The sequence below is a fragment of the Aplidium turbinatum genome, chromosome 9 (assembly GCF_918807975.1).
Source record: "Aplidium turbinatum chromosome 9, kaAplTurb1.1, whole genome shotgun sequence".
Taxonomy (NCBI): Eukaryota; Metazoa; Chordata; class Ascidiacea; order Aplousobranchia; family Polyclinidae; genus Aplidium; species Aplidium turbinatum.
The window spans coordinates 24496700-24559889 of NC_137480.1; the positions used below are offsets into that span (position 1 = coordinate 24496700).

At 37.2% G+C, this 63190-nt stretch overlaps 1 protein-coding gene across 1 annotated transcript; it reads left to right on the forward strand.

The window, feature by feature from the left end:
• The first annotated feature begins 23164 nt into the window (after positions 1 to 23164).
• Positions 23165 to 58721, forward strand: LOC145777706 (uncharacterized). The gene is made up of 11 exons (XM_082589143.1): positions 23165 to 23207; positions 30550 to 30641; positions 41080 to 41245; positions 46689 to 46778; positions 46996 to 47082; positions 47905 to 48039; positions 49667 to 50992; positions 53119 to 53184; positions 57776 to 58044; positions 58286 to 58468; positions 58557 to 58721. The coding sequence occupies exons 1-11, from the start codon at positions 23174 to 23176 to the stop codon at positions 58608 to 58610; spliced, it is 2502 nt and encodes an 833-aa protein (XP_082445269.1). The 5' UTR covers positions 23165 to 23173; the 3' UTR covers positions 58611 to 58721.
• The last annotated feature ends 4469 nt before the right edge of the window (positions 58722 to 63190 follow it).

The following is a 63190-nucleotide window of genomic DNA, read 5'->3' on the forward strand; positions in this document are numbered from 1 at the left end:
GTATTGTTTCCCGACCAGTCATGATTTCTCTCGGAGGACGGAGGCCCTGCTGTGTGGTAGCCTGCAATAAAGATTTTGCATGTTTTTGTGGGCAAAAGCAAACAAAAAATAGCAATTATTTCCCAAGAACATGTTAAACTGATTCTCCTGCTTTGGTATCGTGCACGTAATAACGTCCGCGTTTTGTCGCTTCTACCTTTTATAGATCTGTGCTAAGTTTGTCGTATATTGTTTTTTCGTTGTGATGGTCAGAAATAAAAACAAACCAACTTTTAACAAACCAAACTGATAATATTGTGAGCGTTCTCGAAACATTACCCATATAAACCAAATTAAGCAAAGATATGACGAGCGCTTGCGTGGCAGAATGGTATAGCCGAAGGGCTATTGAATTTGGTGACACGGGTTTGATTCCTACCCTTGCCATTATTCTTTTTTTTTCTTTAATTATCAAGTTTAAAGCAAGAGTTAAGTCTCTGGCTGAGTGCGAGAACGATTGCTATGCTGCAGTCACCTGGTTCATAGGGAAAATTGTCCAATGTTAAGGTGTTTTATCGGACAAAACACTCCATCTGCTGCAGCAAACTGCAGATTACACATAAGCGGACGGGAAGGCAACGAAGCAAATCTTTGTGTCCACCTTTAGGCATGCCTTCAAGTGTCCTGCTCTTGAGCGGTGTCGAACCAAAGGTCGAACTATATTTTGGTACGCCCAGCCAATGCTCCTCACCACTCGGCTATGCAGCCGACTACTAGTCTACACTATACAAGCTTATGGGTAATTCGACGTTACTTCTAGGTAATTCAATGCTACTTATGGTGCCTATGGGTAATTCGACGCGACTAATGGGGCTTATGGGTAATTCGACGCGACTTATGGGGCTTATGGGTAATTCGACGCGACTTATGGGGCTTATGGGTAATTCGACGCGACTTATGGGACTTATGGGTAATTCGACGCGACTTATGGGGCTTATGGGTAATTCGACGCGACTTATGGGTACTTATGGGTAATTCGACGCGACTTATGGGGCTTATGGGTAATTCGACGCGACTTATGGGTACTTATGGGTAATTCGACGCGACTTATGAGGCTTATGGGTACTTATGGTGCTTATGGGTACTTATGGGTAATTCGTGGGACCGTGGGTGGTAGGATGCCCTTTTTCAAAACTACAGAATTTTCAATTTTTTTAGTTCAAAGGGCCTGACAAAATGTTTAAATTTGCATGCTCAGGTCGATTTTGCATAAAATATTGTTTTTTTATATTACTTGTTTCATATTTCGATTGGGCCCCCTCATGGGTATGCCCTTTTTTCAAAACTACAGAATTTTCAATTTGTTGAGTTCAAGGGGCCCGACAAAATGTTTAAATTTGCATGCTCAGGTCGATTTTGCATAAAATATTGTTTTTTACTTCATTAGTTTCGTATTTTGATTGGGCCCCTCATGGGTATGCTCTTTTTTATGACTACAGAATTTTCAATCTTTTACTTTCTGGGGGGCCTGACAAAATGTTTAAATTTGCGTGCCAAGGTTGATTTTGCATGAAATATTATGTTTTATGTTAGTTTCGAATTTCGATTGGGCCCATCATGGGCATTCTTTTTTAAAAAACTACAGAATATATATTGCAGTGTGAATGAATATTTCAGTTTATTTCAATGTTTTAATTTCAATGTTAATGTTTTAATTTCAGTGGTGTTTTAATGTGAATATTTGGGTGTGTACGGTATGTTTTAATAAGCAATTGATTGATCAGGTTAGGTTACAGTCATTACACAGAAGGTATTCCATGCATTTTTCTGACATCTTGTCAATTTATGACACAAGCAAGCAGTGACAGTTATGTGTAATCATGTTGAACTGGTACAATTTTAGTTGTAGATGATCTTGTTTAGTGTGATATTTTAAGAATTCAGAAAATAGTAAAAAGTACCGGTATTGAAATATTGTTAGAATTGCTTAGCAAGAAGTCGTTACTGTCACTTTTTCAGTACAAAAATGTTCGGTGCTCTTCCACAAGACGCCCTGTTGGTCAACCAGACAAAATGATGACGTCACACATTGGAATGGACTATTATGAAGGAGGAAGTGCGGGGTGGAAATGGAACGAAATACACCAGAAGGAAATTGTCTCCCATTCATTCATTTCTTGTTCAATTTCAACAAATTTGCTATTGTTGGAAAGCACAAGCATAGATCTAACCAACTAAATTAGTACCAAGTCCCAAAATACTACTAGCTCCATCTGGTGGCCACCTAAACTTGACCAAATTCAAACCATCACCAAAACTTCATTTTAAATGATAAACAATCTAAATCAAATCCAATTAAAAGAACATGTTACTGTTTATTGAAGTGCTAACTTTCATTGTTATATCTCATTCAATATGCGCGCAATTGTGGCCACCTAAACTTGACCAAATTCAAACCATTATCAAAAGTTTATTTGGAATGATCAGAACATTAAACGACAGCCAATTAAAAGAACATGTTACTGTTTATTGAAGTGCTAACTTTCATTGTTATATCTTATTCAATATGCGCGCAATCGTTGTTCGAAGACAGCCCCCCAACGAAGCTTTTGCCCAATGCATTTCAATGGCGAATCGATCGTCTTCCAGTTCACGCCCTGCATGTTCACGATAATTAATTGTCTCCCATTTATTCATTTCTTGCTCAATTTAAACAGATTTGCTATCGTTGAAAAGCACAAGCATAGATCTAACCAACTAAATTAATACCAAGTCCCAAAATACTACTAGCTCCATCTGGTGGCCACCTAAACTTGACCAAATTCAAACCATCACCAAAACTTCATTTTAAATGATAAACAATCTAAATCAAATCCAATTAAAAGAACATGTTACTGTTTATTGAAGTGCTAACTTTCATTGTTATATCTCATTCAATATGCGCGCAATCGTTGTTCGAAGACAGCTCCCCAACGAAGCTTTTGCCCAATGCATTTCAATGGCGAATCGATCGTCTTCCAGTTCACGCCCTGCATGTTCACGATAATTAATTGTCTCCCATTTATTCATTTCTTGCTCAATTTCAACAGATTTGCTATCGTTGAAAAGCACAAGCATAGATCTAACCAACTAAATTAATACCAAGTCCCAAAATACTACTAGCTCCATCTGGTGGCTACCTAAACTTGACCAAATTCAAACCATTATCAAAAGTTTATTTGCAATGATAAAAACATTAAACGACAACCAATTAAAAGAACTTGTTACTGTTTATTGAAGGGCTAACTTTCATTTTGACACCTTATTTAATATATGAGCAATCGTTGTTCGAAGACAGCCCCCCAACGAAGCTTTTGCCCAATGCATTTCAATGGCGAATCGATCCTCTTCCAGTTCACGCCCTGCATGTTCACGATAATTAATTGTCTCCCATTTATTCATTTCTTGCTCAATTTCAACAGATTTGCTATCGTTGAAAAGCACAAGCATAGATCTAACCAACTAAATTAATACCAAGTCCCAAAATACTACTAGCTTCATCTGGTGGCCACCTAAACTTGACCAAATTCAAACCATTATCAAAAGTTTATTTGCAATGATAAAAACATTAAACGACAAACAATTAAAAGAACATGTTACTGTTTATTGAAGTGATAACTTTCATTTTTATACCTTATTTAATATATGAGCAATCGTTGTTCGAAGACAGCCCCCCAACGAAGCTTTTGCCCAATGCATTTCAATGGCGAATCGATCCTCTTCCAGTTCACGCCCTGCGTGATCAATGGTGAATCGATCGTCTTCCAGTTCACGCCCTGCATGTTCACGATAATTAATTGTCTCCCATTTATTCATTTCTAGCTCAATTTCAACAGATTTGCTATCGTTGAAAAGCACAAGCAGGGATCTAACCAACTAAGTTATAACCAAGTCCCAAAATACTACTAGCTCCATCTGGTGGCCACCTAAACTTGACCAAATTCAAACCATTATCAAAAGTTTATTTGGAATGATAAGAACATTAAACGACAGCCAATTAAAAGAACATGTTACTGTTTATTGAAGTGCTAACTTTCATTGTTATATCTTATTCAATATGCGCGCAATCGTTGTTCGAAGACAGCCCCCCAACGAAGCTTTTGCCCAATGCATTTCAATGGCGAATCGATCCTCTTCCAGTTCAAGCCCTGCATGTTCACGATAATTAATTGTCTCCCATTCATTCATTTCTTGCTCAATTTCAACAGATTTGCTATCGTTGAAAAGCACAAGCATAGATCTAACCAACTAAGTTAATACCAAGTCCCAAAATGCTAATAGCTCCATCTAGTGGCCACCTAAACTTGACCACATGCAAACCATCACCAAAACTTCATTTTAAATGATAAACAATTTAAATTAAATCCAATTAAAAGAACATGTTACTGTTTATTGAAGTGCTAACTTTCATTTTTGTATCTTATTCAATATGCGCGCAATCGTTGTTCGAAGACAGCCCCCCAACGAAGCTTTTGCCCAATGCATTTCAATGGCGAATCGATCGTCTTCCAGTTCACGCCCTGCATGTTCACGATAATTAATTGCCTCCCATTTATTCATTTTTTGCTCAATTTCAACAGATTTGCTATCGTTAAAAAGCACAAGCATAGATCTAACCAACTAAATTAATACCAAGTCCCAAAATACTACTAGCTCCATCTGGTGGCCACCTAAACTTGACCAAATTCAAACCATTATCAAAAGTTTATTTGGAAGGATAGGAACATTAAACGACAGCCATTTAAAAGAACATGTTACTGTTTATTGAAGTGCTAACTTTCATTTTTGTATCTTATTCAATATGCGCGCAATCGTTGTTCGAAGACAGCCCCCCAACGAAGCTTTTGCCCAATGCATTTCAATAGCGAATCGATCCTCTTCCAGTTCACGCCCTGCATGTTCACGATAATTAATTGTCTCCCATTTATTCATTTTTTGCTCAATTTCAACAGATTTGCTATCGTTAAAAAGCACAAGCATAGATCTAACCAACTAAATTAATACCAAGTCCCAAAATACTACTAGCTCCATCTGGTGGCCACCTAAACTTGACCAAATTCAAACCATCACCAAAACTTCATTTTAAATGATAAACAATCTAAATCAAATCCAATTAAAAGAACATGTTACTGTTTATTAAAGTGGTAACTTTCATTGTTATATCTTATTTAATATGCGCGCAATCGTTGTTCGAAGACAGCCCCCCAACGAAGCTTTTGCCCAATGCATTTCAATGGCGAATCGATCGTCTTCCAGTTCACGCCCTGCATGTTCACGATAATTAATTGTCTCCCATTTATTCATTTCTTGCTCAATTTCAACAGATTTGCTATCGTTGAAAAGCACAAGCATAGATCTAACCAACTAAATTAATACCAAGTCCCAAAATACTACTAGCTCCATCTGGTGGCCACCTAAACTTGACCAAATTCAAACCATCACCAAAACTTCCTTTTACATGATAAACAATCTAAATTAAATCCAATTAAAAGAACATGTTACTGTTGATTGAAGTGCTAACTTTCATTGTTATATCTTATTTAATATGCGCGCAATCGTTGTTCGAAGACAGCCCCCCAACGAAGATTTTGCCCAATGCATTTCAATCGCGAATCGATCCTCTTCCAGTTCACGCCCTGCGTGTTCACGATAATTAATTGTCTCCCACTTATTCATTTCTTGCTCAATTTCAACAGATTTGCTATCGTTGAAAAGCACAAGAATAGATCTAACCAACTAAATTAATACTAAGTCCCAAAATACTAATAGCTCCATCTGGTGGCCACCTAAACTTGACCAAAATCAAACCATTATCAAAAGTTTATTTGCAATGATAAAAACATTAAACGACAACCAATTAAAAGAACATGTTACTGTTTATTGAAGTGCTAACTTTCATTTTTATACCTTAATTAATATATGAGCAATCGTTGTTCGAAGACAGTCCCCCAACGAAGCTTTTGCCCAATGCATTTCAATGGCGAATCGTTCGTCTTCCAGTTCACGCCCTGCGTGATCAATAGCGAATCGATCGTCTTCCAGTTCAAGCCCTGCATGTTCACGATAATTAATTGTCTCCCATTCATTCATTTCTTGCTCAATTTCAACAGATTTGCTATCGTTGAAAAGCACAAGCATAGATCTAACCAACTAAGTTAATACCAAGTCCCAAAATGCTAATAGCTCTATCTAGTGGCCACCTAAACTTGACCACATGCAAACCATCACCAAAACTTCATTTTAAATGATAAACAATCTAAATTAAATCCAATTAAAAGAACATGTTACTGTTTATTGAAGTGCTAACTTTCATTTTTGTATCTTATTCAATATGCGCGCAATCGTTGTTCGAAGACAGCCCCCCAACGAAGCTTTTGCCCAATGCATTTCAATGGCGAATCGATCGTCTTCCAGTTCACGCCCTGCATGTTCACGATAATTAATTGTCTCCCATTTATTCATTTTTTGCTCAATTTCAACAGATTTGCTATCGTTAAAAAGCACAAGCATAGATCTAACCAACTAAATTAATACCAAGTCCCAAAATACTACTAGCTCCATCTGGTGGCCACCTAAACTTGACCAAATTCAAACCATTATCAAAAGTTTATTTGGAAGGATAGGAACATTAAACAATCAAGACTTACAACGCTGGTGACCGCAGATGGATATATTCCATCAATAACAAATATTCCCGCACTAGTGCAACAGTGGCGATTATGACGCGCTGACCTAATTTTGCGTAACTCTTTGATACTACATATTTTCGACAGTTAATCCACGATCATTCTATTGCGAAATTAAATAATTGGCTAAAAAAAACCGGCGGCCAAACTTGGCCGACCGAGGAGGTAGCACCGGCGGTCATTCAAGCACTACTTAGCGGCCATGGCCGCAGGCTGCTTTGAAGCTTGACAGTAGGTTACATCATTATAACATAGCATGATGCCCTTCTTTGTAGCCTACACCGGACACTCGTAGGCTATCATTAGCCTACTCAATACATAGTGAGCTGATAGATTAGCATTGTCGCTATATCTTATCTTAAAACTTGAAAAAAAATTGGCCTTTTAGTGAACAAAAGTGCCCTTTTTTCGTAATCTTGCACCCCCAGTCAAAAATCGTTCCGGTGCCCCTGTGTGTAAAGCAGCGTTTCTCAACCTGGGGGTCGCAAAGGTCATTTCACGGGGTTCGCAAAGATATTCATAAAAGATTTTCGAAATCGCAAAGAATCCTGGAAAAGTGAAAAATCTTTGCAGCAATCACTTTAGTACACAATAATGTACCGTAGTCGATTGTTGTAGAAAAATTAAATCTTCGTGTTTTTTAATAGTTGCACTGAGGTCTCCACAGGGCCTCTGAAAGAAATTTTCTGTAGGGGTACGAAGAGTCATTCCGGGCCCCCTTTGTCTTTGGCAAAGCGCGTGATTTTGCTTAGGCGTATTACACACCATACAACATTTTACTGCAAAATTGGTCATCTGTGCGCAATAATAGCATCAGGCTGCAATAAAACTATTATTTAGTGTTTTGTGTTGTACATAGCCTATCATGTGATCTGTTCCTCGCCAATTATTCCTCGCCAATTGCGTAAGCTATCCTGCATTGAATTCGTGTGTCAGTTGTTGATGCCGGTGCTGTTGAGAGGTGTCGCTTGTAGCTTACAGCTTTAATGCAAAATTTTCAAATTCATTCATTTATTTCTCTTAGATGTAGCCTATAATTAGTCCTGATGAGGACACTATGATTTGGTGTCGAAAACGTTGGATTTAGTAGTTTTTTCTTGTTTTTTTGTGTGTTTAATAAAAAATGTTAAATCCACTAACGTTACTGAGTGTTATATGTATCTGCGGTACAACAAGTCAAGCTCTCTACCAAGGCTCAAACGTAACATCTTGTCAAAACATCATCAAATTAATCGTCTGACCAATAAGCTTTCTTCATTAACTTTTGTATTCACCACATGCCTAGCAGAGGTGAACGAAGTTACTTTTTTTTGACTCGGTTCCGTTCCTGCTCCGAAAGTATTCACTTCGGCTCTTGCTCCAACTTCTAAATTCATTTTGAAGTGAAATAAGCGTGAAACTACCTTTTTCAAATAATTTTAAAAAAACACAAAAAAGCCCAAAAACACCCGAGCTTTTTAAGAAAAGCCCGAGTTTTTCTCAACCCTGCTTTTGCTTCCCTATGTCCTAACCGAACAGGAGAAAAACCAACTTTTACGATTTAATTTTGGGTGCTTTAAAATGGAACATTTTTGCACGTAAAGCATTAAATCACCACTTTGGGCCCCTAATTTGCGCGCAATGCACTCAATTACTTCTCCGGGCCTTTTTGCTACATTACGGGCCCCCCAGGACTAAATGATAACAACTTTTATGCTTGAATTTAGTCGTTTAGGGTGGTTTTAACCATCATGTTTTCGCGTAAAGTATAAAATCACAATTTTGGGCCTCCCAACAATCACAGGCCTGGGCCCTCAAGGGTACGCCGTACCCTCAGTATCCCCCTCTCATAGGCCCTGGGTCTCCAAGCAAAACATTCAAACACAAACGGTTTTGGAACTACAAACATTCGTGCTTGTACGAAAAGCATAGGCTACTATGTGGCTTCATGCCACACCATCACTATTGATGAACACGAATATTTGCCATTTGTTGATAACGTACAGGTCTGTTCGGAGGATTTGTTGAGGAATCAGCATCAAATCGGTGGACCTGGCCACATCGTCGCTATCGATGAGTCCTTGGTGGCCAGACGAAAACCAGGAAATTCACAAGGGCGCCCAGTGCCACAGCAGTGGATCTTCGGCGGGATTGACACCACAACAAAGTAAGTTATATATTATGTGCATGTTTACCCCCTACAACTAGGCCTACGCCTAGTCAACTACGTTCGAGCAGGTGAGCAATATCACTTGGGCTTGGGATTTGAAGGAATATTTGACAACACTTTTATTTAACCTACCCTCCTTAGGGCACGTTCTTTTGCACCTCAATGCCTGTAGATATCCCTAGTAAAATTGTGCTATTAGAGAATGCTTCATTGTAATGGTACCGCGGCGGGACAGGGCTACACTGGAGGCAGAAATTCTACGCCACATCGCACCAGGAACAGAGATTCATTCCGATGAATGGGGTGCATACTCTAACTTGTCTAGTGAGTGTTTCTTGTAGTTCTATTTTAAAATGACATAGGCTACACTAACATGTAAACACTTAACGTAGATTATGTTAAACATTAAATGGATTGGATGAAGTACATAAAATGCATGTAGATTAAACATTTGTGTAGACTAGGTGTACTGAGAGTAAAAATGTGTAGGGGAGATGTGGCACCTATGGGACGAATATGACATTATTTCTAAAAAAACGTTATTTTAAAGCAAATCATGAACTAAAGCAATTTTATTGCAAAGTTTAGTCATTGTTTCTTAACATGAAATCAAAACAGTGATGACTGTAGGCTAATATTCTTTATTGTTTTTTTTTCATCATTAAAAAGTGTCAGACAACTGTCCCATAGGTTGCTTACATACATGATCAATGGGACAAGGGGTTATGTCCCAGGAGACACTTTTCTAGATACATCAATTGATTGTCAAGGGTATGATGGAATGAAAGAGACTCAAGAGAAAAGAAGCAGAACTTGTTTTCTTGGTTTTCATCAATAAATAGACCCGCTTTTCTTTTCAGACATGATAAAATAAGACACTTTAAAGGTTCAATGAATTGAAATCTAAAAAGGTATATACTTTTGCCATGATCTATAGCAAAGTGTAGTGTAATAAGGCTTTTCAAGATTGTACAAAATAAAGCAGTAGCTCTTATCTACATCCCTAGTGAAAAATACTTTTTAAGTGAAAAAAATTTCTTTCAGCCTTAAAATAACGTAGGAATATGTCCCAAAAGTGATTGCTTGCACAGTCCCATTGGTCATTCAACCACCAGTTTGTGTTTAGCTTGTCTGAAGACATATCACAGTACAATGTGTACTTTTCTGTTGTGATAGCATCAGACCCAACCATTTGGCTTAAACTGTCATGCCAGGTCCCACTTGATACAACTTATTCATAGTGTAGAAACTGTTAACAACAATTAACCATTTAAAGTTACTTTGGGAGCAGAAAAAAAAATCAACTGACCTCGCCACTTAACTGCACAGCTCCTTTTCAAAAAGCACGATGGCTCATGCCAAAACAACTATGCATCCATTAAAAATAAATTTAACAATTTAACATGTTTTTGTTATTTCTATTTGGAAACCGTTGCAGCAAGCATTTTAGGCTGAAATTTATTTAAAGTTGCTTTCGTATTTTTTAGATCTTGGATATCGCCACCAAACGGTCAACCATCACCATCATTATGTTTCGGCCACAGGGGTTCATACGAACCACATTGAAAACCTGTGGCTGAATTGTAAACGGAAATTTAAAAGAATGGGTGGCACCACAAGGCCCATGATACCTGGGTATCTTGATGAATTTATGTGGCGACATCAGTTTCCACGGGGACGACATTTTCCGGAAGTTCTCCGCGCCATAAGGGAGTCCTACCCCTTACTGTAGCCGCCACATCGTCCATTTGCCAAAAAAAAAAAAAACAGCCCTTTTCAGGGCTACCTAATGATAAAAAAGAGTTGCTGCCCACATAGCCTACTTTGTGATATTTATTCTATAACAAACAAACTAGGCTAAAAAAAGTGCAATGTCACATGAAACAAAATAATTTTTTTAACTTACGTTTGTAACATGATTTTTGTGTGTTAACGTTTAAGGTTTGGACCTATGAATCATTTTGTTTACACACACGGATGCCTTTGGGAAAAAGACTTCGTGTGGTAATGAAAGAACACGAGAATGCAAGCCCAAGTCATTTCATTACGGTTTCGTTACTTACCTTTGATCCATATTTAAGCCTAGGTTTATTAGGCTTAGCCTATGTGTTGCGAAAAAATTTCTTGGCTAAGCATTGAACAAAACATAAGTATCCGCACCCACTGTCTCGCTGGTTGTTGTTGCTTTTTATTATTTGCAGAGGTTTCTCCATCCAAATAGGAAGAATTTTCTGGCTCCTGCACTTGGAGCTGACATCACTTGCTTCCTCAACCGAGCTTTTCCAATAGATGTCGACTGAGGGCCGAGTGACAAGAATTCTTCCACGACCTCCCAAAGGATCAAAGTTCTACACCGCTCTAGAGCACACATCGCTTTCCTATTGATCAGTGTTTGTTACATTACTTGATTCGGACAAGCCATCACACCACCAACTAGGCTATTTGTGTGCCTGATCCTAATACTTTCTATGACTTTAGCATTTTTTCAATATAAATGGGACACAATTAATTATCGCGATCACGCAATGTGAATCCAGAAAGACGATCGATTCGTAATTGAAATGCATTGTGCAAAAGCTTCGTTGGGGGGCTGTCTTCGAACAACGATTGCGCGCATATTGAATAAGATACAAAAATGAAAGTTAGCACTTCAATAAACAGTAACATGTTCTTTTAATTGGATTTGATTTAGATTGTTTATCATTTAAAATGAAGTTTTAGGGAGGGTTTGCATGTGGTCAAGTTTAGGTGGCCACCAGATGGAGCTAGTAAAATTTTGGAACTTGGTATTAATTTAGTTGGTTAGATCTATGCTTGTGCTTTTCAATGATAGCAAATCTGTTGAAATTGAGCAAGAAATGAATAAATGGGAGACAATTAATCATCGTGATTACGCAGGGCGTGAACTGGAAGAGGATCGATTCGCGATTGAAATGCATTGGGCAAAAGCTTCGTTGGGGGGCTGTCTTCGAACAACGATTGCTCATATATTAAATAAGGTGTCAAAATGAAAGTTAGCCCTTCAATAAACAGTAACAAGTTCTTTTAATTGGTTGTCGTTTAATGTTTTTATCATTGCAAATAAACTTTTGATAATGGTTTGAATTTGGTCAAGTTTGGGTGGCCACCAGATGGAGTTAGTAGTATTTTGGGACTTAGTATTAATTTAGTTGGTTAGATCTATTCTTGTGCTTTTCAACGATAGCAAATCTGTTGAAATTGAGCAAGAAATGAATAAGTGGGAGACAATTAATTATCGTGAACACGCAGGGCGTGAACTGGAAGAGGATCGATTCGCCATTGAAATGCATTGGGCAAAATCTTCGTTGGGGGGCTGTCTTCGAACAACGATTGCGCGCATATTAAATAAGATATAACAATGAAAGTTAGCACTTCAATCAACAGTAACATGTTCTTTTAATTGGATTTAATTTAGATTGTTTATCATTTAAAATGAAGTTTTGGTGATGGTTTGAATTTGGTCAAGTTTAGGTGGCCACCAGATGGAGTTAGTAGTATTTTGGGACTTGGTATTAACTTAGTTGGTTAGATCTATGCTTGTGCTTTTCAACGATAGCAAATCTGTTGAAATTGAGCAAGAAATGAATAAATGGGAGACAATTAATTATCGTGAACATGCAGGGCGTGAACTGGAAGACGATCGATTCGCCATTGAAATGCATTGGGCAAAAGCTTCGTTGGGGGGCTGTCTTCGAACAACGATTGCGCGCATATTAAATAAGATATAACAATGAAAGTTACCACTTTAATAAACAGTAACATGTTCTTTTAATTGGATTTGATTTAGATTGTTTATCATTTAAAATGAAGTTTTGGTGATGGTTTGAATTTGGTCAAGTTTAGGTGGCCACCAGATAGAGCTAGTAGTATTTTGGGACTTGGTATTAATTTAGTTGGTTAGATCTATGCTTGTGCTTTTTAACGATAGCAAATCTGTTGAAATTGAGCAAAAAATGAATAAATGGGAGACAATTAATTATCGTGAACATGCAGGGCGTGAACTGGAAGAGGATCGATTCGCTATTGAAATGCATTGGGCAAAAGCTTCGTTGGGGGGCTGTCTTCGAACAACGATTGCGCGCATATTGAATAAGATACAAAAATGAAAGTTAGCACTTCAATAAACAGTAACATGTTCTTTTAAATGGCTGTCGTTTAATGTTCATATCCTTCCAAATAAACTTTTGATAATGGTTTGAATTTGGTCAAGTTTAGGTGGCCACCAGATGGAGCTAGTAGTATTTTGGGACTTGGTATTAATTTAGTTGGTTAGATCTATGCTTGTGCTTTTTAACGATAGCAAATCTGTTGAAATTGAGCAAAAAAAGAATAAATGGGAGGCAATTAATTATCGTGAACATGCAGGGCGTGAACTGGAAGACGATCGATTCGCCATTGAAATGCATTGGGCAAAAGCTTCGTTGGGGGGCTGTCTTCGAACAACGATTGCGCGCATATTGAATAAGATACAAAAATGAAAGTTAGCACTTCAATAAACAGTAACATGTTCTTTTAATTGGATTTAATTTAAATTGTTTATCATTTAAAATGAAGTTTTGGTGATGGTTTGCATGTGGTCAAGTTTAGGTGGCCACTAGATGGAGCTATTAGCATTTTGGGACTTGGTATTAACTTAGTTGGTTAGATCTATGCTTGTGCTTTTCAACGATAGCAAATCTGTTGAAATTGAGCAAGAAATGAATGAATGGGAGACAATTAATTATCGTGAACATGCAGGGCTTGAACTGGAAGAGGATCGATTCGCCATTGAAATGCATTGGGCAAAAGCTTCGTTGGGGGGCTGTCTTCGAACAACGATTGCGCGCATATTGAATAAGATATAACAATGAAAGTTAGCACTTCAATAAACAGTAACATGTTCTTTTAATTGGCTGTCGTTTAATGTTCTTATCATTCCAAATAAACTTTTGATAATGGTTTGAATTTGGTCAAGTTTAGGTGGCCACCAGATGGAGCTAGTAGTATTTTGGGACTTGGTTATAACTTAGTTGGTTAGATCCCTGCTTGTGCTTTTCAACGATAGCAAATCTGTTGAAATTGAGCTAGAAATGAATAAATGGGAGACAATTAATTATCGTGAACATGCAGGGCGTGAACTGGAAGACGATCGATTCACCATTGATCACGCAGGGCGTGAACTGGAAGAGGATCGATTCGCCATTGAAATGCATTGGGCAAAAGCTTCGTTGGGGGGCTGTCTTCGAACAACGATTGCTCATATATTAAATAAGGTATAAAAATGAAAGTTATCACTTCAATAAACAGTAACATGTTCTTTTAATTGTTTGTCGTTTAATGTTTTTATCATTGCAAATAAACTTTTGATAATGGTTTGAATTTGGTCAAGTTTAGGTGGCCACCAGATGAAGCTAGTAGTATTTTGGGACTTGGTATTAATTTAGTTGGTTAGATCTATGCTTGTGCTTTTCAACGATAGCAAATCTGTTGAAATTGAGCAAGAAATGAATAAATGGGAGACAATTAATTATCGTGAACATGCAGGGCGTGAACTGGAAGAGGATCGATTCGCCATTGAAATGCATTGGGCAAAAGCTTCGTTGGGGGGCTGTCTTCGAACAACGATTGCTCATATATTAAATAAGGTGTCAAAATGAAAGTTAGCCCTTCAATAAACAGTAACAAGTTCTTTTAATTGGTTGTCGTTTAATGTTTTTATCATTGCAAATAAACTTTTGATAATGGTTTGAATTTGGTCAAGTTTAGGTAGCCACCAGATGGAGCTAGTAGTATTTTGGGACTTGGTATTAATTTAGTTGGTTAGATCTATGCTTGTTCTTTTCAACGATAGCAAATCTGTTGAAATTGAGCAAGAAATGAATAAATGGGAGACAATTAATTATCGTGAACATGCAGGGCGTGAACTGGAAGACGATCGATTCGCCATTGAAATGCATTGGGCAAAAGCTTCGTTGGGGAGCTGTCTTCGAACAACGATTGCGCGCATATTGAATGAGATATAACAATGAAAGTTACCACTTTAATAAACAGTAACATGTTCTTTTAATTGGATTTGATTTAGATTGTTTATCATTTAAAATGAAGTTTTGGTGATGGTTTGAATTTGGTCAAGTTTAGGTGGCCACCAGATGGAGCTAGTAGTATTTTGGGACTTGGTATTAATTTAGTTGGTTAGATCTATGCTTGTGCTTTTCAACGATAGCAAATCTGTTTAAATTGAGCAAGAAATGAATAAATGGGAGACAATTAATTATCGTGAACATGCAGGGCGTGAACTGGAAGACGATCGATTCGCCATTGAAATGCATTGGGCAAAAGCTTCGTTGGGGGGCTGTCTTCGAACAACGATTGCGCGCATATTGAATAAGATATAACAATGAAAGTTAGCACTTCAATAAACAGTAACATGTTCTTTTAATTGGCTGTCGTTTAATGTTCTTATCGTTCCAAATAAACTTTTGATAATGGTTTGAATTTGGTCAAGTTTAGGTGGCCACCAGATGGAGCTAGTAGTATTTTGGGACTTGGTATTAATTTAGTTGGTTAAATCTATGCTTGTGCTTTTTAACGATAGCAAATCTGTTAAAATTGAGCTAGAAATGAATAAATGGGAGACAATTAATTATCGTGATCACGCAGGGCGTGAACTGGAAGACGATCGATTCGCCATTGAAATGCATTGGGCAAAAGCTTCGTTAGGGGGCTGTCTTCGAACAACGATTGCGCGCATATTGAATAAGATATAACAATGAAAGTTAGCACTTCAATAAACAGTAACATGTTCTTTTAATTGGATTTGATTTAGATTGTTTATCATTTAAAATGAAGTTTTGGTGATGGTTTGAATTTGGTCAAGTTTAGGTGGCCACCAGATGGAGCTAGTAGTATTTTGGGACTTGGTATTAATTTAGTTGGTTAGATCTATGCTTGTGCTTTTCAACGATAGCAAATCTGTTTAAATTGAGCAAGAAATGAATAAATGGGAGACAATTAATTATCGTGAACATGCAGGGCGTGAACTGGAAGACGATCGATTCGCCATTGAAATGCATTGGGCAAAAGCTTCGTTGGGGGGCTGTCTTCGAACAACGATTGCGCGCATATTGAATAAGATATAACAATGAAAGTTAGCACTTCAATAAACAGTAACATGTTCTTTTAATTGGCTGTCGTTTAATGTTCTGATCATTCCAAATAAACTTTTGATAATGGTTTGAATTTGGTCAAGTTTAGGTGGCCACAATTGCGCGCATATTGAATAAGATATAACAATGAAAGTTAGCACTTCAACAAACAGTAACATGTTCTTTTGATTAGATTTGATTTAGATTGTTTATCATTTAAAATGAAGTTTTGGTGATGGTTTGAATTTGGTCAAGTTTAGGTGGCCATCAGATGGAGCTAGTAGTATTTTGGGACTTGGTATTAACTTAGTTGGTTAGATCTATGCTTGTGCTTTTCAACGATAGCAAATCTGTTGAAATTGAGCAAGAAATGAATGAATGGGAGACAATTAATTATCGTGAACATGCAGGGCTTGAACTGGAAGACGATCGATTCGCTATTGATCACGCAGGGCGTGAACTGGAAGACGAACGATTCGCCATTGAAATGCATTGGGCAAAAGCTTCGTTGGGGGACTGTCTTCGAACAACGATTGCTCATATATTAATTAAGGTATAAAAATGAAAGTTAGCACTTCAATAAACAGTAACATGTTCTTTTAATTGGTTGTCGTTTAATGTTTTTATCATTGCAAATAAACTTTTGATAATGGTTTGATTTTGGTCAAGTTTAGGTGGCCACCAGATGGAGCTAGTAGTATTTTGGGACTTAGTATTAATTTAGTTGGTTAGATCTATTCTTGTGCTTTTCAACGATAGCAAATCTGTTGAAATTGAGCAAGAAATGAATAAGTGGGAGACAATTAATTATCGTGAACACGCAGGGCGTGAACTGGAAGAGGATCGATTCGCGATTGAAATGCATTGGGCAAAATCTTCGTTGGGGGGCTGTCTTCGAACAACGATTGCGCGCATATTAAATAAGATATAACAATGAAAGTTAGCACTTCAATCAACAGTAACATGTTCTTTTAATTGGATTTAATTTAGATTGTTTATCATGTAAAAGGAAGTTTTGGTGATGGTTTGAATTTGGTCAAGTTTAGGTGGCCACCAGATGGAGCTAGTAGTATTTTGGGACTTGGTATTAATTTAGTTGGTTAGATCTATGCTTGTGCTTTTCAACGATAGCAAATCTGTTGAAATTGAGCAAGAAATGAATAAATGGGAGACAATTAATTATCGTGAACATGCAGGGCGTGAACTGGAAGACGATCGATTCGCCATTGAAATGCATTGGGCAAAAGCTTCGTTGGGGGGCTGTCTTCGAACAACGATTGCGCGCATATTAAATAAGATATAACAATGAAAGTTACCACTTTAATAAACAGTAACATGTTCTTTTAATTGGATTTGATTTAGATTGTTTATCATTTAAAATGAAGTTTTGGTGATGGTTTGAATTTGGTCAAGTTTAGGTGGCCACCAGATGGAGCTAGTAGTATTTTGGGACTTGGTATTAATTTAGTTGGTTAGATCTATGCTTGTGCTTTTTAACGATAGCAAATCTGTTGAAATTGAGCAAAAAATGAATAAATGGGAGACAATTAATTATCGTGAACATGCAGGGCGTGAACTGGAAGAGGATCGATTCGCTATTGAAATGCATTGGGCAAAAGCTTCGTTGGGGGGCTGTCTTCGAACAACGATTGCGCGCATATTGAATAAGATACAAAAATGAAAGTTAGCACTTCAATAAACAGTAACATGTTCTTTTAAATGGCTGTCGTTTAATGTTCCTATCCTTCCAAATAAACTTTTGATAATGGTTTGAATTTGGTCAAGTTTAGGTGGCCACCAGATGGAGCTAGTAGTATTTTGGGACTTGGTATTAATTTAGTTGGTTAGATCTATGCTTGTGCTTTTTAACGATAGCAAATCTGTTGAAATTGAGCAAAAAATGAATAAATGGGAGGCAATTAATTATCGTGAACATGCAGGGCGTGAACTGGAAGACGATCGATTCGCCATTGAAATGCATTGGGCAAAAGCTTCGTTGGGGGGCTGTCTTCGAACAACGATTGCGCGCATATTGAATAAGATACAAAAATGAAAGTTAGCACTTCAATAAACAGTAACATGTTCTTTTAATTGGATTTAATTTAAATTGTTTATCATTTAAAATGAAGTTTTGGTGATGGTTTGCATGTGGTCAAGTTTAGGTGGCCACTAGATGGAGCTATTAGCATTTTGGGACTTGGTATTAACTTAGTTGGTTAGATCTATGCTTGTGCTTTTCAACGATAGCAAATCTGTTGAAATTGAGCAAGAAATGAATGAATGGGAGACAATTAATTATCGTGAACATGCAGGGCTTGAACTGGAAGAGGATCGATTCGCCATTGAAATGCATTGGGCAAAAGCTTCGTTGGGGAGCTGTCTTCGAACAACGATTGCGCGCATATTGAATGAGATATAACAATGAAAGTTAGCACTTCAATAAACAGTAACATGTTCTTTTAATTGGATTTGATTTAGATTGTTTATCATTTAAAATGAAGTTTTGGTGATGGTTTGAATTTGGTCAAGTTTAGGTGGCCACCAGATGGAGCTAGTAGTATTTTGGGACTTGGTATTAATTTAGTTGGTTAGATCTATGCTTGTGCTTTTCAACGATAGCAAATCTGTTTAAATTGAGCAAGAAATGAATAAATGGGAGACAATTAATTATCGTGAACATGCAGGGCGTGAACTGGAAGACGATCGATTCGCCATTGAAATGCATTGGGCAAAAGCTTCGTTGGGGGGCTGTCTTCGAACAACGATTGCGCGCATATTGAATAAGATATAACAATGAAAGTTAGCACTTCAATAAACAGTAACATGTTCTTTTAATTGGCTGTCGTTTAATGTTCTGATCATTCCAAATAAACTTTTGATAATGGTTTGAATTTGGTCAAGTTTAGGTGGCCACAATTGCGCGCATATTGAATAAGATATAACAATGAAAGTTAGCACTTCAACAAACAGTAACATGTTCTTTTAATTAGATTTGATTTAGATTGTTTATCATTTAAAATGAAGTTTTGGTGATGGTTTGAATTTGGTCAAGTTTAGGTGGCCACCAGATGGAGCTAGTAGTATTTTGGGACTTGGTACTAATTTAGTTGGTTAGATCTATGCTTGTGCTTTCCAACAATAGCAAATTTGTTGAAATTGAACAAGAAATGAATGAATGGGAGACAATTTCCTTCTGGTGTATTTCGTTCCATTTCCACCCCGCACTTCCTCCTTCATAATAGTCCATTCCAATGTGTGACGTCATCATTTTGTCTGGTTGACCAACAGGGCGTCTTGTGGAAGAGCACCTAAAGCTGTATGCACACATATGCAATGCTACATATGTATGTCAGCCATGCCGGATAGTGTTGCCATTTTTATTTTCAAAGTGGATATTTTTACCCACTTTTTGCCATGGTTACAATCAGGTATTGCCAGAGTTAGGATTAAAGTTAGGAAGGGTTAAGGTAAGCGGTCTACGACATTAAGGCGCGAACAAAACGGCGCGAGACAAAAAGGCGCAGAAAAAACGGCGCAGAGACAAAAAGGCGCAGAGGCAAAACGGCGCCAAAGTCAACGTAACAAGCTCAGAACCTTTTCCTTATTTTTTTTACATGTTTTGGTCAATTTCTCTTTGTCATGAGTTGCCAAGGGTGGTGGGGGGGGGACTTGTATACCAGCTCCAAGAATCCTTATTCACACATAAACTTTCGTTATGGTTGCAGAGTATTATCGTTTTATACATTGACTTTGGCGCCGTTTTGTCTGCGCCGTTTTGCCTCTGCGCCGTTTTTTCTGCGCCTTTTTGTCTCGCGCCGTTTTGTTCGCGCCTTAATGTCCTGCTTCGTAAGGTAAGGGTTAGAGTTAGGAATAAGGTTAGGGTTCTGATCTTTGCCCAGGACTAAAAAAAATTTCCAAAATATGATACCGTACAAGTTTTTGTTTTCAACAGCTATAAACTTTTCCTCAAATTTGGGCAGAATTCCTTATCTGGCAACACTATTGTGGCTATATTTACACTACATAGTGTAACTATAGCCACAGCCTTTTATCTTTGTGTATAACTAGTGTGTATCTGTGAATTTAAAGTCATAAACACCAGTACAATACTGCATTCTTTGTGAAATGGTGGAGTGTTAATACTTTAACCTAATGTATTCTTTGTATTATTTTTTAAACAGGTATGGTTTTAAAATAAGAACACTGTGCGGAACACCATGTATGCATTGGCCTTGTGGATTAACGTGCAACGCAAGTTTTGCTTGTGATTTGTGAGATATCATGCGACATGTCGCGCCAGGGGGCCCGGCAGCAACATCTGCACCGGGGCCCGGCAGGGCTCTTGGAGGCCCTGAGCCTAAGTACTTGGTAGCCTATATATAAAAGGTGATGGCAAGGTATACAAGTAAGTAGGCTTCTTGGTAGCCTATATAAAAGGTGAAGGTTTGGTATGCAAGTAACTAGGCTCTTGGTAGCCTATAAAAAAAGTGAAGGCATGGTATCTAAGTAAGTAGGCTACTTGGTAGCCTACATAAAAGGTGAAGGCATGGTATGCAAGTAAGTAGGCTACTTGGTAGCCTATATAAATGATGAAGGCAGGGTATACAAGTATGGTAGCCTAAGTACTTGGTAGCCTACATAAAAGGTGATGGCAGGGTATGCAAGTAAGTAAGCTGCTTGGTAGCCTACATAAATGGTGAAGGCATGGTATGCAAGTAGCCTTGCAAGTAGCCTACTTGGTAGCCTATATAAAAGGTGGTGGCAGGGTAAGCAAATGCAAGTTAGTAGGCTACTTGGTAGCCTATATAAAAAAGGTAAAGGCATGGTATGCAAGTAAGTAGGCTTCTTGGTAGCCTATATAAAAGGTGAAGGCATGGTATGCAAGTAAGTAGGCTTCTTGGTAGCCTATATGAAAGGTGAAGGCATGGTATGTAAGTAAGTAGGCCACTTGTTAGCCTATATAAATGGCAAAGGCATAGTATGCAAGTAGGCTACTTAGTAGCCTATTTAAAAGGTGAAGGCATGGTATGTAAATATGTAGGCCACTTGGTGGCCTATATAAATGGTGAAGGCATGGTATGCAAGTAGCCTAAGTACTTGGTACGGTAGCGTAGATAAAAGGTGATGACAGGGTAGCCTATGCAAGTAAGTAGGCTGCTTGGTAGCTATTTGGTAGCCTATATAAATGGCGAAGGCATGATACGCACGTAAGTCGGTTTCTTGGTAGCCTATATAAAAGGTGAAGGCACGGTATGTAAGTAAGTAGGCTACTTAGTAGCCTATAGGGCTTATAAAAAGTGAAGTCAGGGTATATGGACGACACAGGTATCAGATAAGTAACAGTGCTCGCAGAACAGGTAGGGTGTTACCCTACTGACTGAAGCAAGTACCATAATTGGGTTCTGTTTCAATGAAACATAACTTATAATCATAATAGTGAAGTGAAGGGATATTTAAAACACAATTCGCAATTTATTACAGGTATTCAGGACAGTAATTCGTGATAGTGCTAGTGGTAGCCTACCAGTCGTATTTTACGTTGATTGATTGAATGCAAATAATGACAACATACTAGTTGCTCCGGTGGAGTCAACAGAAACTCACTGAGCCATCAATTCTACGCGATTTTAGCATCTAACAGCTCACAGAGCTTTTCGTCGAGACCGATGTTCCTACATCGATTGACAATTTTCCATGCTGCACACAAGCAGTTGAGCGCGCAGTCAAACTCGCCACCGAAGTGAGCAATGAAGTCATCGGCCATGATAGTAGACATGAACTTATTCTGACGCGAACTGCTGCTCGTTCACAGCATCCACGTTTTAGTCAAAGAAAGATTACGTTCTGTGATTGTTTTTGACTGTTGACGTCGTTTTAGGTATTTTTTATTTTTTTAATTCCTTTTTTTTGGAAAAACAATTTTTTTATTTTTTATTTGGGTAATATTGATTTTTTTGTGCGGCGTCTTCCCGCGGCCCAAACTAAAAATGGTTTTCAGATTATTTGTTTGTGACCTAAGCCTCCTATCTGAGCCGAGTTGCTAAGGGATTTGACAAAAAAAGTGCATTGACGGCCCTCCCTACTGTACAGTGTACATCTCATATAAAATTTAACATACCAAACGTATGATGTCTATATTTGTTGTAACTGTTTATATTATACGTTTTCGGATTTGTAAAGTCACGGTTATTTTCCCAAGAGAAAAACCGCGACCTGACGAGGACAAATTGAGTGCTTCAAAGAAAATGGCGCGTTTTTCCAACATAGAACAATCATCTCAGTTTGTTGTGGTATGCGAGCAGACAAATTCGAGTGGAATTATCTCAGTGTAGATCGGGTGTTTTAACATCAGTCAACCCGCACCGCTATACGATCTTACACCCTGGTCACGTTTGGTGATTGTGGATGGCTCCATGCTTGTTAATAACAAGTTGTTATAAACCGGTACTGATTACTATCAGTGTCAGGCAGCAGGCTTTATCTAGAAATTCCTACAGCTGCAGTGCTGCGCGAAATGTGTAGGGTGTAAGCCTATTTAGCCAGTCAACCAACCTTAATATTTTTATTTGCGTTGATTCAACATGTACCAACGATGTAACACAATAAATTAAATTGCATGTTGCTGGAGGTTTGCTTGTTTCTTGTAAAGAAATTTTCATTCTGTCTGTTTATCGTTCGCTCACGTGACCATTCCCTATATAAAACCAGAGTTGCTGAGCACTTCTCAGCACAATCGACAAGTTTGAGGTCTGATCTGGGATGTAGTCTAATAAAAGTTGCAACAAAACAACCGAATTAAACTGTGTTGTTTGTAGTCTTGATGGTGAAAATAAATTTGAGTTAGAACAATAACTTAGGAATCTCGCGTGGATGAGTTTGTATCATTTGTTATTAAACAAGCTAGTTTTTTCGCCATAAATCTATGAAGATTAACAAGCGTCAGTAGAAACTATTATATTGAAGATAAAGGTTTATGTTGGTTTGCTCAATGAAATTTTATCATTGCTTGATTCGCCATAATTTTCTTGAGGAAAGCATCATTAAAATCAATCACATTTGCGTTTTGCAGCATCAACTACAGATTCTTAGTTTTAAACCTGTTTCTTTTTCAAGTTCCTTAAACTAAATACAAAATGTCTCATGAACAAACCAGTACAGTTGTTCAAAATGAAGAAATGGTGGGTGAAGGTGACTTGTCAACAAATACTGGTAAGTTTGCTTGGAGGGTTTCTGTGATATGTAGATTGGTCTACTTTGATATTCATGACTTTTTTGACATTTTACACATAAATATCACATTTTGAAATGTGTTGCTACATTTTACTGCAAGAGAACGAAAATTCGCAACCAATTTGATTGTAGCATCAATTTATGTATATATGTCAAATTTAACTCTATAATTACCGGAATTTTTTTCTACCTAAACTTACCACAAGTTTCTATAGGACATCGTTGGTGATACCGCTTGGTAATTTTTAAGTTGTTCTAAAGAAACTTTGAAAGACAGTTGTGTAATGAACATCTTTGAGTGCAGTTTGCATTGTAATTAAAGTATTATATATACTGTATTTGAAAAATTAACAACTTATACCAACTAAGGGTCTAACAATATTCTGTTGCATCTGAATATCAGATGCTAAAATTAAAATTGAAAAATTGTTTCCAAATAAGGCATTTCTCCTTATTGCCAACACCCTTAGTTGCTTTTGTAGTTGGTTTAAATCTTTATCCTCGGAGTGACAAGCCTTGATAGGTTATTCCTGGCACTTTCGCATACTTGTAGACTAGAGGCAATAAACCATTGAGCCAAGCCTGATTACCGAAATTAGCAGAATGAAGTTACCAATTGTTGAAATGTGGTTCTCTGTGAATTATTCCATTTACTCGGTGCCACTGAATGAGAGCAGTCCTTAACCCTTTGTCCTGTGGAGGGGGGGGGGGGGGGGTCGGGTGGGACTTGGCGCTTTTCAAAGCAATATCACTAAAGAACTACGCAATCCACACCTTTGAAATTTTTTGACTTTTCCTAAAAATTATTCAAGTATTTATTCCGCTTTGAATGACATTGCTAAATTGTCTATAATTTTAGAGATATGACATGATTTTCATAACATACTCGGATATTTTAGCCTGCTACTAGCTAGTCCTTTTGTTTTCTAATTATACGGATTAATAGGATTACTGAGCGCCGTCGTGCGTGGAACTGCGACGCAGATATCTCGTGAGTTGGCTTTGTTGTAAAGCATTCGACCGTAATGATTCCGCCTTTTGTTTGCAAACTCGAGTTTTGAGTTGCTTTGATTAATCTTTTAATTACATCTGGGTTTCTTTGAAATTATATCAGAGAGTATACGATAAGCCATGCTAAAAAAGATGTAATTTTACATAGTTTTCTATGGCCAATACATTTTGTTTCTAACTTATAACAAGAAGCCGTAGGAAAATTTCTTGACAAAACTCAGTCTATCTCACAAAACAAGCAAACTGATGTGGGAAGTTTTTTGTTGATTTCTTGTCGGAAAGCAACAAGGAGTGAGTTTTTGACCCGCCAATAAACTTCTGCATGTACTGGTACACTTATATTCACATAAATGTTTATGGATGTTGCTAAAATGTTTTTATAAAAACGAAAGATTGAAGGATACTGAAAAGAACTTGACATCGTCTATCTAAACTGCTCTGCTTTTGTGGAAAAACACACGCAGCTAAATTGTTGTGCTTTGACAAACATTGCACATACTGTATTTTCAGCAATGAATCTTTACCTAAATGGTAATTTTGCAGTTGCTTGAGAGATTACAAAATTATTTTTTCTCTACGAGGATTGAAAAGTTTTGATATATCTCAGCAGAAACACTATTAGGACCAACTCAATAATTTCAAAGTTTGTTTTCAAATGTTGATCTTCAAAAGCTTATTTTCACAAAAGCTTACCTCAAAAAGGTGTAGGCATATATCATTTTCTCAATAAATTTGGATGTTTATGTCATTTGGAGCAAAGTTGTTTGGTTGAAAGAATCTGAAATCAATGCCTTGTTGTTGTAACGTATCGTAACGTAATCTATCAGTCAGCCGCTTTTGTGACTTTCTGTTTTCGAATACATTTTCGTGACAAAAGATTGACTTTTGTAATAACGCCTTCAACCATAAAGTTGCATTCTCTGTCTGCATCTCAAACGCTATACCATACTCAGCAATTTTTCTAAAATATTGTTGCACAAAATACTACATATCTGACAAAATAAGGGAAATATGTTGAATTGAATTATTTTTTATACGGATTGTTTTCCTTGTCTCCTAAAAGTAACTAAAAAACAAGAAAAACGATTTTTATCGTTTGGCATAAAAATATGATATTGAGGTTCACCTTGGTTTGCATGATGAAAAATGAAAATCATAACAAACAATTGCTCGAAGTGATTTTCACAGCTATTTGATCCTTTGCGATGATATCAATTGTAGTTTCTATTACATGAAACCCGTTCAAACTATTTTTTTTTAAACTGTGGTTGTTTCAAGAATATAATACTTTGTCAATATAACTTACTTCATTTTTGTGTTTTTACTTCGACTTTTTCACAAGCAAGACTTTACACAAAACAACTTCAGTGTGAGCCTACCCAATAATGTCGATAAGTTATTTGCAACGTGAATCGATTGACCAGAGTAGCCTAAGTGGACCAGAAAGCTGTGGCCAAAACTTGATTACTTTTATCAAAAGGTTTGCACATTGGGAACAGCAATAACTTGGTTTCAAATCAGCAAATCACTTTTTGTCATTGGTTCAACGTCTGAACTAATATACGGGTCATTCCATGCCAAATGAGCAAATGGGTTACACCACATGTCATAGATTTTATCGAAATTTGGCATACTTGTAGACGTCAAAGAAATATTAAGAATGCAAAAAAAAATTTTGGAAAATTTTAAATATTAGTAGAGTTATGGTCATTAGAAAAATCACCATTTTTGCCTGTTCCACTTCAGTGATTTTGTCCAATTTCTTGTTATCTTTCTAATTTCTTAACCTGTGATCAAACAAAATGGCTGAAAATTGCTAAACATACATTTAAAGACCCAAGGAATCCAAAATGTAAATTAAAACGTTGACAGAGAACTTCTTGATATGATTATAAAGGTTTCAATTTGCTACATGCATTTTTTGGAGGCCAAACTTTGGGGGCCTATAAAAAAAATGGGTATAAAAATTAAGAACTGAAATTCACATATTTTATACTTATATCAATACTCTTGCATTTCAAATAAAAAATATGAATTAATTTTGATAACTACTTTGATAAAAGCTAAATTTTCTGACTTGCAAATTTTGTACTTTTTTACACTCATTGTTCAAGATTTTTGTCTATGACATCACAATTTACATTATTGCTTGTTGATGACATCACAATTTACATATTGTTTGTCATGACAATTGTTATGTAGCTCATGAATGAATTAAATGCTAGTAATGCATTTAGGTTTAGTGTTCAATTTTAGGTTGTCCTATTAGCACTACATTAGTTTTACTTCTACAATAACACAATTATTCATCACAGCAATGCGGCATTGCAAAAAAATGGAGAAATTGTGCCATAAAATTCACTTTGCTAGAAGCAGTGGGTTTGTGGGCATTGGTGGACTTGCAGAAACAGATGAACATGTTTATTATGAACATTAACATTTCTCTGCTTCAAGCAGATAGATGGGCTTTGAACACTTGAACAGTGGGAAAAGTATATTTCCTGGTTGCAAGATCTGTCGAGTATGTTAGGAATAATACATTACTAATAGGACAACCTAAAATTGAAATCACAATTAAAAGAGTACGGTAATTAACTCTACAAGTTACCACTAATATTACTATGGTGCATGGCCTACAACACTAAACCTAAGTGCATTATATACCAGTATTCAATTCATTGATGAGCTACATAACAATTGTCATGACAAACAATATGTAAATTGTGATGTCATAAACAAAAATCTTGTACAATGAGTGTAAAAAAGTACAAAATTCACAAGTCAGAAAATTTAGCTTTTATCATAGTAGTTATCAAAATTAATTCAATATTTTTATTTGACATGAAAGAGTATTGGTATAAGTATAAAATATGTGAATTTCAGTTCTTAATTTTTATACCCATTTTTTTTATAGGCCCCCAAACTTTGGCCTCCGAAAAATGCATGTATCAAATTGAAACCTTTATAATCATATCAAGCATTTCTCTGACGACTTTTCAATCTATATTTTTGGATTCCTTGGGTCTTAAAATGTATGTCTAGCAATTTTCAGCCATATTGTATGATCGTAGGTTAAGAAATTACAAATATGACAAGAAATTGGACAAAATCACTGAAGCAGAACAAGCAAAAATGGTGATTTTTCTAACGACCATAACTCCACCAATGTTTAAAATTTTTCAAAAATTTTTTGCATTCTTAATATTTCTTTGACATCTACAAGTATGCCAAATTTCAATAAAATCTATGACATGTGGTGTAATTTTTCAAAAAAATTTGCTCATTGGGCATGGAATGACCCATACAACAAAATTGGTTTTCTGGGTCTTTGGTTTGGAAAAACATCATTATGATGTATTGTAACGTGGTCTATCAGCCAGCAGTAGTTTATGCGCCTTTTGTTTTTGGTTATGTATCAATTACAAAAGAGGGCTTTTGCAGTAATGCCGTCAACCGCAAACTGCATCTAAAATGTTATTTCAAAATTTGAAGAGAAAGAAATCTTCCAATGCGTAACAAATAGCTTGACACAAAATGCATGTCCAACAAATTATAAAAACTTGTAGAAAACCTTATCTTGCAAATCTAGTTGACAACATAAAAAAGCCATTTCAATTGCTTAGACCAGTGGTTCTCAAACTTTTTTTTGTTGCGACGCCTCTGAAAAAAATTTTTGGATTTGCGACGCACCAGCAAATAAAAGTAAATGAAGAAACTTATGATTAAACTTTTGTTTATTGATACAACAATAAAAAGCAATGCATATTATTTAATGTGACGTGTGGGCTTGTTTGTTTTCACAAAGTTTATTGAATCTTGGGAGAACTTTTGAAATTGCCACCCGCATTTCTCTTTCACTATATATTCGTGATCGATATTTGGTTTTATCACCGCCAAGACAGAAAATTTTGCTTCACATAAATACGACGTAGCGAATGGGATAATAATTCGCAGTGCTTTCTTTCACCAAACCTGGATAGTCGTCATTCATTGAATTCAAAAATTTGCCGGATTTCCTATTACGAAAGGATCACGAATCCATTCGTACTTTGAAAATTTTTTCGGGAAGTATGATATTTTGCAAATTTCGACTCGAGCTTGAACAAATGTAAATAAATATGCTTTGCAAATTTGAAGAGAAAAAAACGCACTTACAACTTCAACTCTTCACTGTTTTCAAACTGAAATAACACCAAGACAAATGATTCAGAGTTTTCAATTTTTTTTTGAAGGATAAACATCCAATACTACGTTGGGGTATCAGCAGTGGCAATTTTTTTAGTTAATTGCGGTGTAATCGGCTAAGTGCAAGGTACACATGTGTCCCAGCGGTCCTCAAAGGGTTAACCTCATTTTTATAATCTTAAACTGAGTTCAGCCAAGAAACGGAACTATTCTGCGACGCCCTTGGAAAAGTGAAACGACGCACCAGGGCGTCGCGACGCACAGTTTGAGAACTACTGGCTTAGACACAAACGTGCATTTTCAAAATATCAAAAACCTTCAATTTTGCTGAAGAAAAAATTCAAAATTTTAGTGATTTTTTTGTATGATAATAACAATCAGCCTAAAAAAGATTTTTTTTTGCAAGATTTGATATCTTGCTAAATGTATTTATTTTTCCTATCGTTATGCCACGACTTTGACTTTGTCACGCAGAACGGGAGTTCCCTTTGGCAATGTAACAAACGACCTTTTCCATAGCCTACCAATACGATTTGACTAAACGATTATTATCTCTACACTTTATCAAAATTGTTTGCAAAATTGTTTCATTCAAAGTGATCATTGTTGGTAAGTATGGAAACAGATCACTTTTGTAATGCATCGTGACATAATTTATCAGTCAGGAGTTCTAGACGCTTTTTGTTTTTGAAGTGCATGAAGGTCCAAGTTGGAACGAGCTCCTATCGAAGCAAGTAAACTACCTTTGGATAGGTTGTGGTTCAAATACCATGTGACACCAATAGGCTACCTTACTTTTCTGTATCAACCGCTAGCTAGAAAGCAAATCAGATACTTTTTACATCGATTCAACGTCTCTAGACGTTGAAACAATGTTAAAAACAAATAAATAGCTCCCTGGGATGTGCTGTAAACTGCAAAGTGTTTCTTGATCATGTATAACCAAATTGGACAGTATGAGTGTGAAAAGAAAACTGATCTGAACACAATTGCTACAAATAAAATGTTTACTAAAGCTCATTGCTTGATTTAGTTTTAATATCAAGCGATGACAGTACATTTGAAAATGTGTAGACTATAACATATGGCTCAAAAATGACTTGAAACAGTTTATTTTGCGGTGATTTTGTCTCATTCTCTGCAAATGTTTAGACAAAGCGAAAGATTTTTGCAATGCCTCGGGCAAAACAAAAAGAAACGCAAGTCAGACGCCAATTACGATTTTATTGAAGCGTGGACGACGTCCACGCGTAAGAGATTAAATGGAACACAATGGAATTATTCCGTCACACTCAATTATAAAGTAATTAAGAAACGATTTCTCAAGTCAAATAAAAAAACATGACCAACCATCAAATTATTTGATTTTTCAAGTTAGGCTGTTGAACAAATTGCAAAAAATTTTCGATGCCATGTTGTCAGATAAATTATCTGCATCATGTGAAAATTTGATTGATCTATTTTGCGTAGGTTTTGAGTTACACGAGCTCAAAGTGATAGTGTCGAACCGACCCCCCGTCCGCAAGTCAACTGGCCAAAATACGTTACAGGAAATAGGGTTAAGTTTGATGCTCGAGCGCACACCCCGAGAATCGAACCGGTGCAGCTTGATTTTGCACTTTTTCGTGCACAACGATGGGCACTGAATTAACTGAGCTAATGGGGCGGACAACCCTTGAAATTGTCTACATTGTTTGCTTTCCTTTCACTAGGTTGCTTGTTTTTTATGCTGACTCATCGCTGTTCTGACACCACAAACTGTGCGGCCTCACATTGCCATGGCTACATCGGTAGATTGTTTCTCTATAGCAAGCAGCTTTTTTCAAAATGGAGAGAAGGCAATTAATGAATGGTGCCGACAAAAACGTGATCAGAGTGAACTCAGTAATGGTGAAGCCCAAAGATCAAACACAGCGCTGTCGATTACTTCAATATTTCCATGGTCGATTACCAGTGTGATAATGGTCGACATCAACCTTGATTCAATGCTTTTCGTTGACCATGATGTCGATATTGATAATAATCAATTAATCATATGTTTGATTGCCACCTGGTTATTGCAGATTATATGTCAAGATATCTTGATTATTCTTTTTTGAGTGTGAATCCATCTTCTACTTTCCAGACACTTTAGAGATTCACAACCTGGAAGGTCAATCTCAAAACAGAGAAGTGAGCAGAGACGAGACTGGAAGTGGCATGGACGGAAATGCAAAGGTAGGTTAACATAAGCAGCAAATCGTTGTTCAATCAATGAAGTCACCAATTAATGATGACATGACAGTGTGTGTCACAATCAATATGCGTAGCTCGGGCGGCAAGCTACATTTTTGTTTTAGAATAAGTGATCTATTTTATTGCGTACCGGTAATTCTATTGTGGTGTTTCTTGACCTATTACTGACCGATGCCGGTAGTAACCCTTTGTTACGCAATCTATTATTGTAGAGTCTGCTTCTAGAAATTTTGTGTAGGTGACATTCTGGAAACTTCTCGTTGTTGACCAAAAGAAGAAATTCTTGTGATGTAATATGATGTAATATCACAATTGGGTCATTCCATGCCAAACGTCCTGAAATTTTGAAACTTCCCAGTTTGACCCTCTCCAAATTTGCTGAAAATCGGACAAAAAGTTGTATAACATAATTGAGGTAAAAAGTGAAAATTTTAGCTCAAAATCTATTGTACTTTTCAAATTATGACATTTTTAAATTGGGTACACCCTCGCGCTGATGAGCGCTTGGTCATTTTCGGCCATTTTTAAACAAGCATATATATATGAAGAGCTTGTTTCCAAAACCACTTACATCCACTTTCGATGATTTCGAGAAAACCACGAAAAACGTTTATGACAGTTTCGCTTGGTAAATGTAATGCGCTTTTGATTTCTAACGATTTATAACTACCTACTAAATTGAGCCATGACGTTTGTCCAGATCTAAGGAATATTAGAAGGCTTAGAATCGCCTTTTTATAAAATTAGAAATGTGGATATAAGCGGTTTTGGAAATAAACTGGAGAATAAAAATTGCCAGAATGACAGAAACCAATTTTTGAAACCATTTTTCCAAGCTGACCACCACTAATTCATCACCACAATCCAAATCCACTTTAAACAAAGCAAAAAACACAGTTATAAAGCTCAAGTAGGCTACTAAGCACCGTTGGTAGCTGCAACAATAGGCTGAAAGCCTATAACAGTGCTTATCAGTGTTGCCAGATAGTAGATGCTTCAAACTACCAAACACATTTCAAATTTTGCCAAACTGACCAGAGACTGCAGGCCTCGAAATTCGTAATTGTTGACGGCGGACAAATGTGTCCGGTCTGAGCAGCTATCTCGGCGGACAAATTAAGTCTCACGGCGAACACACCAGTTTTAGCGTCGATCGTCATGCTTAATCACTTTATCTTGATAATAATTCTTCACCATTTGAGAACTATAGCTAGTTAGCTATGGTTTAGAAGGTTTTTTAAAATTTCAGCAAAGTTACTCTGAAAGGCTTTCATCAGACCAATGACGCGCGCTTGAAGAGTCAAAGCGCCGCATGACTGATTAACTTGACACCACCGAACGAGGTCGTGTGGCTTCTTGCGTCACAATGCTCTGGACACGAGTCGGAAAACTTCTACACTAACGCTACTATTTTCTGCTGTGCAAAGTTTCACTAAGCTTTTTTCTTTAGGTTCATTTTTGGTCTCATGTGAGTGAAAGTGAATTTTCCCTGGGCCTTTTCTTACTTACTTACTGTAATACCAAAACTTAAAAAATTTTGTAACCAACCTTGCCTTGTCAAAATTACTCGGAGATCAAAGTAAGACATTGTGACATAAGACTTGAACCAAGTTGAGCGTGATTAGTGTGGAAGTACCGTACTCGCATCGATTCTTGGCGAAGAATTCACCTTTGTTATGCTGATTCAATGTCATCAATCGTTGAAGCAACGTAAAAATCGAACGTTTTCCTGCTTGAATGGAGGCTAAGAGATACAGCTTTCACATCGTTTAGATGCGCGCAAGAATGGGCGGGAACTTATATTCTCACAACAATTGTTCGTGCTATGCAATGACGATTTGTATCGCTAGTGTTTGTGTTATTTCTCGGCGGACAAATATGACCGATTTAGATGGTACTTCCCGCGGACATCACATGCTGTGACGGCGGACATGTCCGCCGTGAATTTCGAGGCCTGGACTGACTGTCAACTCACCAAAAATGTTTGCCAAAATTCTGCCAACTCAAAATTTTACTGCCAAACAACGTAAAATTCTGCCAAATCTCGAATTTGGTAGTGAAATTTGCCAAATGGTAACACTGCTGCTTATCACGAAACGATGACGAAAACGGTTTAACAATCAGCGATATGTCACGTGATACAATGGCTTAATATGATTGGTTAATTGTGGATACAAGTGGTTTTGGAAACAAAGTGTGATGGCGCGTAAGCGGTTTTGGAAGAAAACGCAATTTTTAGTGTCGAATTTGAAGCAGAAAGAGAAGGTTTTGGAAAAAAAGGAATTGATAGTAGGTACCTATGGTGATACTCTACCTAATGACACTCTAAACTCAATTTTGGTAAAAGTGGCGCCTAAGCGGTTTTGGAAACAAGCTCTTCATATATATCTCATTGCAAATTTAATCTACTTCATTTCTGGTCAAATGAGACTCTTGTAGTAGGGGTGTATGTTAAAATTAAAAAAATCTCAGTACCCCCCAAAATTGTGCCACTGGGTGTAAAAAAATATGTTATGAAAAAATTTTTGGGTTGCTCCTCCGGGAACTCCCCGCTACCGGGGGGTCTAACGAGCGATTTCCAAAAAGCATGGGATTTGACACCTAACTTTTGAACCGGTGGTCATAGAAAGCTCAGACTAGTCTCAAAAGTTTCGTCTTGAAAAGTTAAGATAAGAATGTAACAGTTTCAGAAGTGTCAGGTGTATAGTTTGGCCCGTACAAACCAAATTTGGCCCAAAATGACCCATTTAGCCTACCGCGATGGTACAAAATCAAAAATTTGGCAATAATTGGCCTTAATGAGATGGCAATGGGCCTAAAATTTTTGATTAATAAGCTATGATAGGGTTGTAACATTTTTTCATGAGTCATATATTTGCCCGACTTGACTATGCTTCAGGCACATCATTTTCTGCAAACATCAGAGTGTGTTACTTCTTTTTCATCAATTGATATGTTCAAATCGACATTGCCAAAACCAACAATTCTCAGCTCGATCGATGTTTGCTTGCAAGAACACTGTAACGAAGTTAAGAGCTTGCTTGCTCTATTCCTTCAATCTTTTGCAAAAGGCTTGGCAACTCAAAAAGGGTCTCTGTTTGGTTTTGGTCCTGCTGCAAATGAGGACACAGGATCGTTGTTGAAAATTGGATGGGCAAGTGATGATGTCCTACAGAAACTGGATAATCTGCCAGTCCACAACCTGGGTGAAGAACGCAGTGTCGGATTAGCGAACTACAAGATAAATGTTTATGGTAAAAGAAATCTTGATACAGTCTCCAGAAGCGTAGTTCTCAATAAAAGCACAGATTTACTTGAAAATATTCAGAAGATTGACAAAAAGAAATGGGAAAAACCAGTACAGAAATAAGACAGCAAAGAAATTAGACTGCAATGGAATGAAAAGATGAAAGCTTATGAAGAAAAAGGTTACTCTAAAAAAGAAGCTCTTAATATCAGAGCAGAACAAAGTAAACTTGCTGATTTAGATTTCCTGAAAGCGCAAAATCCACCAGGGCCTTTCACCACTTCTGAGGAAGTGAGTGCTTACCTTCAAAGTGATGCTGCAACAGATTACATAAAGAACAAAAGACTTTGCACTGAAGTTCGCTATGCAAAGAAGACATGCCTCTCCCTAAAATCAAGTGCTTCAATATTCCGACTGAAACGAGACTATAAAAATTCCAGATTTGAAGACTATGCCAACAACCTTATCAGCTAGTTAGATAATTCACGTTCATGTGCAACAATGTCAGACCTCCAAAGTGTGCTTTCTGCTATGCATTTGCTTACAGAGAATAGCTAATAACACTGGTACTTTGCTAACATTGTTGAAGTTGTGAATCGTCGTCGTTGTCTGAGCTTCTGGGGCCGAGGGTAGGGTGTGACAGCCGCCCCATGATTTTTAAAACTTGGTTTCACAGAGCCTACCTTTTTTTTGATGGTGAGGTTTTACCTGTATAACATTCCTGTAAAGTTTCAAAAAAATTGGTCAAAGTTTAGAGGTGGCCCGTAGCCACTAAAGTTTTTGGGGGGTGAGCGATACATTTTTAGGGGTGTTTTTGCTATATCTCAGCTCGTAGACATGATAGAAGGTCATGCTATAGCTCAATCGATGCAGAATAAGCAAGTTTATATCAGACTTGTGAACAAATGTTCAGTCTAAAATGTGTAGTTTTTGAGTTATTTGAGAAAAACCCGTTTTTTGCATATTTGTGAGAAAAATGTTTAAGCACCTTTTCTTCTTGGGTTAAAACTTATGGAAAATCAATGAAATGATGAATTCACATGTTTACTTAATGTTAAACGAAATTACAAAATACATTTGAGAGCGAGGAACAGCGATAATAAAAATCACACTGTAAGAAACCAACACCGAGATGGATGTAACTTTTGTTTACGCTGATTGGGCATAGAATTTCTGCTGTTCTCAAATACTTGAAGAATATTTTGAAATGAAACTTCTGTCTTAGTAGTGTCAATAAAGTCTTGGCACAGTTTGACACCCCTTTCTGCTGCATCATTAACAACACAAAGATTTGAAACCCGTTTCCTTGCTTCACAGTTGCTGCCGTTCTGGCACCAATTGACAACACCAACACTTAAAAAGGTCGTATCAATCCTCAAGATTCTGAAGAAGCTCCAAGAATCTTCTCCTACAAAGGAGCTCAAGTCATCTGTTTGTTTTGTAGGAACGGAAGGAAAGGAGGGTTTGCCAAAATCACTTCCTCTTTTCAAAGAATGTCCAGGATCTTCGAAGCTTGTCAGTTTTTGAACAATTTTTGCTTTGTCTTGTCAGACACGCTGCTATCGAAAAGGGGAAGCAAAGGGTATAGGTTTTTCACTAAGATACCACATGTGCCCCTTTAGAGCTTTAAGAGCTGCTTTGGCCATACTGCTTTCGATTTCTTCATACTCACGAAGGTTGTTGATAAGTTCTAGGTCGTTACAAGGAGCAGAAGTTGACACAGAAGCGGTTAGCCACCATGGCACATAGGAATATACATACAACAAGCTGAATGAGGAGACCACGATTCTTTTATCATTGAAGCTATCGTAACCACTGACTGCAACTTGTACCTCTGAAGCAAGATAACAGATGTAGTGAATGAAGTCATTTATTAACAAACACTACAATTAAATGCAATGTTAACTTTCCTACCTGTGAGCTGTTCTGTAGCTGAGATTAACTTTGGAAACATCACCTCCTGTAGCGGTAATGTAAGTGCTGCTAAAGATGTAGGGCTGATGTGGTTACGTACAGCTGCTTCCACTACTGTGGAAGAATTGAGGATATCATGTGGCCAGAATGCTGATGTCCCAGTCTTCACAGTCCTTTTGTGTGGCCTGTTGGAGCAGTGAGCTATCTCTTCAGAATCATCTTGATCCTCAATGTCTACATCATCCTCAACAATATGAAATGACTTTTCAGCTGCTTCTCGTCTTAAACATTCCTTTCTTCTCCGTTTTTTCTCCGACTTCTTCCTTCTATTGACCTTCCTTTCTGTGGTAGTGAGAACCATATCAACACTGCCCATACTTGCAACCCTGTCTGTCATCATACTCAGTAAAAATGCTTTATCTTCTTCATTACCGTACTCATGTTCTTTAACACATTCCTTGGCCATAACTTTATTGTTGAGTTTAGTTTCTCTTTGTAATCCTTAATTCTATGTTGCTGTAAATCGTCCATCCTGTACCGGGTTTCTCTTTTTAGGATAGCCTTCATTTCACTAAACAGCTTAATCACTTCCTCTGCCATCTTATGAGATTGCAAGTGAGGTATTCTTGCATCATTTGCATGTTCGTAAAAGGGTAGTACTGCTTTAACAGCTTCGTTAGCAGCATTTCTCAAGGTATTTGTTGTAGTGGAATGATGAGCAAGAAAGCACAGCAGGACCTGACGACAAGTAGGGAGTCGTGAACCAGTAATGACTTTATTTTCTTCACCAGGAATTGTGTCAAGCAAATAATACCTTGGATCTTTAAACTTTGACATAGCATGTAATATAAATTAGCACTTACCACCATAAAAATTGCCTAAACAGTAAACACCGTGTTAGTGTTCAGTTTCTATGCTTCTAACAAAGCAAAACATGAGGTAACTTAGGTTTAAACTTTGAAGAGGTACAGCTTCTGTACTTCTCCAGGTGTTCCTAAGAAGAAAAAAAGTGAAAATGGTAAAACATTCAATTCATATGTAACAATTTTTCACAAATTTTTTACAAAAAATGCGTTTTTCTCAAATAACTCGCAAACTACACATTTTAGGCAAATAGTTTCTTCACAAGTCTAATACAAATTTGCATATTCTGCATCGATTGAGCTATAGCACGACCTTCTATCATGTCTAGGAGCTGAGATATAGCAAAGGCACCCCTAAAAATGCATTGCGCACCCCCCAAAAACTTTAGTGGCCACGGGCCACCTCTAAACCTTGACCAATTTTTTTGAAACTTTACAGGAATGTTATACAGGTAAAACCTCACCACCAAAAAAAAGGTAGGCAAATTCTGAAAAGGTCGGGGCGGCTGTCACACCCTAGCCGAGGGTCTATCCTTTTATGGGTCTATCCTTAATATTTATCTTGGGTCTATCCTTAATGATGATGCCTTACTACTTACATACTTCAAAAAAGTTGGCAACAGTAGAGATGAAGAAATATGGATTTCCCTGAAAATCCTGAACTTCTTGTTACTGTGTCATATGTCAGATCTGCCCGAATCAAATGCTGTGTTTCAAATGAAACAGTTCAACTATTGAATGAAGCTCTTAATGAAAAGATAAAAAACACTAATTTGATATCTGGAAGTACACAATACTTCCATAACATTGAACCTTTGAAACATAACTATTGTTATTATTTATTTGCGTCAGACAAAGCTGTCCATATCCAAAACAAAACAACGAAATAATACACAAACTGCAAATGCACAAACAAACTATCATTTAATATTACATAGCATCCTGTTCTTATTATTTTATCAGTACATTATAGACACTACAGCAATACTGAATATATATAATATGTCGCATTGGTAACTGACACGTACATATTATATATATTAATATTCCAAAAGAGCAAACATGGGCAAGAAAATTGAAAATGCTTTATAATGACTGGCTGTATGCCTATATTACAATTTTTACGACATTACCCAAAACGTCCCTGATTTTAAACGTAATGACGTCATATAATCAATCAATTTTCTACAACTAGACATGCATATGATTCATTTGAAAGTACTAATTCGAATCATAACGTTTTAAACAAAAAACTACCCCGGTTTCAAACTTAGTAAGGTAAAATTTTGAATTTCATACAATCGCGATAGGCCAAATAGGCCGTTTTGGGCCAAAATGGGCCTGTCCATACACCTGACACTTCTGAAACAGTTACATTCCTATCTTAACTTTTCAAAACGAAACTTTTGAGACTGGTCCCAGCCTTCCATGACAACCGGTTCAAAATCAAATCACATGTATTTTGACAATCGCTCATAAAACCCCCCGGTAGCGGGGAGTTCCCGGAGGGGCAATCCAAAATTTTTTTCATAATATGTTTTTTTACTACCAGTGGCATAATTTTGGGGGGTACTCAGAGTTTGTACTCAAAATTCGTCTTTTAACATACCCCCCTACTTGTAGGTATATTACATGAATCCAGTTTCAAATTTATATTGTCTCAAAGCAGTTTGAAAATATGGAGGCCCAAAGTGTCCCCATTTTGATGCGAAGACATATTTTGGACCATATTAAAAAAGCTGTAGCTTCCATAGAAAACATAGCATTGCTCTCAAATTTATCCTGGAGGCTCCCCTCCTACTGGATTACAACTACATTGAATTTGAAAGGAAACACTGCTTTCATTAAAAAGTTATTTCATGTCAAAATATGGACCAGCAGCATATTTTTCTATTCTTGTGGTGAAACATTGACCCCGTCAGACACTGTTTTCAAAAAAAAATTTCTTTTCACCTCAAAGAGATTTTCATAAAGAACTCATCTTCTGAGTTTCAACTTTGTTCCACAACTATTAAGGTGTGAGATGCAGTGATGTTTAACCCCTCTTAATATCCATTCCAAGCAATGAGAAAAACATCAACATTAACTTTCAAGTTAGCCAATTGCACTTGTTGTATCGTAAATGACATAAACAACTTGAACCTAAAATGACTGGTTGCCTTGTAGGCTACTGGAATTTAACTTTCTCGTAAATGTAAAACTTGTAAATGTTTTTGCATGTAAATTTTCCTCCATGTTTGGGTCTTCACAACTTTTAATCTAAAGCATTTACAAAGCTGAAATTTGGTATTCTGAGTAAGAAGCAGCCCTAGTTTTCATATCGACCATAAAAATTGCCAATTTCAAATGAGTTTTAGAGATAGAATGTTTCGAAAATTGAAATTTTTTACATTTGAAAATTTTTTGGCAATTTTTGCTGTCCGCTATCTCCCAAACCAATAGTCACAGAACTACCATTTTGCATATCATTAATCTATACTAGTTGGTAATTAACCCCCATGAGACTGAGGTAGGAATCCCTACAAAACTCCCCTTTACGGCAGAACCCCCCTCCCCCCCCTAAAGTTCTGTGCCCTCCCCCAAAATACCATTGGCATATCTCAAAAATCGCTCCACAACCTACCTCAACCCTAAGACAACCTCACCATTTAAAACGGTGTTCTCAGCAAAATTTTCATTTTTTGCCAAATAAGAGCCACCCTTTTTGCCAAATAAGAGCCACACGGGGTGGAGCCTACCTCCCACCCCGAGACTTTTGCATGTGATGGTCAAGCTCATGATTTCACAGCTGCATTTACTATTGAAGGAGTTAGTTTACATAATTGAAACTTGAACTGTCTATAGCTTAGGCAAAGAAGATTTTTTCCTGAAAGTTTCAACTTTCTAAATGACTGCCCACAGGGTAAAATATTAATCACAAGATGGCGCATTTTGAGTTTTTTGCTCGGGCTTCATCTTTGCACCCTCCAAACTTCAATAATTTCACATTTGTTTGGTGTCAGTCTCATGGCGGTTAATTACCAACGAAAAAGAAACTTTTTTTGAAAACAGTGTTTGACGGGGTCATTTTTTCACCATAAGATGGTGTATTTTAGCAATATTTGCTGCTGGTCCATATTTTGATAAGAAATAACTTTTTAATGAAAGCAGTGTTTCCTTCCAAATTCAATGTAGTTGTAATCCAGTAGGAAGGGAGCCTCCAGGATAAATTTGAGAGCAATGCTATGTTTTCTATGGAAGCTACAGCTTTTTTAATATGGTCCAAAATTTGTGTTCGCATCAAAATGGGGACACTTTGGGCCTCCATATTTTCAAACTGCTTTGAGACAATATAATTTTGAAACTGGATTCATGTAATATACCTGCAAGTGTCTCATTTTACCAGAAATGAAGTAGATTAAATTTGCAAATTTGAGAGATAAATGCTTGTTTAAAAATGGCCGAAAATGACCGAGCGCTCATCAGCGCAGGGGTGTACCCAATTTAAAAATGTCATAATTTGAAAAGTACAATAGATTTTGAGCTAAAATTTTCAAGTTTTAGCTCAATCATGTTATACAACCTTTTGTCCGATTTTCAGCAAATTTGGAGAGGGTCAAACTGGGAAGTTTCAAAATTTCAGGACGTTTGGCATGGAATGACCCAATTATAAATGTAATATGGTAAAATATCAATTATGATGTAATACATTGTGATGTAATATTTACCCCATAGTCTCTAGAAGCTTCTGGTCCAAGCGACCTGTTATAAATAGTCACATAATCTGTTTACTTTATTAACATATTTGTTGAGTTGAGAATTGTGTATTATGAAAAGTATATTGAAGACGATTGTAGAGTTCCAGCCAATATTGAATAGATTGTAAAGTGGAAATTATTGCCAATTATAAAGTAGCTGTTTCAAGTACATAGTAGGTATGTTTATTTTGAAGTCGACGAAGACGTTTGCTATTCAGAATTTGATTTCTTTATGTGGTCGAGTAGAACTATTCGACCGTTCATCTGATTGTTTAACGTTTGATTATCCCAATAAAATATGTCATCAATCTTTACAAAGTCTCTTTGCGTGTAAGAACTAGAAAGAATTGTGACAGTGTGACATCCCAACACACGATGGGCCGCCAGTTCACCGTAGGTCAATTTGTTTTCTTGGCTCGCTCCGCCATTCTACAATTTTACGGACAAGTCGTGTCAAGTTCTTGGTTCCAAACTCTCCCTCCCCCCAGGTACTTTGACTCTCCAGCCTGGTCTCCAAGAACTAAGCTAAATGAACCTCTTTCCTGGTGCCAATATTCGATATTTTTGGTACAGCTCGGAACCCAATGGAATTATATTTTATGGGTTTTCTATAACACATAACTTACCTGTGTCCCATCTTTCAAACTTTTTTATTTCAGGAACTGTCAGTGGAAACTGATTGTGCTTCATCTTCCAGACCATCAGTTCATATGGAACGAGCTGACAACTGCGTAGGTTCAGTTGAAACGCTATTTCAAAATCAGAATCCAACATACATTCAAACTATGAAACAAATCCACCACCACTATCATCTTAATACGCCAGGTGAGATGGTTTTCATTTGATTATTTTTACTGTGCATTAACTGGTGATGGAACAACTTCCAGGTCTGGTTTCGGTACCAGCCAAACTCCGGCCATGTTTTTCAACGGACTACCGGTATGGGGCCAAATGTGATATGGCTCTGGCCCGGAGGTTTGTGAGCAAGCTATGTTTGTGTGGCTGTCATCAAGTTCATGACCTTGGATAAGTGTAATTTTTCTTATTATTGTGGTGCTGTAGTAATGCAAGAATATATTATATATGTTGCTATGTATAGGCTGCTATGATATATACTTGTAATGTAAGATTGAAAACTGAATTAAGGGAGTCAGTCAAAAATTATCAATATCTTAACAACAATACTGCATCGGGTGGATAGAAAACATTGCTAAATTTGTAATCTACCCAAAAACTTACTCATAAAAGGACTCTTAAAGGACTCTAAACACTGCCATTGAAAAAATCTACAATTTTACACCAAGTGAAGCACACCAATAGATTAAAGCAATTTAACAAGAAAATTCCAATCAGTACACAAATCTGGGTGATTAAAATCTAAATCAGGTGAAATACTTTTGGCAGAAGGCGAGATCCTTAACAGATGAAAAGAATACATTGAAGAGTTACATGGGACCCAGAAAGAACAACAAAACCATTTGAATTCTCTGAAACACTTTGAGACCCAACCATTTTAAAAAGTGAAATCACATTTGCTTTTAGCAAAACAAAAACAAACAAAGCATTAGGCCCTGACGAAATAAGCACTGAAATGATAAAAGCACTAGATGACAATGGCATCGATGTACTCCACGCACTATTTAACAAAATATATGACACTGGTGAAATTCCAACTGATATGACAAAATCTACTTTCATTATAATTCCAAAGAAACCCGGTGAGAAAATTTCCCGGTAGTATACTGTATCTCGGTAATGGAAAGAGATAGAAAGATGTGTAAAGTGCCAGCTTGTGTGGAATGGCCAACTTCCTATCTGCGCTTAATGCATTCTTCTACCCTATCTGCAACGGAAAAAAACATTAATTGCAAAAAGCTTTTTTTTTTTATATTTTTGATGTTTTGTTCCCAACGGTGCCACATTTTGTAATCCACTTAATTTTGTTGAATAATGCGCCTTCTTGCATTGCACATGGACCCTTGCTTTTTCCTTCAGCCTCAGCAATTCAGTGAGACAAGTAAATTTCATTTATATACATGATGCATCCAAAAATGTGTCTCGTGTTTATTTTTAGTGTCCAATACTTTCGATGGTGTAATCAGTCACTCGTTTATTAATACCACTATTTTTGCCCGTGTTCAACCTTGCTGTATCACTCATACTCGAGTATACTTTGGACAGATTTTCACCACATGCACCAATAATCGCGTTAAAGACAGCTTTACTATTAACAGAAATTTTCTATGGAGAAAAGACTTTACTCCGATAACTCTTTCCATAGTTTTGTTCTTTTTTCGATCAGGCGTCTAAACGCCATGGTCTGAACCAAAAACACATAACGATCCATACCATTCACATTTCGACCATAGTAGTAAAGCTGCAGAAATTTGGAAGCAGAGATGTCATCATCACATTTTCTCGAAGCATGACATTAAGGCGCGAACAAAACGGCGCGAGACAAAACGGCGCAGAGACAAAATGGCGCAGAGGCAAAGCGGCGCAGAGCAAAATGGCGCAGAGGCAAAACGGCGCAGACAAAACGGCGCCAAAGTCAATGTATAGAACGATAATACTCTGCAACCATAACGAAAGTTTATGTGTGAATAAGGAGTTTTGGAGCTGGTATACAAGTCCCCCCCCACCACCCTTGGCAACTCATGACAAAGAGGAATTGACCAAAACATGTGAAAAGAATAAGGAAAAGGTTCTGAGCTTGTTACGTTGACTTTGGCGCCGTTTTGTCTGCGCCGTTTTGCCTCTGCACCGTTTTGTTCGCGCCTTAATGTCGTGGACCGAGATTTTCTAGACAGCCTTCTTGTTTTCTCCCTATATCTACACACGGTAGTCGGTGAGGCAGCAATATCGTCACCAGCATGCAAGCAACTGGTCAGATTGTTTGCGAATAGAAGTGTTTCGTTTGTCAGCTAAAATACAGCTTGCAGAAGTTACAGCGAGTTTCCGTTCTTTTTGCGTACATCTTGCCACCTGTTAGTGGTTTTTTGGCGACATCAAGATCAGGAATTAAACCTCGTGTCTCATCTTCCGAAGACTCACTGCTAGAAACGGTTTGATCAAGTCTAATGATATGTGAAGCTCTTGGTCTTAGTCTCTTCTGTGCTATCAGGCTGGAAGTTTCTGAGCTGGTTGAATAAGAGCAAAATGGTTCATCTTCACTCGGTAACTTACGCTGGTAAGATCTCTGATGACTCAATCTATTTTTGCCTTTAAAGTAAAAGATATGTCGCGAGATGCAGTAATAAACATTTTTCTGGCAGACCTTTGATCTTTCAAAAACTCAACCTCCTCTTCTTGGATACGGTGTATCCATTTACAACTATCCAAGAAAGTTTACTGTTGTAATTCTTCACCTCTGGTGGAATGGCACATTTACACTTGCAGATATCAAACAGTTTATGGAATATGCCTTTTGTCGCTCCCGTCTGCTACTGTTTTCTTTTCTTGATTGCCTTAATTTTGATTATGAGCAGTTTTAACCTGGTCTCAATTCGAATGATGCTTATTACCGAAAGGCTGGCACTAACTCAAACATGAACTATAGCCTATCATTAATCAACTGGTTCCTTGACATCAGCTAAAAATGGAGGGCTGGAGGCTTCTTAAAGAACTTGGGATTCGTTTCACTGCATTGCTTGCACAAAAAAGTATAGTGGTAAAGAATGCTTATGTTTGTAAGTAAAACATTCCCTGGCAGTTTTTCGTACTTTTGCAATGTCTTACTGACATCAAGTCTTGTTTCTGGCATTATAGCAATTGAACTAATCACTTATAGGTAGAAATAGCTGATACTTAAATCTTAACACCTGCAATGACAACCTGTAGTAAATTAAACCAGCAGATGGCAAATGACATCGAATCTATTCTGCAACGGGAGCTTCTCAAAACAACCCTACAAAACTGACAAATCTTGTTGCTACAAACTCGAACAAGAATGTAGTTCTGAAAACTTAAAAAGCCCAGTATAATAATCTACAAGTCGTCCTCCTGCAATCTTGCATTGTTAGGTCATAGTATCGTCATAATCCATCGTCGGTTTGTTCCCCACTAGTGGGGGTGGCCGATTGTTTCCGCGCAGCAATTGTTTTAATCCCTTTTCTCCATTTCACCCTGTCCCTTGCATCTTCCTCCTTCAGTCCGACTTTTTTAAATTCATCCTTCACTTGTTGTTTCCACGTTCTTCTTGGACGACCGCGTTTCCTCTTCCCATCCACCTTTAGATCTAGTGCCTTTCTAAGAAAACTTCCTTCCTCCCTCCTTATCACATGTCCATACCATCTTACTCCATTTGCCCTTGCCAGTTGGTCTATGGTCTCTCTCATCTCTAGCATATCCAACAATTCTTCAGTCCTTTTTTCCCTTCTCGTTTTCACCCCACACATTGCTCTCACCATTGACCTTTCCGTTCTTCTCAGGATTGCCAGTTCACTCTCTCTCAATATCCATGTCTCGCTACCATATAGCATTGCAGGCCGCACACAGCTCCGATATACTTTCCCTTTCATCCTTAGTGAGAATTTTCTGCCATACAACATTTCCCCACATTCCCTGAACTTTGCCCAGCCCAATCTTGCCCTTGTTGTCACCGCTGCTTCACATCCGCCACTTCCATTTATCCGATCACCCAGATAACAGAAGTCTGTCACTGTTTCGATGCCATGGCAGAACTCATCATCATGGCCTTCCACTTCATTCCTTCCTTTACTGCATTTCCCACAAACAAAACACTTCGCCAATCTTGTTGCGGCTCTCTTGACATTAGCACATCTTGCATGTACCCACTTTCCACATTCCTTGCATTGCATTGAATTTCTCATCACTCTCTTGCCACATATTCCACAGGGATCTACTTTGCTCTCAACAACTGTTCCTTCTGCTCCACTCACCATCACTTTTGTTTTTTCAAGATTCACCTTCATACCCTTGGTTTCAAATGCTTCTTTCCATTTCTCAAACTTTCTCTCCAGTCCCTCCATACTATTACTTGTCAAGACCAGGTCGTCGGCATACCTGGTATAATTAACAAAACCTGTTGTTTGTTAAAAATTTTATCACTGTAGTTACTGGAAGCGTTTTTCTTCTTTAGAACTGAGAACAAAACACCAAAAATATGAAAAACACAGCTTTTTGCAATTTAACCTTTTTTCGTTCCAAAAAGTTAGTAAAATGTATTAACCGCAGATAGGAAATTGGCCATTCCGTACAAGCTGACACCTTACACGTCTTTTTATCTCTTTCCGTTACCGAGATATCGCATACTTCCAGGAAATTTTTCCACGCTTCAATTTTTCAAACTTTGGAGGGTGGCTGCGCACCCTCTAAAAGTTGTCCGATCGAAAAATATTTTGGATCGGCTGTATGTGACCAAAATCCGATTTGATTAGACGTTTAGTATTTTTGATTTTAAAAATCGTGGAAAAATGAAACATCCTAATATTTATTCAATCCAGATTAAAATACAGTAGATAGTTTTGACATCGGTTTTTTATTACATTAGCAGCGCATATAAGGAAACATGATTATTTTATGCTAGTTTTTTTTCAGTTTTTTATTGATTTCTGTCTGCTTTATACAGCGATGAGGATCAATGCATTCTGCGATGGATACAGCGCTATATAAATATATGCATTATAATGTATTATAACTATTATTATTGTTATATATACTATAATTATTATTATAACCATTATAATTATTATTATTCTAACTTTATTATTCGTATCCAGGCTTTCGCCCAGTGGTTGAATATTTAGATTAAGTGAACGGGAAAGCATGGAAGCCAATCTTCGTGACCACCTTCAAGCACGCCTTTAAGTGTCCTGCCAAAGAGACAGCTGCATGCTCTTGAGCGGTATCGAACCCACGCTCATTCGAGTGCCGTGCCAGTGCTCTCACCACTCGGCTATGTTATTACAACTAATAGATGTTTTTGTTTATGGTGCAGCATGTTGGCGGCCAGGTTTTAAAAAAAATTTAATATCATTCTGCGGGCCAACAAATGTTAAAAAAAAATAAATGACCGGAGGTAGGGACACACGTGACCTGAAGCGTAGTTACAACAACAGTAGGTTACGTGATTGTCAAATAATGAGGAATGGATGTTCTGTTACGGCTTGTCAATGTAAATAGTTTGTTAAAACATAAAGAACTAAAAAAATGATGTTTGCTTTGATGTAAAGAACTAAAAAAAATGATCAGCAAATAAGTACAACCAAAGTTCCTTTAGTTAAGTTTCATTACAAATTATTGAAAGGTTCATCGGAAGCATTTTCATATGAATCTAACGTTCCACGATTATCCATGAGATCAAGTTCCTCATCATCTCACCACCTGCAACAACAAAGTAAGTTTGAAATCAACTTGTTTTTAACATTTTGTTACTTACATAAATTGTAGGCCCATACAGAATTACAAGTTCAGTTCTCAGAGCAACCGACTCCAAGCAAAATAATTTTAAATCAAGTTAAACTCTATAGGAAAGGAAATGAAAATGTTTTTAAATAACACTTTAGTTTCAATTTCAGTTCCTTTGGTTAAATTTTATCACAAATTATTCAAAGGCTCATCAGAAGCATCCTCACATAAAACCATCTATCCACGATCATCCATCAGATCAAGTTCCTCATCTCGCCACGTGCAACAGCAAAGTAAGTTGGTTATCAACTTGTTTTTATCATTTCGTCTTAATCATTGCTTTAGTAGTAGTAGTAGTAGTCCAGTTTTAATCCGGTGATGTCCCCGTTACCGAGGGTGGCCGGATTCACCTCCAAGTGCCGCAATCGTCTTCACACCCTGCCTCCACATCGATCTGTCTAGCGCGTCCTCTCTTGTCAAGCCCACCTTGCTGCTTTCTTCCTCAACTTGCTTTTTCCATGTTTTCTTTGGTCTTCCTTGTTTTCTACGACCCTCCACTCGCAACTCCAGCGCTCTTCTCAAAACATCATCTTCATCCCTTCTCAAAACATGCCCATACCACCTCACTCCATTCGCTTTTGCCAACTTATCAACACTCTCATTCAACCCAAGCAAGCTCATAAGTTCTTCGGTATTCCTTTTGTCCATCAGCTTTACACCACACATTGCTCTCACCATGGCTCTCTCAGTTCTTCTTAAAATCGCCAATTCGTTTTCCCGTAAGCACCATGTCTCACTTCCGTACAGCATTGCAGATCTCACACAACTAATATAAATTCTTCCTCTCATTTTCAACGGAAATCTTCTACCACATAACAACTCTCGACACTCTCTGAATTTCACCCAACCATTGCTTTGATATAAATATATAGTTTTGATAAAAAGCTTTATAATGTTGTGCGTCAATTTTTGAGGCTGATTTTACATGAGGTCTATGTGCTTGATTTGTGGCTTACTTCAATCAGAAGATAAGTTGTGTAATTTGCTTTTTTTTATAACTTGTGCTTTCATAAACAGTCTAAAACAATAAGCAATACTATAAATGCATATTGAAGCTACTCCAACCGAAATTGATTCGGAAGTGCTGCAAGACACACTTCCAAAAACACCAGAATCTGCATCTCTGTCATCCTCATCTCCATCGTATGTCTATCCTTCCAGTTCCACTCAAACATCATCTTCGAATCCTGGTAAGTTAAATGCAAGATCAAGTGCGACAATGATTCTAATTTTTTTTTTACGATGTAATATAGACTTAAGATAATTATACGTTATCATAGCAGAGAGTGTTCAAATTCAACTGTTTAACTTTATGTAAAGAGTCTAACTTTAACCGTAATTTAAAATATGTTTAAGCTATCATTGCTGACGTCGTCTTCAAGACTTTAGCAATTGTTGCAACAATTCTTGAAATGTCCAGTAAATGACACATGTGCACCAAAGGTGGGGCAGCAGAGCGCTACTTTTGCAGCTCCGGTACTAGCGCGGTACTGTTTTGGTAGCAATAGCGGTGCTACATTTTTGTTAAAGCAGCAGCTGCAGTAGCGACGTTACTTTTGTTTGCAGTCGAAAGAAAATAAGTAGAAATAGTTTTAACCGGAAAATGGTTTTGGACTTTTTTTTGACCCATACCTGTTTTCATGCCGATTTCACAATCATGTTTTGTGTCTGATTGCAAAACTCGGAGGGGTTCAGACATGCACCAAGTCACCAACATCAACAATGAAGTAGAGATGTCTATTTCAGAATGACGTATCCCTAAGAAACGGTTCCAAATTTAAACTAGATTCAAACTATGGAACCGAAATATCCATAATAATATTCATATCCAGTTACTGCAGAGTACATCAAGCCCGAAGAATTCAAACCTCCAGCAGCAGATTAGAAATGAGCAGAATACTCATGTTTATCACAGCCAGTATCTCCTGGAAATAGTTGGAGATAATGACACTTGTTGTGAATCTTAGAGATTTAACCGGAAAATGGTTTTGGGAGGCCGTTTCCTGCCGGCACCGTACCATGTAGTCCATATTTCACATGGACTTTGTGTTCATAGTTCAGCAAGTATAACCGATACTAATGCCATAAAGTTTGGCTCCAAAAGCAGCAGGGACATATTTAGCAAATTTATTCAACGCGTTAACCAGAGCTGTGGAGTCGGGCGAAAAATACATGATCCCGACTCCTCGGTTTATAACTGACCAACTCCGGATCAGAAGAAGTTGACTTTAGAAGGTTTCTAAACCACCACTCCAGTTGAAGTATATAGTCTCAAGCAAGCAATATAAGTGTATAGAACTGCCATGGCCACTTACACTTCAGAGATATCGGTCATGTTTTTCGCACGGACAAGGAGGAAGAGGGGTTGATACAGTGCGGAAATGGAAGGAAGGGGGAAATTTTTTCCTCAATTTTCTGAGGACGTGTTTTATGTACAGTCCCTTGTGTCAAAACCTTTCCTACATTTGCGGCGTGCACTTCATTTGTAGGCATTCTGGACCAGATGAAGTGGCTGTCTGGGTAGAAAGCGTTGCATGCTGTGTAGTGTGAGCGCATCTTTTATTTATCTTATGTTCCATAAAGATAAGTTTACTAATAGCTCATTAAAACCTAACAAATGGTGAAAACTAATAGATGTGTTTTCTTACATTACATGTTCAGTTAATTTTTTATTTTTTATTTTCATTGTTTTTTCCGCAGTCGTTACATCTGTAAGGAAGTGCTGGAAAAACTGCAAGAAACAATTGAAAACGTCAGTATCCACATTTGCTACTTTTTAATGCAAAAGATTAATAAATTTGTTTTTTTATTTTTTAGGCTCAAACATCGGAATAGAAAAGCTAAAAGAAACGACACTCAAGCTGTATGACCCTGAATATGACGTCGACCTGTGCCATTTTAACATCTCTTCAGACGGTTTGCCAGACGTGTGTGCTGAACTTTTTTTGGTTAAATTTTACGAAGGAAATCTTGTTCCCGATGACAACAAATATGATCCCAAAACCCATGAATTTAAACTAACAAAATCTGACGAAAAAGTTGACTTTAATAAATTGGTTTTGGATGCTCAAAACAACGATTTTGTTTCAATAATTGGATATCCTGGGGCAGGGAAAACGACCTTGTCCAAGCGCCTGGCTAGGCGTCTTTGTCAGTGTGGTGATCTTGTTGTTTTAAGGAAGCTTTTCATGGACATGAGCGACAGTGATGAGGACACATATACTTTGAAACAATTTTTATTGGGAGATAGCAACTATAACTTAAACGAGAATGAAGCCACTTCTGCTTTTGAATGGATCAAAAACAATCCAAAAAAAGTTTGTATCATTCTTGACGGATTTGATCAAGTGGAATGGAATATAATAAAGCCTGTAAAGAAATGCAACTATAACAGCTCTCTTACTTCTCAGGAACTAGTTTCAAGCCTTTGCCAAGGACAATTTCTACGTCACTGCCACCTCATCTTCACTTCTCGTCCTCACGCTATGCTGTCCATTCCTAAAAACTGCAGACCAAGTCTTATTTTCTTTCTTCGTGACTTAACCTCTTCAGATATGAGAAAATTGTTTGATGCTTTATTGAATAACCAGAGTAAAGCCGACGAACTCTGGGAATCATTAACCAGTAAAGCACCCCAGCTAGAATCATTATGCCACAACCCACTTATGTTACAACTTTATGTCAGAGCTTCATTGGGTTCATCTGGACAAGTGAAGTGCATTTCCACAATGACCAATGTGTTTCATTCTGTGCTTAAAAATCTTAAAGCGTCTGACAATACAGGTTCTTTGTCAGATGAAACTGTTATGAAATTTCTTGAAATTGCCTATGACGCGACAAAAGAGGGTACAGTACTTATTAATGCTACAACTCTTACACAAAAAAATCTGACCATCAGTGAAGTTCAGGATTTTGTTGTACCTTTATTAGGATCCAACAAAAAATGTCCGCTGCTGGAAGGTAACCAACAATTGTACTTTACACATCAAACCTTCCAGGAGTACTTTTCAGCTTTGTATTTTTGTCATCAAATGCCATCAAGAGAGTTCGCTTCCTTTGTCCAAAACAATCTGCTCAATGATCATTGGTCCATTGTTGTACAATTTCTATGCGGTCTTTTGCTGGATCCAAGCACAGGAAATGGTAACTTTACGATTGATAAAAAACCATTATTGCAAAGAGCTCACTGTTTCTCATTTTCCATTTTTATCCTTGATTTGCATTTCTATAGTTACAATGCTGAAAAAAGTTGAAGATTTTAACGCTTAAAATTTGTTTAGGTTTTTGTGATTCTTACGTGTACCTATTTACTTTTTTATGATGTTCAAAGACAAATTTAATTGCAGCGTCAACAAATATTTAACAATCAATAGCTTGCTATTAAAAATTAAATGAGACTGATCTTCGGGCATTTTTTTCAGCATCATGATACGCTCTTCTGGTGTAAAATCAGCTAAACTTTCACAAAAGATATAAGTTATTTTTAAATCAACCATAAACAAACGCAACCTAACAACAACACAGCAACCAGCATGACACTAAATAAAATTTGCAAACACTTTCGGCTGTACATCTAGCGCTTGCTAAACCCTTTAAAAAATAATAGGCTTTGTATTGCTGAAGTAAAAAGGTTAAATATGTACAGTCTTCTGCAGAAAAAAGAAACGTTTTAAAATTTGAGAAAACTACGAAATTGTAAAAAAATATGTTATGCAGCTGAAAACCGGATCAAAAAAATAATTGAAAACAAAAAATTTGTATTGCCCGGTTAATCACAGCACGTGTTAACTACTACAGTATGAGACTACGTTGGCAATCAATTGTCTGTCTAGCTCTAGGAGGATTAATAAACTTCATAATGTAATCTTAAAGTAACATTTAAAATCTACACTTTAGCGATTGCAAATCTGTTTGCATTTTTATAGACTCTTCAACTCTCAAGTTTACTTAAAACACAGGCTACTTTATTTCTTCACTTCGAACGCGGAAAAGTTCATTTGCACACTAAGGCTACGTTTACATGATAGGCGAAATGAAAATGACCGAAATGAAATTTCAAAGCGGCGTGAAAAAGGTTTTGTTCACATGCGATCTCATTGCCGCTGCTTTTGGTTTCGGGTGAAAAGAATACAGTCTCTACGCATGAGTGATTTTCGCGCTTGTAACTATAAGCTACTGAGTACGCTGAAAATAAAGCTGGTTCTTCTACCCAAAAAAAAGCATAGATTCTACAATAAAACATGCAATTCCAAAGGCTACATTAACCAGTACTGAAACAGCACAAGTGTTTTCAAAATTCTTTTAGGTCAATAGACTGACATCACAAGTTCAGAGCAAATTTACTTGTGTTCTTCAAGAATGTACTAGCTTAATTTATTGGCTAATTATTTGCTCTTTACTAGTGCACCAGTCCAATGCATGTCTTAAATGGTTACAGATGACATTGACAATAAGTGTTTGTGCTCAGTCTAAAAAAACAGCCAACATTCTAGACTAGTTCTAGTTGAAAATGCATATCATCATGACTTTACAAATATAAAGCTATGCCTATTGCACTGATGTAATGCTCAAGTTCTCCTTTCCTAATACACTTTGCAGCATATCTTTCAGAAATTGGGATGATGGGTTGCAGATGGCTGGTTCTAAAGCAAAACCAATATTCTAGACCAGTGGTAAAATTCTATTATTATGACTTCAAAAACAAAACTATTTTATTTATATTATGTTCAAGTTCTCTTAACGTGCTACACTACAAATTACTACACTACCAGTTAACTGACTATAATCAAACTACTAGGGCTAATTTCATTGCTAGGATCTCATTGCGGCGTGTTTACATAGCCGCAACCAGTTGACATCGGTTTCATTTCTGTAAAAACTACCGATGTGAAATCCAGACCGCCATGAATCTCACTTCGGTCGCCGCGTGTAAACAGATTACGCGTCCGCCAAACAAACCGAAATGGAAATCTTTCATTTCGGGCGCAATGAAACGTCATGTAAACGTAGCCTAAGATCGTTTGTTTAAGATAAAATGACAAGCCGTAATGTAGTAAAGTTGGAACCGCATTTCCACAATTTTTTTACACGTTATCTCGCAAACATTTTGGCACAACCCAGACCTGTACCGCTCATCAAAAGTTTACAACAAATTACAAACCAAAACTTTCAGTAAAGAAGTTATTTTCAGAGCTTAGAGTGAGTTGCTGTACTTCTGCAAAAGTGATGATGGCAAGCCGTAATTTTTATGAAAATGTGATTTTTTTCAGGTAAAGATTTTCCAAAGAAGGATGTATTTATTTCAGAGCTGTACAAGAAAACTCGGAAAGTTGCAAGTAAGTAAATGTTTTTACCTGTTCAACACAGTTTTTTATGCTAAAAATGTTTCACCAGTTTCAGGGTAGCCTATATTTAAGGCGGGACATGTTTTGAGAGGATCGGCGGACAGCTTCATCAGTTGGTTGTTGAAGGTATGGTGGAAGGAAGCAGGTGCAGGGGAAGAAGGAGACGCACTTGGGGTGATGATGTGAAGCAGTGGGCTGACTTGTCGAGCATTGGAGAAGCCAAAAGAGCAGCAGATAAACGTGACATGTGGAAGCAAATGACAGCCAACCTTCGGATCGGAGACAGCACATAATGATGATGATATTTAAAGCACTGAAACTCGATATTGCGTTGCTCTTTGAGTGGTTTTATTTTTAAAAGGTGTTCGAACTTCAAGTTAAAAACAATCCAAAACTGTAAAATTATCAAGTGAATAGAATCAGCCAGGTTTCAGTTCAGTTGTTTTTTTATTTCTGACCATCACAGCAAAAACAATACACGTCCACATAAAAGCACAATAAGTAAACTATATAACAAAAGTGGAAAGAGCATGGTCACGGTTCAGGCAACAAAAGTCAATTTATACAAAGGTCGAGAAAAGGTAGAAGCGACAAAACGTTAACGTTAAAACGTGCTTGTGACCGAAGTAAGTTATTAAGTTGAAAGAAATTTGGCACCGTCGCAACAAATTTGGGAACAAAAGTTAAAACAACAAATATTAGATACAGGTATAAACACAGTAAGCATAAAAGCACAATAAGTAAGCTATACAACAAAAGTGGAAAAGCATAAAAGTGAAGGTGAAATGAAAATGAAAAAGCAAAAAAGAAAAAACATGCTGGTCACGGTTCAGGCAACAAAAGTCAATTTATTTAACAAGCTAGACCTTGAAGTTGAATTGGTTTAGACAAGATAGCCTAACTATTTTTCAACATTTTAGCCTACGCCTCCGTAAAAGCCTAACCGTCGATCATGGAGTGGCTACCAGAGATGAAGTCTTGATTTTCAGGCTCGCATTCTGTTTGTGGTAAATTTGTACATTACTAAGTTATTGTTTGTTTCTCCAAAAAGTTTTTTTTACTAAATACTAAACTTTGCCTTCGCATCCGCTCCGTCTCCGGTTCTCAGACGAAAATTCGAGCTCCGGCTCTTGTTGAAAACTGCCGAACTTTGCATTCTTTTACTCCGGAATTTCGGGTCCTGCTCATCTCTGGTGGCAACCCTTCGAATATAGCCTTACAATTCTTTCATGATTATGAACAGTACTCTGCTCTAGAGAACAATGCCTACGGCCCTTCCAAGGGCTATATAGCCTACTAGAACTAAGAAAACGTTAACCCTTTGAAGATTGGAGAGGGGGCTGTCAATTCAACTTTTTTGTATCAACAGTTGTGGGCTATCTCTAAAACCACTGAGGCTGCGACTACGAGATTTCTTGACTTTTCCTAACTTTTATTCACCTCTATTGAGCTGAAATTTTGAGCGAATTATTATCATCATCATCACGTGCCGTCTCCGATCCGAAGGTTGGCTGTCATTTTCTTTCACAAGTCACGTTCTTCCGCTACTCTTTTTGTTTCTCCAATGCTTGACAAATCAGCCCACTGTATTACGTCATCTCCCCATGTTCATGTCCTTCTTCCCCTGCACTTCTTTCCTTCCACCATACCTTCAATAACCAATTGATGTAGCTGTGCTGTTGATCCTCTCAAAGTATGTCCCGCGAATTTCATCTTTTGTTTTGCTAAGTCGTTTGCCCATCTATCTTGCACTCCAATTCTTTTCCTAATTGCTTCGTTTGTGATGTGTTTTTATAGCCTATGATATTTTTAATATTCTTCTATAGCACCAGAGTTGAAAAGCATTAATTTTTTTGTGAATTTCTTTGCTGTAGGTCCAACTTTCACTTCCATATGACATGACTAGTTTGATGTAACAAGATAGAAGTCTTAGTTTTAATTGTAAATTTATTTCCCCCCTTAAAAATTCCTTGCATTTCCAAAATGACGCTTTTACTTGACCGATTCTTCTTTTTACATCATTGGTGCATCTTCCATCTTGTGTAATGAGGGATCCTAGGTATGTGTACGTGGTGACCTGATTCAATTGTTCTCCTTCCAGTTTAATTTTTATTTTATTATTTCCATTGCTTTTTTCGATCAGCATTGTCTTTGTTTTCCTCAAATTGAGTTTCATTCCGTATTTTTTACTGATTTCATTGATTTTGTCCATGCTTTCTTGCAGTTTTTCTTCTGTGCCGGCGAGAATGACAGTGTCATCTGCGTATCGTATGTTGCTTACTATTTGACCATTGAATTTTACTCCGTTTTTGTTTAGTGTTGTTAATGTTTCCTTGATTATTGCTTCGCTGTACAAATGGAATAATATTGGTGAGAGTATGCATCCCTGCCGAACTCTTTTGAATAATAATCGGGAAAAATTCTGTGAGACTGCTACCACATCGAACTGCTGCTGTTTGTTTAAAATATATGTTTTTTATAAGTCTTCTTTCTAAGAACGGGACATTAAATTTTTCGAGCAATTGTAGTAATTTGGTATGTTTTATCCTGTCAAATGCTTTGCTGTAATGTATGATTGTATGTATGCAATGTAAGTGTGTTTTCCTTTTTCTATTCTCCGTTCGCCAATTGTTCGAAGAAGGAAGATTGCATTTCTTGTTCCGGATCCTTTTTTATATCCCACTTGATTTTCATCAATTTGTTGTTGTATTATTGGGGTTATCCTTTTTTTGATAATGTTACAGCTTCGGTAGAGAGTTTGTCTTGTTGAACCACAGGCATGCGAAGCCGAGCAACGTTATCAAGTTTAACATATTAAAGATTATTATATTTACAAAAAACACAAAACTACGCAACAATTAAATATCGAACGTTTTCGACATCTTCAGGAATAATATACATATAACTTAACTACATCTGAATAAAATACAATGGTTAACTAAATCTATAAACAGGAAAATACAAAAACTGCACAGTACTTCTGACTAGCTCAAACTCAACGATAGGCTCCACGAGAATCAAAGGTAACTGCATCAAAAGGTGTTAAACAGATCACATGACATGGTAGAAAGGCAAGGTGCGAAAAAACTAATTTTAAAATACAGAGAGCAAGAAAGACGAGCCGCAAGCATACAATTGTCTGTTCAAAAGTGGATTGTGACGTTTTATGTACAAGGCTTCCAAGATCTTAGTTTGATACTCAGACCTGCCTCTGGACATGATCTCAAATTGCTTGATAGAAACGTTGTTTTGACATTCTGTACATGAGAAAATGTGATCTTTAATTGCGCTTTTCTGTACATCTGGAGAAAACCCACCAACACTGGCCTCATTGATGTTTAATTTGTTACTTTTTCTTTTGTTGAGGGTGGCTGCTCGACTAGAAGACCTTCCAGGTCACTTCGCAGCCACCCGTTGCAGTATCCACACATAATACATTTTACGTTATCGTTTGTTTTATCCGATTTTGTTGAATATGTGTGTTTATACTCGCAACAAATAAAATGTCAATCAAAAGATCAGCCCCATCTTTGCAGCTGGAGGTTGATCTTTCATTTCTTTTAGTTTGGTGAACAGTTTTGGCGATCTCATGTCATCTAAATGCTCCAACTCTTTGCACTTTTTTTCCAGTAATCTTCTTTTGCTTTTCTACAATCTACACATTTGTCGGATCTTCTTGTTTAGTTTTTTTACAGAAGTGCGTTTTTTACAAGCAATGTTCCTTTCAGATTTCGCCTTTCTTTCATTTTATTCAGTATTTCTTCCGTCATCCACTGTTGCTTTTCTCTAACAATTGCCTTCCGCATGTGTTTTCAGCAACTTTTTTTATACAATTTTTCATCCGTTTCCAATCCGTTTCTAAACATTTCTTTGCAAGTTTATTGTCCAGTTCTTCTCTTAAATTTTCCCGTTTTCTGGGGTCCTCTAGCTAGTTGACGTCCCACAATAAATGTTTCTTTGTTTTCTTCAATGCTTTCAATTTGTTTTTTATTTTGCACACCACCACGTTATGATCAGAATCGCAGATTTGAGCGAATAAAGGTTATAAATTGAGAGATATAAGGCATTTCTCAGCACATCCTCTGAAATATTTCATATTCTTTTGTTCAAAATTTTCCCACCAGCTGGATGAAAGTAATTTATTTGGCCCATTTCTCGTTAATCCTAACTGTTTCACAGCGTGAAGGGAATTGGCTGTCGCTTGCGGTAACTCATATCACTCCTAAAGCATAAGAAGAATTGACAGCCCCCCCCCCCCAAACTGAGCAAGATTCCAGGAGCCCAACCTTCTAAGGGTTAATGTTTTTTCTTGGAAACATTAAATTCAAAACTTATGACACTAAATTTCAGAAACTGGTTGAATGCAAATTAATTTTAGTGAAATATTCAAACAATGAATTTTCTGTCACAAATTCTTACTTAAATTTGTGGTTATATTATATAAATGAATTAATGTTTTGTTTTTTAGTAAACAACTTGAGTTCAATGTTTGATTATTTTATGGTTAGAACCAAACTGTGGTTTTAGATGACAACCTGGTTAGCCGAGCTAATATTGATTTATATTATTCCTGCATTGTTAGGTTACTATGATGATGTTCGCTCAATCATCGCCATCTCAAAGATCTTGCGGGAAGGCAACGACTTGGAAGTGACCGTCACAGCACGAAGTCAGTTTGATGGAGGGAGGATAGGGATGAAATCCTACCACACTCAGAATGACATTCATGCGGTGACGTCATTCATCAAGTCGATGCCGAAGCGGATTAAAGTCCTTGGTCTGACCAGATGCAAAATGAATTCCGATCACTTCCGTCCATGGAAGGAGGCGATCAAATCGATGCCTGGATCCGTAAGTCATGTTTAACTTTTATATCCAACACATTGATTCATGGTCAGTTGTTATGTTGATTCAACGTTGCATTACGTTGTTTTAACGTCTGAGTTTCAACAAGTTTCTCAAAATAAGTTCGAGTTTCCAATTTTAATCATTTTTTAACAATTCTTGTAAACATAAAATAAATAAACAAAAAGTCACAACATAAATAAATTGTTTATGTTTAATTGTTGAATCATAATTAATTTGTGTTTAGATCGTTGCGATGCGTCTCCATGGCAACCTCCTATCCCTCGATGACGTCATCGAGGTGTTGCACAAAGTTGAAGAGGAAGTTGTGATGGTGCGATCCCTCGATGGTGGAGATGGGGAGGGGAGATCTCCGAACATGGAGGAAGAATCCAAACTACAAGCAGCATTGGATCGGTTGGACAATAAAGTGAGAGTTTTTTACGTTGTATCAACGTTATAACTATTAATTGTGTCAACATTGAATCAACGTCAATTATTCGCTTTGTCTTTTACAGGAGTTGGAGATCTGGGTTGGCCTCCGTCATTTCCTCTCGCACAAGGATCGATGATGTTTTTATTTATTTGTAGATGTTTGCAATAAAATTATGTTATCCAGTGATTTTGTTTGGTTGAGTTAAAAATACAACAACAAACTGCTTGTTTACATCAGGTGACGTAATATAAACAAAAATGGGTGCTAGTATAGAATCTGCCGCCTTGCTCGGTGACGTCATGACACTGTGTGACGTCATGCAAAAAATCGCAACTACTTTTGAGAAGGGTGCAAAAACACGGAATAGAAGTGAAAGCGGAATGGATATTGTAGCGATCCATTATTTCAACATATAAGTCCTGCCTTTTACTATAGTGAACTAGTTTAACCTAAATTTAATTCCTAGTGTTTCTGTAATTTTCCATGTAATCTGCCCACGAAGTGAATAAGAAAAAGGGGACTGATAATAAATGATTTGTTCGCATTCAAATGATTTGTTCGCATTTGGAAAAGACACAGTTAGACCAGTTCTGCTCTCAGAAAACATTAAATTGATTGTTTACTTAGAATGTAATAATTCGTGATAATGTTTTACTGTTCTGCAATTTCACTATTCTGTAATGTTTAAATTCAATTTGTGTTATAGACCTACAACATTATACGAACACCTTCTGATAACCTAAAATTATAATTCGAATAACAATAATTGTGTGGAAGTTAGTTCATGGAGTCAGATAGCCAAACTAGATAAATTAGATAGATAAAAATTTCATCAGGCAGTCAGACGGCCTTAATCTTAATTCAACTTATAAACAAACATTAGACCTTAAACAAACAACAACCATTAAATAAAATCGTTACTCACATTTTTATAAGTTACGTAAAATAAACGTTACCACAATATCGATTTTTCAATAACTTATAAATGTGCTATAGCTTTCTCATTTCCGCTCGGATTTTACTATCGTTGGAAAGCACGATGCCTCATCTACCCGAATGAATTAATTTCCAGTCCAAAGTAGGCATTATATTTATGGAGCGCTAACTTAAACTTTACTATTATGACACAAGCTTAGCCTACAGTCGATCAATTACTCCAAAAGTTATATGACATTTGGACAACGCCATGAACTCCAAACAGACTTTTTAGCAATGATATCCATAAGCAGACAATAGGCAAAAAGGGTTTACTTCCCGTTATTTGAAACTTGCTTGAACATTTTTAATCTTTCCAGACATGTTGGATCAATATGCTTGGCCAACGCAGTTTTTGAAGTCAAGGTTCAGTTGGTCAAGCAAAAATAGTAAGCTACACACTTAGCCAAACGCAGCAGCACCAGTTTTCAAGATTAAACAATAGAAACCATTTAATGATGCAGAAATCAGTAGGCTTAACAGCATCAAATTTTACGTCTTGAAGTAGTTTAACATCGCCTATCTTAATACGAGAAGTAAAATGGGGTGATTTTGGTCCAGTTTTGAGACACCGCTTACTTTAATTTTACAATGGTTCTGGGAGAAAACTTTAATTATGACCCATATTGAAGGCTATCAAGAGCCCTTACATAGACTTTGAAGTCATTTGGTCCATGTGTAGAGTTTAAAAAAAACTATCAGTTAAGTGGTATTTACTCCAGTGTTTTAAAAAAATTATAAGCAGAAATCTTTTTTCAAGACATGCTCATTGCCAACCCCAAAAAAGGGTGTCACTGGCCCCTTTTAGAGTTTTTAAAAAAATTTCAACAATCAACACTCGTGATTATGTATGAAATATCATGTTAATTGAACGAAAATGTAGCCTACAAGTAATATATGGCCTGGCACCTGGTTTCCGTTTGTATTTCCTAAGCATGTCAATTTTTGAAATATTAATCTGCACTCTTATCAAGCCAAAATTTAAGAAAATGGATCACTAACACAACTAATATTCTGTAATAAACGATAAAAAGTGGATTAACATCATACAAAAGTGGCCAAAGTCACCCCATATTTTCTACATGTCAAGGAGTGACTATAGCCACCCCCTAGGTGAAAGAAGCAAATGCCCAGCAGCCAAATTACGTAATTATTACTAAACCTAGAGCTAAAACTTAATTTCTGTCAATGCTTGGCATACCCAATATGGTCAGACACTGGCGTGCCAGGTAAAAGTTTGCAAAGTTATTTTTTGGTGTTATTTGGCGGCCATATTGGATCCTCCAGAGTGAACAACTGAATTCACATTTTTCTTAAAAAATTCTGAAAACACATAAAAGAGGATATTTACAAACCTATGCAAATGACCAAAATATAGCAGAAATATTTTAAGTTGCTCTAAGTTAACCAGTAATCTTTTTTGTTTGTTTGGTACAAAGTCACCCCTGATGGCCAATGTCAACCCATTTTACGGAATGATTTGTTCTTGATGAGAAACATCTGAAGTAGGATCTACCATGATCGAAAAATGCTTGGAACTGTCTATTTCATTCAAAAATTTGTTAATTTTTTAAGTTGGTACACTATTATTTTTGTGGCAAAAATGGGACCCCTCAAACGTAATAAACGAAAAACTACTCGTTTTTCCTTTACAGTGCTTTGCAGAAAGTTGCCCGACTTCCTCCCCTCTCGGAGCCCCTGCTCGGTACCCATGAGACTCGCGGGCCCCTAATCAAGGCACTTCTAACAAAAACGCGCTTTGTATAAATATACGACTTGGTTACTTCAATTTCCCGGGCCTCTCGGAAGGGTTGCGGGACCCTCAAATCATCTCGGGCCCGAGTCCAAAAAATAGACCTCCTTGTCAATGTACTGATTATATGTCTCGGCTATTGTTGTATTGCATCTGTGATGTGTCATTGTCTGTACAGTGGGCTATGTTGTCGCAAACCCCTGCAAGTTGATTTTAAGATTAAATAAAGACGGTAATTTTTCTTAAATGTGTAACAAAAGAGGAATGATTGAATCACAATATCTGTGACAAAATAAGCATCCTAAGACTTAAACTCGCCACCAGAACCAAAGAACTTGTGGTTCGCTGGCCTTTCTATAAAGTGAAACGACACAAGTACCTAACATAAAGCACAGTTTTGCCTTCCAAGGTATGGGTAGGGAAAAGAGCATCTAGAAAAGAAAAATGTAGGAAAGAAAAGAAGGCGCGATAGCTGGATGCATTTTTGCATCTTCCAGTTTGTAAGGCAAAACTACACTTACGAGAGCTCGAATATTAGCTACACCAGATAAAGGACGTTGTGGGTGATCCACTGGTTAAAGATGGATACGATCTAAGTTGACTTTGATCGCGATCTCATTTAACTCAACAAGGATCCACTTTTGAAAGATGTTATTGGTTTGGTTTTGAATCTTTATCCTCGGACTGACAAAGCCTTGATTGGTTATTCTTGGTAGTTTCGCATACTTGTGGAGGCTTTTGAAGCAAAACCGGTTACCGAGATTGACAGAGTGAAGTTTCTGATTGTTGAAATTTTGTTGCCTAGTATTCCATACACTAGGTGCCGCTAATTGGAATGCATTCCTGAAATGCGTTGCTCAAGTGCACACCTCCAGGGCCGAACCAGCGCTGCTTGATCGTCAGTCGGGTGGGCAACCACTGATCTAACGGGGCGTTAACTATTTGATGTTATTTTATAACAAATTGATGTTATCCGTTAATTGTTTATTACATGGTTGACTTGTGTAACGACGACAAATTATCAACGACAGACGACGTTGTATCAACCTAAACTTCAATGCTGCCAATAATAAAGTTTCAATGTGTTGTTAGCAAAGGATTGCGACGATCCGCTTAAAGGCCGAGTGGTTATCACCTTTGGCTCTAATGCTGGTGGATCTGAGATCGATTCCAGGTCGGGTCAAACCGAAGACTTTAAAAACGGTAGCCTACCAATTGTGTTCTTGTATAACGCAGTGAGAATAAGTCGCGTAATAATGTGATGACATCGTAAACCTGATATAAAATTAAAAATGAGCTCGGTCGCTAAAAGACTTTAGCTGTTGTGGAGTGACAATAGCCTAAACAAAACCATAACATTATTATTATTAAAGATTGAGGGGTAACCTCTACTTGAAGGTCTCTTCTACGTCTCTTTAACGACATCTAGTGTTGTGAATCAATACCTCTTCGTCTTTATGTTTTTCTGGTTGGGGGGGTAAGAACATCAATAAAAGTAAAGTTTGTGTAGTTTATATTACTTTACGTTAATCAGTGAGTAAAAGATTGTTCGAAGCTGCAGCTGAATGCTGTAGGCCTACATGGAAAGGTTTTTGCGGAATTTGTCAGCTAAGGGAAAAGCAGTACCGGTAGCTTATATTAGTTAAGTTTTACACTAACTTTAAAATATTCTTTACTACTTCCCCTTTCTTTTTTTTCTCAAACACCCATAATCTCCAGGTCGAATTGAAGGTCACGCACAATAAGCGAAATTGCCTACTTTTCTCCACACTGCATTAGAGCTGAAAGTCAACTAGAGAAGCTGTAAATAACGATTTTTAAGTCTTTGGTATAAACCGGTTAAGGTTTATTCCAACAACCTGCTGCATTCGACGTGAAAGATGATTGGTTTGCGACGAGGTGCCACAAAACATTTTTCCTTCTGAAGGGTCCAGTAAGCCTGAAAGGTCGAGAACTCAAGGTCGTGCTTCGTTGATTCGGTTCTCTTG

Bases quoted from the DNA above. Each gene is read 5' to 3' on its own strand.
- LOC145777706 (XM_082589143.1), top strand. From the start codon at position 23,174: ATGGTGGGTGAAGGTGACTTGTCAACAAATACTG. The intron at 30,642-41,079 runs GTAGGTTAACAT...TTTTTATTTCAG, and splicing joins GCATGGACGGAAATGCAAAG to GAACTGTCAGTGGAAACTGA. The intron at 41,246-46,688 runs GTGAGATGGTTT...AATTATTGAAAG, and splicing joins CTATCATCTTAATACGCCAG to GTTCATCGGAAGCATTTTCA.